The sequence below is a fragment of the Poecile atricapillus genome, chromosome 10 (assembly GCF_030490865.1).
Source record: "Poecile atricapillus isolate bPoeAtr1 chromosome 10, bPoeAtr1.hap1, whole genome shotgun sequence".
NCBI lineage: Eukaryota > Metazoa > Chordata > Aves > Passeriformes > Paridae > Poecile > Poecile atricapillus.
This window is the reverse complement of record NC_081258.1, coordinates 11,886,664-11,957,736: the sequence shown is the minus strand read 5'-3', so window position 1 is coordinate 11,957,736 and position 71,073 is coordinate 11,886,664. Positions and strand designations below refer to the sequence as shown.

Here is a 71,073-nt window from a genome sequence, read left to right as displayed (position 1 = left end):
AGGGCTGTTGTAGCTGGTGCTCTCAGGGAAGGTTCCAGGGGGGTTGCTTTTCGGTCCTAGGTTGCCAGAACATCAGAAGCTTGTGTGTATGCCCTGACATCCCTTGCTGCCGTGGGCTGGGGGGGCTCACTGCCTGCACGGGCTTTAGTGCACGGAGCAACACTGCCAGCAGAGCAGGATTTCCAGATCCCCCACTGGCAACAACCTGGAGCTCCTCTGTGTGCTGACTCAACCGTGCCTCCTCCCAGGTGGGCTCTCTCTGAAGTCCCTGTGCCACAGCACTGAACACTAAGTAGTTTGAAGCGAGTTGTCTTCTTTCTTTCTTTCTTTCTTTCTTCCCCAGGTCATTAGCGTAAAATTCAAATAGGTTAAAATATTATTCGTCTCTAACACTGTGAGGGGACAGAGGCCTGGCTAGCCCAGGTAATCATAGCAGAATTCAAAGCCCATGGTTGTGCTTTCAAGCAGCAATAGGTTACTCATTACTGCAGCTTTGAACAGCTTCCCTGTGGGTTGTGTGCGCCTCTGCCACCAGCACTACTGGCACCGATCAATTAGTGTCACAAGCAGTTTTAGAAAGGGCCAAGCAGGGAACGTGTGTGGAGCTATTCTCCCACCTGCTGTTCTTACTGGTGAAGCTGGAGGGATCTGGCCTGCCGGCATGGTATCTCTTTGGGAGCTAATTAGTTTGGAAGATTACAGAAAGCAGGATATATAAGCCGCCTGATCAATCTCCTCCACAGCCCTGTAAAGGGAATAGGTAAATGTCATTTTCATAACACCGGCATAAAAATTGAGGAGTAGAGGCCACATGTGCTCCCTGCCACAGTTCACAGCCATCAGATCCAGGATATGTGGTGGAGGAAACTGCTCCTTTTGGAGGGAATCCTGAGGAAGCAGCAGTGGCAGGTGGCTGCAGTGAGCACAGGGCAGAGTCTGTGCGTGGTGCGCTTTGAGCCCGCTGGAGCCAGTGCTGTCCAGAGGGGCCCATCATGAATCCCCTGAGCTCTGTCCCTCCCCCACTGCTCTGGCTGCAGTCACACTGTGCCCCTCACTTTTCCAAATGCTTCTCTCCCTTCCTGCTTTCCACAGCCTGTGCTGTTTGGCTGCTGGAGGGGAGCTCAGTGTGCTTTGTGCAGCACCTCTCGCCAACTGGGAGGCAGGGGGTTCATGCTCCTGCCTCATTACTCAGGTCAGTGGAAATAATGACAAGGTTTTTCTTAGATGTGCATTCAGAGAAGTCTGCAGTTAAGATTCTATCAAAAATGAAAAACAGTGTGCAGCAAAATAATTATTTTTGTAAGACTTTTCAGATTTTACCAATGATGAAGGAAACAGTGGGAGTTCTCAAAGGGAATATATTTTATTGATGCCAGGGAATTATTGCATCAGTGTTAGAACTTCAGGGGCATGTAAATGTTCGGGACAGTGAAACATTGCGTTATTATGAAAAAATTTTGCCTTTGAATAAGAGAGAAAAAAAACCTTGAAGTGTTGTTATTTCTATGACTATATGGGTGATTTGGAAACATACTGTTGCTGAAGAGGGTCTTGGACAATTCTTCTTGTCCTTCCTCATGTCATTCAACTATAGCTCTGGGATAGCTCTTAAAAAAAAAAAAAAAGATAATTTTTTCATCTGCGTTTAAAAAAACCCAGCAAGAGTCAGTGACTATTAAAGAATGAATGATTAAAGATGAGATTTACTTGTAGTTGCCTGGAATTTGGGATTTTTTTAATATTCCAAAGTTTTTTGTTTTAAAGAAAAAAAAAAGAATTCTTTCTTTTCCTTTGCTAGTGTCCCATTTCAATGTTCCAGTCTAATAAGCAAAAGACAAATTTTGTTTCCTGGTGGATCAAAGAGAGAATGCCCAGAGCAAGCCTGTGTGAAGTACACAAACCCAGTGCCTTGCTTTACAACCAGCAGCACAAATGCTTCCCTCGAGGGCAGCATTGGACGGTGCAGGGACCCCAGTGCAGGAGCCAGAAGGTTCCTGTCTGCACAGGGAATTCCTTACTCAGGTCCCTGTGTAATAGCTGCTGTGCTGTGCAGGCACCAGGGCTGCTGCAAGGGCAGTGAGAGCCATCTCTGAGGTACCTTCCACATCCCCAGCTGCCCTCTGCAGGTGCACTTCTCTTTTCTCTCTCTCTCTCTCAGCACTTGAAATGCACATCTTGTTCACTTAAATTTGCTGCTCATCTCTGGAAATGCAAACTAGGTTCTCTCTGGGGGAGAATTGGACAGTTAGAAATTTAGTTCCTTTTTTCCTCTTTCTTAAAGATTTTTTCTCCACACTGGTAAGAGGATGTCAGTTATAAATATGTTTTCTGTTTTGGTTTTAATGCCATCTCAATGCTGGCCAAAACCTTGTTAGCAGAAGTCTAATTGAAGCTGCAATTATCCTCACATAACTTGCTTAATTAGAGGACCATTGTATACTCTACAACCAAACATATTTTTAGGAGATGAAAATTGCTAGAACAAATTTTGCTGGAATAGTTACAGTAGCAGAACCTTTTCAACACCAGCCCCAGCCTTGCCAGGACCTTGCAGCTGAGCACCTGCTGAAGAAATCCAGTGCCCCCAGGACCAGGCCTTGCAGAGTGCAGTCATTCATTGCCTCTCAGCTGAGCATTGCTCTTGAGTCTGGAGCTTTGAACCTGGTAAGAAGTGAAAAAGCCCCTGGAAGCACTTTGGAAGTGGAGTTGAAGAGGATGTGTTTTACAGCTTCTCCTGCCCAAGCTGAGTCCTATCCTTGCATTCATCTTTTTCCCATGCTCCCACATTTACATTCCTGCCTTCCCCCCTTCAACAATGCACGGCTCCTTGACCTACTATTCTTAACCTTAACTGACAAAAAGATTGTAATATAAATAGGACATTTATAACCAGCATTGGAAATCTCTTCTGTTGTGTGATTATCTACAAAGTGTTATTACCCCCTTTTTGCACAGGAAAATACGCCTAGATTCTCATTGATCCACCTTGAATCAATGCTTTTAAAAATCTTAGACACATTTTACTTAAGAGCAAAAGCATGCATTTTATGTTTTGACATGGTATTATTGATTGGAAAGGAGAGAGCAGTGCTCTCCACCTGACTGTCTCCTCAGTTTCCTAGTCTGGCAGTGTCTGGTAACACAACATCCTTAATGGCTTTGCTCCTGTTTTCTCTGCTTGTTGCCTCTCCTCTTTATCCTCCCGGTCCTCAGCACGGTGCCTTTCTCAGTTTTTTAAAGTAATCAATATTGTGCTCAAGCCTCCCGCTGTTCGCTGTCACTCATATTTGGCACAGCCATAAATTATGGATGGGTCTTTCTCAGCCTATATAAAATTTCTATTGCATTTGTCAATTGCTAATCAATAGTTCACTTTTCTTATCCTCAAAGACACACGTGTGTTCTGAAGTTTTAACGCAAGCAGACCTCCCCCCTTACATGTAGATGAGGAGAGTAATGAGACTTCAGCTGGTGAGAAGCTGCAGATGTACAAATCTAGACCTGGTGGTCTACTTGAGAAGATATTAATATAAATCTTCTATCTTCAGGGCTTTGGTTTCTGCATTTCACTGTGGAGCTACATGTTTCACAGCCTTAGTAGGCAGTGTTTTAGCATGGCTTTGCTTACCTGTGACCCTTTCAACCTCCACTGCACAAGATGCTCACAGTGGTAGACTGTTTGAACTTCCAGAGCTAATGGCATCTGACATTTAAGTCAACCTTAAAGAAATCTCAGCAAACTCAGTCACTTAAACTAATATGTCAGTGTCTCTTTAAGGAGGCATATTGACAGTCTTTGTAAAATGTCATGTTATGTTGATGTCCCAATCAAGTGCACAGCTCTCCCTCCCCCACCCAAGTTTTCACAGGTTTTGAAACTGAGTTATAAATCAAAAAAAAAAAAAAGGAACAAATAATTCCTTTGTATAAAAAGTGCATTTTTAAAAAGTTGAATTGCTGACTATCTCAAATAAGTGAGCAAGCCCTGTAGCATCAACTTCTGCTGCAGCATCTTTAATATATACACAAGTTCTGTAAGCTGAGGCAAGGAAAAAATACCAGTGGAGTGAGACTGCTTGAAACCATATTTTGCTTTAGGCAAAACAGTGTGCTAAAAGAGCTGAAAACAAGAAAAGCTGCCTACTGCTATCCCTGCAACATTAAACATCAAAACTTGAGCCATTTGCTAGTGGAGGTTGGTCGCTTGAATAAACGCTTGAGATTTGAGAAACTACTGGTCACGATGGGGAGAAGAAGAGGAGAAAAGAGAGCTTATTCCTTCAGAAACCTGACATCTCATCACTGCAGAAGACCAGTTGCTGCCTAAGTAAATCCTCAATTAGGGCTGTTGGCTGCAGACCCTGCAGTGGCGCTCGACAGAGGGATTTGCTGGAGCACTCTCCATTGATAACTACGAGTGCTACAGCACTTTCTGAGTGGGGAGTCCAGCAGGGTTCGACCTTCAGGCCATGCTGCAAAGGTCTCTTCGCTTTGGAACAGATGGTGCCACTTTTATTCACACTGAGTAGTGTTTTCCTCCTTAAGAGGGCTGACATCTCAGCTAAATTGCACTAAAGTAGGTCCAGCTGTCTGGCTTTTCCAAGCTACAGCAGGAGATTGGGTTTTCAAAAAGGCATCATTCTCCAAAATGCGGAGTGCTCAGGGGCACTTGAGCGACTCCTTGGTGTCCGGGCTTTTGCCTGCAAACTGGGGAGATGTGAGCCAGATGTCATGCGGCAGGGAGAGACAAAAATGAAAAAAGCTTGTCCAAAGGAGTGTGCTGCTCATCTGGACTACAGTAAATGACTTTTTTGTCATGAGAGAGTACAGAGGTAGATGACAGATTGGTAATATAAGAGGTAAAGGATTGTATTATTAATGGAATAAGAAATCATTTCACAAAAAGTTGATTCCCTTGCATGGGTTAAACCTCTTTCTCTGAGAAAGCTAAAGGTTTTGGGGTGGTCTAGCAGAGGAGTTTGAATAACTGGATGGTGAATATAGATCGAGGAAATCTACAGATGGAGATCTGGATTATGGATGTCTAGAGGTGGAAATTATAGAGATGTCAGCCTAAATCATGGAGACCTAAAGAAACTCCACAGGTCTTGGCTATTCCAGGTTCACATAGGTGTGACCAAAAATATTATGCAGACTGTCACCTTTCAGCCAGCCCAGAGGTCCCACCTGCCTGAATGCAACAGGAGGCCCTTCCCTGGGAATGCCTGTTCCTGAGTCGAGAGAATAAATGTGGGAGGACTGATAGCCAGAAGGGGTAAAGGAGTTTTGTCCAGTGCCATAAGGCATCAGAGGCAGACTTGGGCAGCAGGATCATCTCTACTGCCTTCCTTCTGAAGCTTCTGCCCATTAGCAAAGCTACGTTAAGTACTTAATAAATTAATTTGGGAAGCACTCAGTGCCCCATGCCCTGTGCTGACTAGCAGCATCACTTCCAGATGATCTGCATGTTGCTGGGTGCAGAAGCCCTGTGCCTGTGTGCCTCTCATTGTAGATCTGGCAAGGTTTTATCCAGTCACTTCTATTACAATATATTAGATTTCTGGTATGAACTTAGATGGAAAAAAGAGAAAACATGGGGAAATATAAATTCAGAGTGTAAGTGAAACTTCTTTCCAATGAGAAAAATGGGTTGTGCACGTACCTCACAGCAAACACTCAGGTATGATCTGTGCTGTTTGGCTTCAGTAGCTTCTCCTCTGCCAAAGGCTGAGCTGTGACAAGTCAGGCAATTTGGGAAGAGTGTGGGCTTTCAGTTCAGAGTCGTAGCAAAACACTTCAGTAAAGAAACCATTTGAGCTTACCAGGCTTACCTAAGAATCCAGAAATGCTTTTAAGTTCTGCGACTTTTAACTCATTTTCTGATTCTGGAGAACTACTTACTTTGGCATGTGTGATGCTGAATTGTAAGGGACATCAGACAGTAGCCCTTTCTTTTTTGTGTTCTTTCTTTCTTGTCTCTGGCAAATGGGGACAGATTAGCTGAGGTTGAGTGACGAGGTCACTGCCCTCAGCTATCTGCGGTGTCCCCACTGCATGGTCAACTGAGCCATTTGTGAATTAGCTGCTGAGCCACTGATTCCTACAGCACAGAGGTTTAAAGTGGGCTGAAATTGTTTATGGTTAACCTGCACATTAGTTCAGAAGCTGAACCACAATGCAGAAATGGTTTGAATGTTGCTATGTCAGGAGTGAGGCAGACAGTATGGGACAGTAAAACCTCCTTTCCTATCAAGCAGAGCTGGTGCTGGGTGTCCTTTTATTTGTGCAGTCTGAGGCAATGATTAAGGCTCTTGTTACAATTTGTATTTGTCTCTACAAAACCTATGTTCTCTCCCTTTCCTGAGAGAGGAAGCCATTTGATTCACTGCTTTTCCCTGGTGCCGTGAGGGTTTCTGTGTGAGTACAGGACCCACTAAAGTCAGCAGGGAAACAGAATGACAGATTTGACCATGCAGAGAAAGTTGCAAGATTAATTAAACTTTTTTTCCATTTTGAATTTCCAAGAGGATATTTTAGCTAGTTCTGTTCAAGCTTAGATCATCCCAGGGACTCTTTGTTAATATCACTCCTATATAATAGTTTTTGAAGACTCTTGACAGAAGGAAGGCATACTTTCCTTGGAGGCACTGGTCAGCTTGGTATCTGCCCACAGGCAGTATCCAGGAGGCGCTGTTTTGATCAACATACCAACCAGCTTCCACACATCTTTCAGCCTTTATTGTTTCTGTTTGTAGGGCACCGTTCTGTTCTTGGAAATGAGGGAAGAAGGATGAGTTCATCCACTGCAGACCTTGCATATTTTTCTTTTCTAGAGTTAGTGTTTTGCCCTAATATTGGACGCTTCTATTTTAGAGCAGATGGTTAGGAAAGTTAGCAGAGGAAAAGTAACTGTTCTTGCTGAGACCCTAAGAACTTGTTTGGACACACTTTTCCCATATCTGTGCTGGCCAGGCCATGCTGTCACAGTGCTGTAGAGGGCTCCGTGCCCAGCAGCACAATTCCCTGGAAAACCAGAGTGCTGGTCATTGTATGGTCCTTTTCTTCAGTGAAAATCTCCCATGGTCTCCCCAAACTCTGTCTGGAGAGCCAACAAGCAAGCCAGAAGTGGTTCTCATTTCCTAGGGGCTCCATTTCTCATGGTGCCAATGGGAGCTGCTCATCCCTTTGGGAAGGAATGGGAAACAGGAGGCCGGGAGCCCTGCTGGCGCCCGCTGCCAAAAGTCTGCACAGGGGCTGGGTTTGTAGGACTGTAAATCATCTGAAGCAAGAGAGCTCTGTTAGTTAATCCCAGATGAGGATCAGATCACCTGCCTTGCAGCCCAGACCATTTCCCCAGGACCACTGCACTGGCTCAGATCCTGTTGGCTCTAATTCCACCCTTTGTTCTATTTTTGTACAGTAGGTTTTTTAATTAGTAATTCTGCTGAATTTATAACACGTTGCGACTGCAGGTCCCCTGAGCATAAATAGAGCACAGAGAAGAAAGGGGGCAGTGATTTAATGCCAGATCATCGTGGGCCCGATTCATAAAAATGTTATACTTTTTATGTAGGAGAAGGAGCATCCATGTAGCATATTTGGAATTCATTGAATCTTCTTTCTTATGCATAAAAGTTGCCAACTGCTCATTACTCACTGAAGGGATTCATAACTCAAAAGAGGGCAGAAGCAGAAGAAAAATGAGCATGCCCTACTTAAAGTGTAAAATTCAAATATTAAATAAAGAAAGAATATCTGGCAGGGATGCAGGGTAAGTAAATCATCTCTTTAAAAAAGAAACCTCTAATAATTACCTAAGTACAAGATTCATAGCTGATAACTAGTCAGAGCAAAGATATGCTCATAACCTTGTAGTGTAAAGCACTGGTGATTATTTTGTTTTAAACAATGGCAAGCCTGTTTTCCTAGCAAACCGTATAGTTCAAACAAAACTTTAATACATTTATTGGGGGAGCCACATACAGGAAATAGATTATTAGGAGAGAAGATGTTCTTCCATTTACGGTGATCCTAGAGCAGAGAATACAGAGAAAACACATTAAGAAGCACTTCACATTTTTCTTTTGCTGTAACCCAACCCAGACTTGTGCCCAGAAGAGACAGCCTCCTTTGATCATTGCAGATCCATATTGACATGTCCCATGCCATCCTTCACTCTCTAATCTCTCAGCACTGTGCACATTGAACACATTGCTGTACACACACTCATTACCGTTCCGAACAAGAAACCACATATGCTGTACCAGAAACCACAACTAGACAAAAGTCATTGGTCAAAGATCATTTACATTCCTTTTTAGTTGCTTCTCCCTCCAGAGAAGCTCTGTTTTATCAGGAGATTTGTGCTGTAGTTTTTTCCTGGCACAGTACTTTTTTACACTTGAATGGGGACACGAGAGGTGAGGGCTTTACTTTGCTGCTGCTTTTTCCTTTCAGTTCCCTGACTTCCCAGCTCTCTCTTTCACATCAAGTGTGAGAAACTTCACTCTGCTGTCTCTTCTCACCTGTCTTGGCACCTCTTTTGGAGGAGGAAGAAGGTGGAAGGGGAGATGATGGCACACATGAAGTAACTCCAAGTGCAAAGCCCTTGCAGCAGACAGAGGTGCAGCTGTGCCTAGGGAGTGCAGAGCTGCCATGTGCTGAGAGCCAAGGCAGTACCAGCTCAGTGCAGTACCTCCACAGGGGGGTGAGGTTTAGGGATCAGAACACTTGGATGGGGAATAGTGTTCATTGCAGACAGTGGATGTGAAAAGAGAGGATGTTGTTCTGAAAGCAGCATCAGACAATGGCCTAGCAGCCCAACCTGGTGCTTTTGCAATGCAGTTTCAGCTGGAGAGCAGCAACATTTTTTCAGCCACAGCACTGTTCCGGTGTGGGCTGGGCAGCCCGTGGGTCTGTGTTTGTGGTGGCTCATGGGACACCAGGTCCCTTTTCACCCATCCCCCAGGAGTGGGAGAGAGCGTGCACATCTACGTGGCATCTCCTATTTACTGACAGCACCTTGAGGCACTCCCTGAAGCTACATCTGTGCTTGCAGAGACCTCAGCCCTCCCCAAAATACATCAAGAAATCTAGTGCAAGTGGCAGACAGAGAAAGAGCCAAGCATTTTTTGACTTTCGAGGCTGACTGGCACATAGATATCCCATAGCAAACTGTAGAAATCATTGCCATCAGTTTCAGTGGGAGCATGATAGAGCCTTTAACAAGGTCAGCTATAAGGACATGGATTTGACACCAGAAGCAATTCCTGACGTGCTTGTTATCTGCTCTTGGAGGAACCCTGGCTTGCTTTCACAGCTGGCAATATACCAAAACCAACAGCTTATTCTGGAGTTCTCTTTGGTTTTTTACTAATAGACAAGATTCACAGACAGGCATAAATATTAGAGATGGGGTCTATGGTGTGTCTCTGTACTCATTTCATACTGCAGATCTTAAGAGAACTGCAGGCAACTCTACCCACATCTCCAATGTTTTAAAGGGTTGATGGTTTCGCTTGGCAGAAGTTGCTCAGTGGGTTGTTAGGTGATGCATTTTGAAAGCATGTAGCAATCAGGTGCCATACCCCGTCCTAAATCAGGCATGGACAATTTCTTCGTCCCAGACCATCTTTCCCCTGCACTTCCAAATGGATGGAACATATCCCTGCCCTGCCATCCCCAGATAGCATATACAGTTTCTGCAACTAGTCAAGAGCTGCTGAGTAGCATCACAGAAATGACCACATCTGAATGGACCCCCAAGCAATTCCTGTCCACATAAAGTTCATTAAAAAAAAATGCCTGTGATAAGAGCAGCTGTGTGAACATAAGATGCTTCATTATTTTATTGAACATCTGATTTTTATCTCACTTGCACAATTTTTTCACTGGAATGACCTTATTGCCCTCATTGAAATTTACTAATAATTTATACAGATCAGAATCAGTCCATATAATTATATATCATAATTATCAGCTTCTATAAATTGGGGTTGGTCCACTTAAGTCTAATTACACCACCTAAGGAGCTGAGTCATTTGTTATGACTCTGTTATACAATAGACTGAAGCTAATTATACTGTATGTTTATGTGTGCATCTTGGTGTGTATTTTCCTCCTCTCTTTATCCTCTCTCATTCCCCACTGATTCTTCAGTGTTTCCAATTACAGTAGTTATTTTGCTCCCTGTGGAAATAGTTTCCAAGAGACACTTTTAGGAGCCTGGAATTAACTGACAGTCTGGAAGCTCAGTTTTGTGGCCTTGTGTTTGCTGTGATCTAGAGGTGTCAAATTGCCTACATTTTTACAAATCTAACCTTTCAACATGTTTCAGAGTCAAATTTATAGCTGTGTATATGCTTACTGTTGTCATTGTAACATCCTAAGCAAAGAGTATTTCCCCTTCTATTGGAAAATGAGCCTTTGATGAGAAATGAAAGGAAATGACATTTTTTTTAGTGTTGCAATGGTGAGAATCAGAAACCTTTGATAACATTTTTTTTGGTAGGGTAGGGGAAAAGTGGCTGTGGCCTGTGTTCGTCCCAGCGGTCTCTGAATCTGAAGTGATCCTTCATGTACATGGGGCTGCTCAGGGCTGGGCGGTGCTGTTCAGGGCTGGGCAGTGCTGTTCAGGTGTGCAGGGCTGCTCAGGGCTGGGCAGTGCTGTTCAGGGCTGGGCAGTGCTGTTCAGGGCTGGGCAGTGCTGTTCAGGGCTGGGCAGGGCTGTTCAGGGCTGGGCAGTGCTGTTCAGGGCTGGGCAGTGCTGTTCAGGGCTGGGCAGGGCTGTTCAGGGCTGGGCAGTGCTGTTCAGGTGTGCAGTGCTGTTCAGGGCTGGGCAGTGCTGTTCAGGTGTGCAGGGCTGCTCAGGGCTGGGCAGTGCTGTTCAGGGCTGGGCAGTGCTGTTCAGGTGTGCAGTGCTGTTCAGGTGTGCAGGGCTGTTCAGGGCTGGGCAGTGCTGTTCAGGTGTGCAGGGCTGTTCAGGGCTGGGCAGTGCTGTTCAGGGCTGGGCAGTGCTGTTCAGGGCTGGGCAGTGCTGTTCAGGGCTGGGCAGTGCTGTTCAGGTGTGCAGGGCTGCTCAGGGCTGGGCAGGGCTGTTCAGGGCTGGGCAGGGCTGTTCAGGGCTGGGCAGGGCTGTTCACAGGTCCCCAGTCCCTTCACTGGGATCTGGGGAAGGCCCCACATGCTCCATGTGTCCCTGAACATGTTCCAGACAGCTCTGAGCCATACTCTGCCATATGATCCAAATGAACTTGTCTGATGACTGGTAGCAAGTTTCAACTGTTACTAAATCACTTGGGGAAAGCTTCCAGAGATGGTGTTGGGTACGTGAGATGGAACTGTCCAGATAAGGAGAGCATGCAAAGGGTATATCCAGTGCTACCAAGAGTTTCAGGAGACAGCTGATACATGGCTCGTTCAAATTTCCAGAGGCTGGGAAATATAAACAGAACACATTAAATATATGTGTAAGATGTATTAAATATAGCAAACATTTTCTTTCTTTTGCTCAAGTGTGCTGCAACCAGAGGCACATCTTTTTTTTTTTTTATTTATTTATTTTTTCATTTACTCATTCTGCATTGTAGTGCCTGCAGTCATTTTATTCACTGATTTGTTCTACATTAATTGTAGTGGTGTGGTTTACTGAGTAACAAGTACCTGACCTTCCCAGCCCTGCTGTTGCTGCAGGATGATGCTGACCTAACAGGCTAGCAGGGATCACCACTCAGCTGCTGCATCCTTGTGGGGTGAGACAACAGCGTTGCCACAGGCAGGTCCCTGCACGCCACGGGTCACGCAAAGGGAGGGCCATGGAACTTTAGATGGCACTGCCTCGGTGCAGGGTGAAATGTATCAGTGCAGTGGATGCAAAAACTATATTAAAAAGTATTCTCATATTTAATGGAGATCTGCATGGAATGCTGTGTTTTTAGTGAGCAAATTGTCCATTCTGGTAACCTTCTCCCTCCTTCCAGTCAAAGCAAATGTCACATAACCTCTATTACAGCATGGAAACATAAGTGTCAGGAACACAAACTTAAATCAAACTTACTGTGTTGTAACACCTGTAGGACAGAAGAACTGCTGCTCACACCTTGACCTGCCTACAGGACAAAAGAACAAAATGCCTTGGCTCATGCCATAGCTGTTGCTCATCAATTTCCATAAGTGCTGTGAGAAGACAAAAACCTCAAACTCTCCAAAAGAAAAGTAAACTTTTTACTTTTTTTTTTCTGTGCAACACCTTTCTAGTAAATCACCTCTCTGCTTAGGATCAGGGCATTTCAGTTTCCTTGCTGCTTCTGTGACTGTGTTCAAGCTCTGGTTTTGTGAGGTGCAATTGTGGTATTAAAAAGAAGGACCTTTTGTCAGACACTTCTATTTAGGTGATGATAAGCAGACTGCAGTCAAACCTGCAAAAGACAGTAGACTAGCATTAAACCATCAACAATCACCTACTGCAGATTTTGTTAAATCCCCTGGGTTTTAACCAGGTGGAACACAATCACTTTAAGAAAGCCGATCAGGTTGTGGTTTTATGGGTGCAGCAATGGCAAAGTTCCGCCCTCTGTGCAAAACGTTTACAGTCTCTATCTCTGCTTCTTCTCTAGTTTCATCTGCTTATACTTATTGTGTGAATTTATTAGTCACTTGTAATTTCTTCATTGATTTTTGTTAAACTGTTCCTTGGCTCATGATCTTGGCAACCTATTTCTGTTGATTAAACAAGCTTGCTTGTCAAGCAGGTTTTCCCAATGTCACAGTTCCAGTATTAACTCTCTTTATTGAGTAATGCTACTTCTTATCCAGGATGAGATCAGACTTCATAACAAGTGGATCAAAGCCATCCAGTTTAGATCCAAAACTGGAGCTGAATCCAAGTATTCTTGACATTTTGGGATGTTTAAGTTGAATTCAGGTTTGACCTGTCATGGGGAAAGGTTCAAGCAGTAAAATTTGGAGTTAGATTTGTATTATCTCATTAATTAAAGGCAGTTTTTGTCACACATTTTGACATGTGTCCTTCTGGGTCCATCTTTAATAGCCAGTGGTCAAATGTGATGAGCTCCTAAACTGTTCAATAAGGAGGTTTAACCCCTGCTGAGAGGGGCAGCACAAGACTTCCCCAGAAATGCTCTCTTGTGCTTAAACAATGTAACTTGTGCTGGCAGCTGGAGAAACCTGGTCAGTTGAGAGATGGAAACCTAAGAAGCAGCAAAAGGCCAAACTACTTTTTTTATCAGAATACTTTGATTCATATTAAATGCTACACATTTCTGAACACTCTACTTGGATTTCTACCCAAATACCAAAGGGCTGTTACAGACGTATCCATAACAAAGGCAGAATTACTGAAACCTCATGTGAGAAATACTGTTCTTAACATGTCCTTCAGCTGAGTTTGCAGATGAACTACCGCTGATTTGCTCAGATATGGCCCAAATGTTCATATTGATTTTGTGGGCTGTTCACCCAAACATCTCAACTGTGGCAAAGGTTTGACCCATCGCCCCCCCCCGACACCTAGACCAAGATGTTACGGTGTGCAGTGATGCTGATAATATTGCATTTCCCTGGAGCTTTAAATGCTACAGTGATGAAGACACATCATGAAACATGAGTTTTAAATGCAAAAATGCATATGTTATACCAGTATTTCATAATAAATTCCTCAAGATGCATTTTAATAATATAAACTCAGAATCTTATATTTCAATTGTAAGTGAAGAATTGTACCATTACAATTGGTTAGTTTATTTTCTTTTCTTTTTTCCTATTTAATAATGAGAGTAGCTCTTTTTCTAGATAAACACACTTGTGCACCAGCAAATATTAAATATGTTTCAGCCAAAAAGAAACAAAGTGTAATAACTGCGTAACTAGGATCATCTTGGAAAGAACCATGAGTTGTGTAATTGTGGCTTATATAATCTGGGAAACCTGATATAAACCTTTCAAGTATTCTGAAGTTAGTGCTATCCCAGAGTTTAAATGAACTTTGTTCCTGCTCTCCATGCTCAGTTGCTGACGAAAAAAGAAACATCAATAGTCTCTCCGCGAAGTATTTTTAAAATATTTATCTAACATGAAAATTTTTGAATTAAAATGCTTTTTCAAACTAGTAATGTCCTTGTTTCTGTCTGCAAATCACATTAAAAGCAGCTATATACATCATTCCTCCTCAAATACAGAACTGTTGTAGGGATCTGTGATCCTTTATGGGCCCATACTACATTAACCTCATGAACCCATCAATTCTTCTCTATAATTTCTTTATTATAAAGGGTTTTATGCTGAAAAAACTTTGACAATGCTGACCTAAATGAAAGAGGGTTAGGAAATAAATATGGTTTGCAAATAGTGCAGCCAGTGTTTTTAGAAGCTTCTAGATTTCCTATTGACACATCTGGTCATTATAGTTCAACTTTTATATTTGAAGGGACATGAAAAGAAGAATCAATGTTATGTATTTACCAATTATTTTACTTTTAGCCTTAAATGAAAAGGGAATTTTCTGCATGTGCATTTGGTTACCTCTAGCATGTACCTTGTCTGTGTCACTTAAACTTTTTTCTCATCTGTAACTGGATCCAGAGACACTTATCTGTTGTAGAGAGATATCATGAAGATCCATTTCATGTCGTAAAGATGTTCCATCAAAAGGTAATTTCCAGGGCTCGATACCATCAATACCTCCTATTGATTTCAGTGAGGTATGCAGTGAAAGTAATCCAATAATAAAAGCATTCAATAATAATGTGAGGTGCAAATGTCAAATTTAGCAGAAATATTCCTGGGTTTCCATCTCCAGTGGGTTAGTTTCATCTTTATCAATGTGTAATGATGATTTGGCTTCATTCACAATGAGCTATGCCAAACACAAGTAAGGTGAGCATCAGGTGTAGGAATTTTCTACTCTTTCCTGTTTTCCTGGATACTTTTAGAATTATTTTAAAGTGTTCACCGTTGCTAGTGCCACTTAAATAAAAATAAAGAAAAAATATCTGATGTGCAGTACTTAGCTAATTTCCCATCTCTAACCAGGGCTGTAAATTCCAGCAACTACAGCTACACATAAGGGTGACTTGGGAACTATCTGTATTTTTCATACTGAGGCCAGTGCAGAGGTATTAGAAGTAAATGTGGATACAGTAAAATGGATATTTTTATTTTATTGTGTCTCTAAAAAAATAAATTTGGATTAACATAAAGAGCCCTTTATTCTTTGAGCATGTACCACGTGATTCTAGTTTGGTTTATGGCCTAACCGTATGTTCTGCGGAATAATCTCTGCAACTCTGAACCTTCACACGATAGCTTTGCAGTGGCATGTCCAAAAGGATTGGGTGAGCCTCACAGAACGTGATGGAGATGTTGTTCCTATAGCCTTTGTACAAAATACCTGACACCTTCCAGTGCCAATGAGAGAACCTGTCTCCATTTTCCCAGCGTGTTGTAACAGCTCTCACTCTGCTGAGCCCCACTCTGGCTGCAGCAGGAAGTTCTAAACAAAACCTTCAAACGAGTGCTTATGCTCAGTGCCAGATTTCAAACACAGGAGAGAATCTCAGTGCCAATTTATTACTAATTGTCCCTCCTGGCATTGTCTGTTCAACTTCTTGGAACTGCCAACCCTACAGATCACTGTAAATACTAATCTTCTTTTACTTGAGGTATCAGGTTTTCTTTGATGTTACCAAACATGTTGACTCTTATCTTGGTTGAATGCACAATCCAGACACAGTTATCATTAATAATGTTGTGTCTGCTGCTTCATTATGGAGAAAATAACAAGATGCTTCCTTTCAAAATGATAGCTTTTCGGCACTTCAATAATGACCAAGCCTATTTGATTTACACCCTATTTAATGTTCAAAATGAGACACATTTACATTTTTGATTTAAAAAGGAAGCTAGGCCCTCATCCTGGTTATGTGCAAGTATGTTATCTCAACACTCACAAGCCCCTTCCAGTAAAAAATATGCACAAATAAATATGTGCAGGATTGAGGTCCTGTGCTCCATTTACTTTCATGGCTGTCCTGAAGGCAAGGATTTTTCTAATACATATAGTAAATTTTCAACTCACAAAGTGTCTGAATCTGTTAGCTTTAACTGGCACAGGCAGATCCATTTAATTCTCTATTCATATATTTTGCCAAGTCATTAGCTTAAGTAGAACAATTCATGCAAGCAAAGGCTTTTAGGTGGAATCTGAAGAGTTAAAAATATTACATGTGCTAAATTTCATTATATAGAAGATTAAATGTCATTCACTAAATTCCACACTCTTGTAAACATAAGGCCTGATCTTCACCTGCAGTAAATTGGCATAGAGCTATTGACTTCACCAGTGCCACTGCAATTAATATCAGCTGAGCACAAGTCAGTTTTCTATACAGTGACATTTTGGTCTCTTCATGACTCATTAACTTGACCACATACTCCCTGTGAACCTGATCTAAAACCTGTATCTCAATTACTTGATCATCCTAAAGAATGGCTAATTAACAACGGCAGGCTTTAAAAAAAGGGAAAAAAAGAATGGGAGATATATTTTTATGTTTTCCATTTGGTAGAGTATTATGCTATGAATAATATAATATGCATTTCAAGATCTTGTTAATTTTGATGTGATAATAAATGGGAATTCCTAGTGGAATTTTTTGTCCAGAAATATGAATGGTATTAGCTCAACAGTTATATGATTAAGCAATAAGACGTGCTAAGGCAGGCACTACTCGGGGATGATTGACTGCTTTAATTGATTGACATCTAGAGGTAAAGCCAAGGGCACCAATTTACAGATCAGGTCAATTATCTCCTGGTAATGCCCACTTGGTATGTCTTATTGCTATGCTAATATTAACTGTTATTGAAACATTTTAATGAGTTTTTAATTTAAAAGTGGTAAATTTAAAAAGGGTGAGCATTAAATTATTCAACTTGAAATAATAGGAACAGAAATACTCTGCTTTGCTAATGGCAATATAAAAGTTTTGTTGTGCATACCAATACTGGTAGAGATCATTTTAGTTCATCTCCCAGGGAAGGCAAATTCTGTTTGGCATTTAATGAAAACCCACAATGTGGCAGCTCACAAAATACCCAGAAATCATCTGAGCAGCTCCCAGAGCCTGGGAAATAAGCATGGACTGCCACCTCAGAATATTATGGGGAAAGTCACCCCAGGCAGAGGATGCTTCCTGGACACTTAAAGGTCTTAAGGAGGAATGGAAGGTACATGTTGTGACCCCAAAAAGACACCTCTGAAAGTGAGGGAGCTGAGTACAGGATTGAACAGGTGTCCAACAGAGGAAGGACATGTCCCTGGAAAGCAGCACACCCAGCTCTGTCCCCACCCTCCTGTCCCCCTGCTTTCTCCGAGTGCTTTGGGAGCACAGGCACAAAGTGCTGCAGGGGAACCTGCCTCTTGTCAAGGTCTCGCTCCTGTAATTTAGCCCAAACTCTGTCAAGGAAGATTTCATTTCAAAGAGTGTTTCTGTGTTTTTTACAGAACAAGGGGTGTGAGTCCCCTGGCTCACTCCCCCACGCCTGCCAGCCCCAGTGGCTTGTGGCTGCTCCCCAGAGAGCTGGCAAGGGGGAGCACGTGTTGGCAGGAGCACGGGAGATGGGATGTGTTGGGTCTCAAGGATGTGCACAGCTGCTCTCAGGGCCAGGTTAGAGAGATCTGTAAAAATTACCAGGGGGAAAATAATCTGAATGCAGTTGCCATGTGAGCTTGCAGAGGCAACCAAGAAGATCCAGGATATAACTACATGAACAACCAATTAACAACTCTAGAGCACAGGCTCTGTTAGAAACACAGAAGACACTTAGCCAGCCACTGGAAATAAAGGAAACAGATGGTTTAGGCAGGTACTGAAGTATGTTATAACTTTTTCTGCGTGTAAGACATGGAATAGAACAGGTACATGGGTTGTAGCCGAAGGACAGGAGCTGTCTTTCCTTCATGTAGCCTCAAAGTAAAGATTTAGGAAGGTAAATATCAGTGTGGTCATTTCCTTGTCCAAGGAAAAACACAAATCTTGGAGCTCCTTCAAGAACAGTATTAAGAGCACAAGTGCAAAGAGTTCCTGTGCAAACAAAAGAGAGGAAGGATAGTAAAAATCAGGTTTAGCAGAATCGCAAAAGTTTCACTTCAAACACTGGGAAAAGGAGGGAAGATAGCCTTAAGATCAAAGATCTATGATTTGTAAGAGGAATGGGATGCAGTTAGACAAACCAATGCAAAAAATGCAGCTGGGACATCAGTGGCCTAACAAATTTCCTTGTAGTTCCTGTAAGAAGCTAGAGTAGACACAGGGCTTCTGGGAATGAAGATCATGTCACTGGGCTACAGTGTTTCAAACATGGTGTCTTTCTCAAGAGGACTAGGACTGTAGTGTTTTGGGAAGGCTTCTGACATCATCCCACATGCTGTTTGCATTTGAAATCTAGGAAATTGGTTGAAAAACATTGAAAAGCTATAGTTGCTAGGAAAAACACATTAGTGGGTGTTTGTGGAAGCCTGCTGTACTTCTCAGTATTTTCACTGGCTGCATGGATGGTGTAGGCTGCAGTAGCTCCAGCACTGGGGGTGTTTAAGACAGTGTGAGACAAATCTGTCATGTGGGACACAGCAGCTGATCCAGCCTACAGGCAGAAGCATGAACTAGGTGACCTCCACAGTCCTTCCAGTACCATTTTCTTTACCTTGCATCAAAATATTTTAACTAATATGCCAGAATTTCAACTGGACTGGCCAAGACAGAGGAAAATACTCTTTTTTCGTCAATCATGGTTTGTAGGCTATAACCTTTAGCAGAAGTACGGGGAGAGCAAGGGATGCGGGAACATTTTAAATCACCAGTGTAAGACTCAAAAGAACTTAAGTGTCAGCAAGTTTTGACAGGAGACTCCTGAAAAAAGCCCCAAACGACTATCAGGTCTGCAGAGTAGGTGGGTTCTTTCTTGTCTTTTTCCCTCCCCCACTTCTCCCTCCATTTGCTCTCTCTATCAGCCTCTATTTAAGGGAAGACAAACTCAGTTATGCTCTTGTTCAAATTAAACTTTCCAGTTTACAAAGTTTCATTGAGTACCAAATGATGCCAAGCAAGCTTGCCTGTCTCTGGCTAACATAACACTGTACCACTGCAGTCCCTGGGAGCAGCACAAACACCAGTTATCAATCTCCCAGGCAAGGGAAAGTTAAATGAAAGATTGAGAGGAACGTGCATGATGACAGACGAGCTTTGTGCACCCCTGTTGGGTGTTGCAGGCTGCTCAGCCGTACTAAAAGTGTAGATGTAACATGAGATGTAAATAGCTTTTACATTATCAGTGTTTGGGGTCAGTACCTCAGACTGTCCATAAAAAGAATGGTTTTGCAGACATGGTGTAGAAGGCAGGGGACTTGGTTTCCCAATCATCTTTCTGCTCTTTGGTTTCCCTAAGTGAGGTGGTGAACATTTCCCTGCCCTTGTGAGTGCTCTGAGCTGAACAGATGGAAATAATTGTTTGAGAGCTAAGGATTTAATGCTACAAGGGTTAAAAAATGCTACTGGTAGTCTTATCCAAGGCTTGACATATATCTTTATACAATGTACAAAAAGGATCCATAGTTACAAAAGAGCTGAATTAAGCATCTAGCTCTATGCTGAGTGTGGACTGTAGAAATAAAAGCTCTGAATAGTTTCAATTCTTTATGTGTGTTTTCAAAATACTCTTCCTTAATGCTCTTGAGTTTGGAATAACTTTTATGGGCAAGGGACCAACAGTGATGTGAAGATGAATTTTATACTCCTCTTAATCCGTGCCATGAAGTTATTCAAAAGTCAGTGAAAGATCAGTTCCAGTTCAAGCCACACTGATGCCCTAATCTGCATGCTGTCATCAGGCAATAGTGAGTTTGGAACTTGCCATATGGGAGCCTGGCAGATGTTGCACAAATGGCCTTTTCCTTCCTGCTTCCTGGATTTGCATCAGTCATAGGCTCTGTCATGGAAGTGTGCAGGAACAGGATCAACCCCACAGCAATGCTCTGACATTGCTCAGTTCTGCCCATTGCATGCTCACAGGTCTCTGCCATGTTTGTTATTTTCCATAATTCATCCACATACCAGAAATTACATTGCAGTATTGTACCCATTACTTTTGTTTTTAGTGGCAAGAGTTCACTGGAAACAGCTATTGCCAATGGCTTTGAGAACAGGTAATTTTTCACAACGTACAAAATCCCACCTGGAATGTGGCTAAAACAGGATTCGTCAAACCATACAGTATTTTGCCTTTTCTGATTGCTCATTGAATCCCTCAATCCCTGCTTTAAAATTTGCAACTGTAGGACATGTTATTAGGTGCAAATCTGTACCAAAATGCATAAATATCCTGAGCTGGGTATCTTCTTTTAATAGCTATAAAGTAAGTAATAAATGAAATAAATCCATGATGAAACAGAGCTTTAATTAAACCCTTTAAATTTCTCTAAACTAAGTATTTTGGACTGTTTGAGGCCTTGATCCTGTGGTAATTGCTTCCCTGATGCCAGTTGAACTCCTCTCTGGGTGGATTTTCTTACAACATCAGGTGCTTCTTCAGAAGAAATAATAGTCTATTACAACAATGAACATGGGTGAAGTTACACTCCATTTCAAAGTATTCATTTTCCAGATATGAAGAAATGCAGAAAAGCATGATGTGTGTATTAGAAATGGAATAGTGTAGTACAGTATTCATGAAATACATATATATATATATCAAAATCATGTCAATCAGGTAAACAGGATTATGTCACTTCCTTTTAAAGGGCAGAAGAACAGTGTGTCCTACAAGAAAACATGCACTGATGATTTGTGCTAAATCCCGTCTTGTTGTAATGAACTGATTTATTTCCTTTTCCTTGATCACTGAGGAGTTTGCCTTTCAAATCACTAGAGCTGTAAGAAAAAGGAGAAAATACATATCATACACATATAGGCAATTTGTGCCAAACTATTCCAAAGCAATATAGGTTGTCAGCAAACAGGGCTATTTGCTGTGTGCTGGTATCTGCTATATGTCGCATATTATCTGTAACAACTCTGCAATTCGTTCTTTCACTCGTGTTCTCTCTCTTTCATCACATTAGATTATGTGGAGGCACTTCAAGGTAAATTTTTAAAACTGTGTGGGAGATGCATGTTGGAGAAAAGCTAAGAAGCAAATATCTTGAATGTTTTTAAGCACAACTCCATCTGTCACCTGTTTTGACAACTTACCTGCACATGTCACCTCTGTCTCATGATGCTGTGTTGAGTCATATTGTGTTATCTCAGAATAACATATTTTGGAGCAGGGGCTGCCTTAAAAATGTCATATGCTTAGTAATTATAAAATAGGCTTCTGTGCTTAAAGAATATATAGGAAGGATTATTTCTGTTCAGCCTCATCCCAGCCCTGCTGTGTGTGTGGTGTTACACTGTCATGAACCCGCTCAGTGACACCACACACTTGGGGAAGCTCAAGGTCAAGAGACTCATTTGCATCATGAGTTCAACACCTCTTGCTGAAGTGCTGTTCCACATTGCCCCCACTGATCTGTCTTATTGCCAAACTACTGCTTCCAGATTGTGCGAGATAACAAGTCAGCCAAGAACACTCAGAGATGACAGTGGTATAAAATATTAATATGGCCTTATAGAAAACAATCTATAGGCTCTTACAGCACCTGTGATTTTGTTTTGCAGTTTACTGTATTAAAAGAGCACAGTCAACTTGCAATCCAGCCACTTACAAAAGCATGTTACCTGTGGGCTTCCTGATCATTTACAGTCACAAATTACTCTTTAAGGCTTTTCTGTCACCTTGTATAGGGGAGGAGCAGAAGAGAGAGAAGTACTAGAACCAAAGTGAAGGCAGACTGAAAATACAAGAGTGAACCTGCCAGCTACACAAAATAACCCACCAGAAGGAAATCTTCCCTCCTGCTCCCTTTACCTTTGTGGCTACTACTTAGTGCTTCCATTTATACATAAAGGTGCACGTCTCTCATGAGAAATGGAAGGCAGAGTGTGGCCCTTTAGAAAGTCAGTGGAGGAGGGAGAGCCTAAAGGGCTGGCTGATGCCTCCCTGTCCCAGCCACCAGGTAGCTCCAGCTGGTTTGGGGGGTTTTGGGGTGGGAGAACATTGGTCAGTACAGGGGAGCTTCAGTAATTCAGAATAAGGTGCACACTCGGGGGTGTTTTACAGAACGCATAGTTAGTCACTGAGGGTGATGAATGCCAATGCCAGCAGGGATGATCTCTGCATTAAATCTGTGCTGCACAGACCCCATTCTACAACTGGTTGTAATGAACAGAAGGAGTCTCTCTGGCTCCACTCAGCTGTTGATCAGGCCATACCCATGTCCAAATGCCAGAGCTGTCTGGCCAACTTGCCTGCTCACATTCTTGAGGGAAGTGTGATACGTGAGACTTGTCGTGGAATTTGGAGCCCAAATGCTTGTTAGTTAAGTGCAGCAGCACTGGCCCTGCTGCACGCCTCCCTGGTGTTCAGAGCACTGAGGACACTGACATTGCAATGTTTTGAAGCTGTGCAGAGAGCAAATACAGATCCTGAAAAATGGGAGGAAAGGGGATGATTAGGAGTTTTGATTAGCAGTCATCCCTGTCATAAAATGCATAGACCTCCTAAGGGTTACTCACAGAGATGATAAAACTGCTTTAACTAGGTCTGCAGCGTGGATGGGAAAGGAGGAAGAAGTGCTGGATGACTGAGCTGTCTATTTGGGCCTGTAACACAAAAGCCAAGGCATTCCTGGCATTTAGGGATTTCCCCACACTCTGGAGGCCTGGTGGACCTGAGAACAGGCTGTACAGTGCACAGGCATTGTGTAACCTTGCAGTTAGCAACCTCTGCAGGAGGTGTAGGCTGAGCCTGGCACACACTGTGAGATTAGCTGGTGTCAGCACAGTCTTTTGGCAAAACAAAATATAAGCATCAAATCACATTTATTCATCCAGCTTCTACCTGTCCTGCCAAGCTTGTGTGAGCTGCTAATAGGTTTGGGGACACCAAGTGGCAATGGAAATACACTGACTTATTATCCACTGATTAGCTTTGCAGTGACAAAACAGGTTTGCTTTAAACCAGCTCTGTACTTCTTTAAGATCATTTTGGAAATCCAACGTATATGCATTTCTGGGTGTCTTCTGCCGTGTTAGTATAGGTAGATTTTTCTAGCCTACGTCTTTCCTGAAAGCTGTGGGAGACAGTGCATGATTTGAGAGAGGCAGCTCCTGAGCTGAAGAGCATCAGGCACGTGAGACAGCACACAGGCCTTTGAGTAATGAGCTAAGGAGAAAATTTTCTATTGTGAATGGTACATCTGATTGTATGGGGAAGATTCCTCCACAGCGAGAACTGAAATTCTTGAGAGAGGAGTTGCAAAAAAACAATTGAACATGTGGCTTCCACCCAATTTTCCTAGCATTTCCTCCTCTTTCTGTAGGACAGTACTGAAGAGATATTGCATGGTATAACTTGGGAGTTGGAACAGTACCTGTGTAGCTCACTAGCAGATCATTGGACTAGGAGGGTGAATAACCAGCCTGAACCAGATAAGAGCTGAGATTTATTCATTTGTTTATTCATTCATTTATTCCATCTAAGATTTATTCATTATGACAGATTTCTTGCTTGTAGATGGATTTTGGATGGCAGAAAGTGACAAGGAAGCTGCTACGGTCAATCTTTTTCTCTTTAAATATTGGTCTAGCTCCAGTAGACCTGAGCCACAGGTACAGCGTGGCCTCCCAAGTTTTGGGTGTTTTTGTTTCCATGCCTAGGCCTTGTGAACTGTGCAGAATGGGGTCTGTAAGGTAGATGACCAATGAAATACAGCTTTAGTTTCAGGCAGGGAGACGCTGTCATTTCTTTCCTGGAGTTAAACTGCACCAGGTCAGACATGGTCAGACTCGTGGCCACAGTCCAGCAGGAGACACTTCAGTTGCAGCAGCCATCACAGCACAGTCCCAGCAGCCTGGTTTGTGCATCCTGGCACAACCTGCTCACCTGTTGAAGGCTTAGCACTGGGACTATGATGGGTGCAGGCCAGCCCTTCTTCTCCCTGAGTGCACCTGGACCACCTGGAACCCCCAGCTGAGAAACCCTCCCTGTCTTCTCCTGACAGCACTACAAGAGTTGTAGGGTGGATGTTGCCCAAAGTTTATCTTGGGATCCAACACCAGATGTCATAAAGGTCATTAATGTTTTCCAAGTAACATTCTGCTTGCTTCTCAAAGCCTCTGCCAAGTTTCTTAGAGGTGTGTCCATTAAATGCCCTGGATGTCTCATACATATAAAAGGTAGCAGGTTTCTAAACCAATTAGTCATACAGAAGAATATGTTCTTATTACTTGGAGTTGTTCAAATCAGCTTCTTCAGCAACTGTATGCTTACATTTGGAATAAAAAAAAATTAAAGATAAAATCCATATTGTTTATATTTTAGCAGTTTTTCAGATTTCAGAGTGTTACATTAAACGAAACACAGCCCAGCTGTAAATTTAGGTTTCTCAATCTATCCCCACTGAATGTTATTTTTATGATATAGCAACCTTATGACGTGTAGCACTCTTGGCTGGTGTTCTGCTGGCATTCAGTTCAACCAATTTAGAAATTCAGAGGAGGATGCAGGATTACTTGCAGAATGGATGCACTGAAAGACTTTGTTCCAGTAACAGTTTATCATATAAGAAAAACAGGTCAGTTAGGGATGGCAAAGATACTGTTTGGTTTCATTTTAAGATAGCTACCCGGGCATGATTTTCCAAATTACCATATGTAAACATTCTTATGAGTGTTCAGTGACCCATATATTCACTCTTTTTTATTTCTACTCTGCTAAGGACAATGGGAGATCTTTGTTAACATACCCAAAGCTATCTCTCTCTTTGTTTCTAAGCAGTGTTTGCACACATGGTCTTTAGCTGCTGTCCTGTGCATGCTCCCTCACCCCTTCCCCAAGTTCTTGTCACCTCTAACGTTTTGTCTTCTGCCTTGACCTCCTTCAGTTGGAGCAAGGCAGGTTCTTTAACAATGCCAGTATTAGATCCTTATTAATGTGGTTCCTTGTGGTTGAAATGAGATGAGGAGCAATTATGTGAGCAGCTGAGCAAGCAGATGAGAAGGGATAGCAACTTGCAGCAGAGGGAAGTTGTGAGCAGATGGAGGATGGGGTGAGCACCTTTTCAGATAGGGTACCTGTAATCAGACAGGCTTGATGAACACTCCTAATTGTTAGCTACTTCCTGTCAACAAGGAAAAGAGAGGTGCATTAGGTGTTCAAGGCATGACATTTTTCTTTCCATACAGAAGATCTTGGGAGGTCACTTTTCAATGTAGTTAATTTTGTTATTACTGCAATTGAATCTGCTTATGGTAAATATTTATTTGTGTACAGCCTAGTTGCTTGTGGTATTATTTTTTGAGCTGCTTTAAAATTATTCCTGCCTCTCTTACGTTGAGATTTCAGAAGCGAGTACTGCGTCCTTTGGGAACACTCCTGCCAGTGGAGCATGCAGGGAGGTTGACGTGCTTGGCCACTAACAGGGTGTTCTTTAAATAAAGCTCCAGTTTGCGTTAGACTTCCATCATTCTAGATTTTGTTGCAAACATTGTAATTAATTACTTACTATCATTTTATCAGAAATAACCTATGGAATTTCAGCTGCAAATTAGCTCTTTCTGTGTATTTTGTAGAATAGGAACCACAGACCATGTTCTGTAGTAGATGTCTTAGAGACCTTATTTGTCCATGTCAATCAACTCTGCAAGATGTATTTTTCAATAAGAGCATCTGTCTTTAGAAAAAAAAAAAACAACAAAAAAAACAAAACCAGTAGGATCCAAGACTAAATAATTAAGGCCAGAGCCTTAGCTAGTGTGAACAGGAATATAGAAATCATGAGATACACAGCAGATGTTACCAGCTCAACATCAGCTTTTTTTATATTACAGCTGTGATGGAAACATTGACCGTATGTTACAAGTAACAATTAGACTTTTCATATATTGTAGTTGGCTTGCTCTTTCTTATTCTTTCTTTTTTTTATTATTTCTTTTTTACCTCTTTCCCTGATTTTCTTTTCTTGCTCTGTTGAATTATTTTATTAGAGTTCAAGATCTGGACAAGTCAGGCATTCCTGATAAACCTCTGTTACCAGCACAGCACTTAGTCATAAAACTTCAGAACAAAGAGAATGAGAAACATATTTCACAATATTTATTTCCTTCAAGTCTTAGAATAGACCAATATTCTTCCTAAAGTTCTTTGCAAGCATTCAGGTATAATTTGGGTGAGTTAAGTATATAGACAAAAGGGTATGTTTCAGCTACATGAAAGAGGTTTATATTGTCATTTCAAAATGGAAAGTGGAGTATGCTTAAAAAATATGTCTTGCAGTTTAAAGACTGTGTTTTGGCTAAACCATTACTGGTCTGCTCAAAATATTGGCTGACAGCACAGAGGAGGAAGGAGGTGACTTCAGCAAACTCAAAGTCTCTCTTACATGATATCTAAAATGAAATATAATGGGTACCTTTCAGTACATAGTAAGTCTCTCAGGTTAAACTCCTGCACAGTTTCCATTTAATCTTTCAACCTAATCAAGGGAAAGTTAGGTTAAAATAGTAGATTTGTGTCTTTGAGTGAGAAGTTTTATCCTTAAAGGGGGAGACTGAGTTTAGGGCAAAGCCCGGGAGCAAATCTGAGAGTCAGTGGCACATTTTAGGGGGTTGGCTCCCAGGATGTTGGCAGAGGATGTTCTTACCATGGCCACCTCCCCAGAGCTGCAAAGGGATGCTCACAGGAGGACAGCACACCCTCTATGGACATACCTGAAGAGCAGAGCCTCCATGTTGGGGTATTTTCTGTATGCAGAGAGAAATGGGGATGACAGAAAAAGTATGGGTCAGAGGGGAAACCAGACTGAATAAATGAGAGATGAGATGGAACTGGAACAGTTATAAAAAAAGAGCATCTTTTCCAGACACAGGAATGAATGGTTAAGCTTTAAGATAGGATTGTTTGCAACTGGCTGGAGCTCAGTATGGAAAATAGATTTAGTAAGTTAAAGAGGAATAGAGACATGGTATGTTGAGAAGAAAAATATCCAATTTTGGACATGTATTTCTTTACAATTACTTCCCACTGCACAGAAGTGAGCTCCACACCATACATGAGGGACCTGCTTGATCAGTTTAGCTGCTCTGCAGGGGCAAATCTATGAGAGAGATCTGAGCGTGGCCATCTGTGCAGGGCACTGCTTTCAGCTTTTCTGGCTCTGAAAGTTACTGTGAAGGTAGGACATGATGAGACAAAGGTAAGGCAAAGAGACAGCAGGGTGCTGTGCATGCATTCCGAGCATTAAATCAGAGGGGTTTGGTCTTTCTGTGACAGGACTCGTGGGGATGCTATACCAGGTATGTAGTGAGGAGCAGACTGAAAATCTCACTGGTTTTGTAGTGTTGCAGGATAGTACATTCAGGCACTGTGGGCTGGGCTGGAGTGCTCTAACCTGCAGTATTCAGTGGTTATTCTTGCAGATGCAAGGTCAAGTGCCCCCTGAGCAGTGTTTTCTCTCATGGACACAACAAGCTGCAGGTACATCTGATAGCCAAGGCTTTGCCCATAATCCCTGGCTGCTTCTGTTTGCTTTTGTGCAGACTGACTCTAGGATTCAGCTGTGCATGTATGTGAACAAGAGATTAAATTTTGTTGATAATTTTATCATACAAATCGTGTCTGTTTCCTACCTGATGCATTTTGAGACTAGGATAAACCATCTAATATAATCAGTTATGTAGATCCTCTGCACTTGGTTTGCTTCGTGTGGGCGTAGGAAGTGGGACTATTACATTAGGAGCAGTTTCCTTGATAAACAGTTAAAATCAGTCATTTTTATAGTTTGTTGTTGCCTGTGTGAATCTGACTTGGCATAATTAGTTTTAAGAGCCACAAAAGAGCTGCCCATGTGTGGCAGATATTTTTTCCCTACTAATTCATCAGTTAAGAGAACCATAACTGTGGAGACTGTAGGAGGCTTCATATCCCTCTTGCTCCTCAGGACTTGGTCTGCAGTTGCCAGTAAAGCATGAGTCAAAGTAGATTGCAACTGATTCATCAGCTTCATGAATGCTAGCAAAAAAAGTAGAAGTTGATAAAATAATGAATCTTCACTTGACAAACAAGAAAGGAAAAAATCAATGAAATTTGTTGGTTGGAATTGGAGATTCACCTAATTCTACTGACCTAAATGTAACAGCTATATGATGGAGGGAGTATGAAGCTTTTAAGAAACGGAGTTCTTACAGCAGAACTGCTTTCTTTCAGGAGGACAGTGGAGCATTCATATTTCAGAAAGGACTGAAGGTGATTGAGGAACTTTCTCAGCCCAGGCCACTCATCCTTCTCTGGGCTGTATTGTATCATCTTCTCCAAAGGGTAGACCTTTACAGAAGCTCCAGGGACATATCTCTGGTCTTTCAACCTCAGCTCTAGCCACTTTTCCTTCACCCTCTGAGAGGTGTAGGCATCATTTTCTTCCTGCTGAGGTGTCCCTGAGAGCTGTATCCCTGTCCTGGGCTGGGGACAGCCATGCTGGGGATAACGAGCCCTCTGCCCTCCCTCCAGCATGCAGGAGTCTCCTGTTCATTCATTCATTCATTCATTCAACCCATCTAATGAAAACATGTTGCTGTGGGAGGCTGGGATCACACCAAGCTTGGCAGAATTATCAAGTCCTGAAGGAGAAATGAAGTTCACAAAGTGATACCGTGTCACAGCCGCAGCACCCGGCAATACCAATCTCAATATGTATTATTTGGCAGTAACATCTTAGCAACCGAGTCAAATGCAACATAAAACACCAGAACAAAGAGTGCATGTTAGAATTACCCTGAAGCATGCCTGAATTAATTATGTCTCTTAATTTTTTGGATAAAAATCAGGTGCTTATTTCATTATTTATAGCACAAAATCAAAACATTACTCTTTTATTTATTATGATGATTCTGCCCAGATTGTGTTGGTTTTCCTGCTCTCAACAGCAGCTCTGGAAAGCTTGACATCTTTCCATGCTTTTAGAAAGCCAGGAATGAAGTGAATTTTCCCTAGATTTAAACTGTTGTTTAGAAATTTTAAAATAACAATAAAAATAATAAATAAAAAAAAATGTATGATTGGGGGAAGAGTATTTTAACCTTTCATCTAATGTGTGAAATAATTTGTTATAACTATGTGGGCTGCACACATCACAGAAGTGCAAACTATTTACACATCAACCTTGAAAACAGTCTTGTGTGGCAAATATGTTGGCAACTCTGCTAGCAAGTTACAGGAAATTTAGATTTATCAAAATGAGTATTTTTCCTACAGCCAAAAGAGGAGGTATGTGCTTTCATTTAAATTTCCTGAGGTGATAAATATACGTTTAAAATACGTGATTTGCCAAGCAAATATTATCTAGAGAATTAAAATTAGTATGGAAAGGTATTGTGTTCTCCAAGCATTTACACAGGAGCCTGTGCACACTCTCAACTTCAGAACAGCTCATTTAGTTTCACAGTTAGTTCCCTTCAGCAAATAAAATGCAGTCTGGAAAACTGTAACATAAAACGTTTCTGTAATCTGCATGTAACATAGAACAAAGAATTTTTTAAAAATGAGAAATCTGTCCCTCAATTATACCCCTTTGGCTTTTCTGTCAGTAGAACTGTCCTGCAAAGCTGTACTGCTTGAAATCTCAAATATTGTAGTGATGGATGAGTCATGCCCCTAATGTAATGGTATGAGCCAATGAAAATTGGTAGGAGTTGCTCCTTTCTAAAGCTGGCTTAATGTTTCACAGCCTCCTCCTATTTAACTAGAATGTTTGCATTTATTATTATTATTTTCACCCATCTCTCAGTCCTCATTAATATTAATCCTTGCATCCACATTAACATGAGCTGCAGGAACTGTAGCATGGTACTGCAGAGTAATTGTGTTTATAACTGTAAATACAATTGATTGCCATATGAGCATGAACTTCACATATAGAGTCTATTTACACTGGGAATAAATGTTTTAAGTGAATTCCGGTGTCACCTAAATTGATAGTTAAAGGCATGAAATTCAGCACTGATAAATGGAAATGCTTTTTTTACACAACACATGATTTAACTGTGGGCCCGTCTGCTACAGCAAATTCTTCAGACTGAGATTTAGGATTCAGATTTAGATGTTTATATTGAAATCAGAAATACCTAATGTTATATATAATACAACAAGTAGTGAAAAGGATATTGGACCACGTGTTCTAGGATGTAAATCAGTCTATAACTTCTGGGGAGCAGGATATGAAAGCAAGCTGCTTACATCTGCCCAGTAATGAGCTTTTGCATATCTCCTGATGTATTAAGTAGTGATCAGCATCAGGCAAGAGCAGCTGCTTTGGTTCAGACACAGAACCAATTGTTTCCAAAGGTGCTTTCTTACACTCTTCCTAGCAGGAAGATGTTGCACCCCAATTCTTTAGTCCAGGCTCGGAAAAGCAAGGCAGAAAGATCTTCAAACATATGGCATCATACCATTTTTCCTCCAAAGATCCCATTTAACTTTCCTTACAGCAAAGGCAGGATTCAAGATAAGTCTGAATACCTCTTTTGTAAATTTAAGATTTGAAACTGGTCTGCAGAGCATGTGTACATCCCTCTGATTTATGAAGGCATGGAATTGCAGGCCAACACCTTTGAGAGAGAGGGTAGGTTGCATGAGAAAGCTTTTGACCCAATACTGTGTCATGCCTATGGAGCACAGAAATTTAATTAAAAAATCCTTTGGATAGGTATGACAGAAAAAGTGTGTAATTTGGGTACCACTGAAGAAAAATTCTTGATTATTACCAGTTGCTATTCAGTGGTTTATATCATGGAGATATTTGATTGCATACAAACTGCATGTGTTCCCTTTGTTTAAACCACAGGAGATAATGCTCTTCTGGGCTACAGCTAATATGTTAATTTGGTTCACAGGACCAGAGTAGAGCAAATCAGAAGTAGATGCCCTGATATTTTGTACTTCAAGTGTCTGTGGATTGGCTACTGCTGGCTGCACTGTCCTCTAAAAATTACTTTGGCCTTCACAGACTAGCTGTTTTATGAAGTGGTCATCACCACTCCAGTGTCAATTGCCTGAGGCAGATTTCCTCTTTTTTCCATATCTTTTAGAATCTTTCATTTTCAAGTGTTTTCCCTCCCTATGCAAAGTCATTAAGATATTTTATGAATCTCAGGTAAAATATCTAGCCTGAAAAAGATACTTCAAGTGGATTTGGTAATTCACAAAGACTATGAAATCATAGCTTAGAAGTGATGTTAGGTGGTAGAGCCAGGAAGAAAATGGAATTTCTCTTCCTGAAAAAATGCCTGATTTTGAAATAATGAGAAATGTAATTATCCTGCAATCATCTATATTTACCATTATCCAATACTCTATATTATTAACTGGTGGGCCTGGATGGCCCCCAGTGTGCTGGGGAGGTGTGACCTCTTTTTCTGTTTTGGGTAAATCACATAGCAAACACTTAGAGCTTCTTTTCTTCTGCCACTAAGAAATACCTCTGAGTTCCATGGAAGATATCATGGCAGCCATAAATCAGTCCCAGAAGTTCCAGAAGTCTTTATCCATATTCCACCAAGAAGACAATGATGTCAAAGGGGTGGCGGAGCGGTCTCATCCTCCTGCAGTCTACGTTGAAGGGGAAGATGCTGTTTTTACTCAGCTGACAATCAGTAGAGGTGCAGTTTGAAACAGGTACAACCCCAGCCCTCTCCAAGTCTCCATCACTCCCACATCATAGTGTCTTTAAGAGTTCAGAGGCTGCAAGTCCTAGGAGACAAGTATTCTGGGCTGCTGGTAAAATTGGAAGTTATGCAAAGCACAGATAGGACATTCCTAAACTGGAAATAAATAGTGAAGTGATTTGTAAAGCATTAGCAGCACAGCACTATCCTGCAGCAGAGGGATAGAGGCTGAACACTCACAAACCCCAGATATATCCTATAATAACAAATACAGAGCTAAAGTAAAAGGAGAAGAAGCAATATGGTTACTATCTGACTATATATCTACCCTCTAGCCACTGCTGAAAGACATTCTAGCCCACACTAGATTTAAGATGGATGAGAAGTTTTCTGTCAAACAGGCAAGGCTTAAAAGAGTAGAGGAACTGAAAGTTTGATCTTTAACACCAGATGGAAAAGAGAAAGATGAAAGAAAAGTTAATCAGAGACTTTTCTTAAGCTCTACTGATTACTGGAAAGCTTTTGACATGGTCTGTAGTATGCAGAAGTGAGTGGTGAGCCTTGATATTAACCAGCTCACCTAACAGTTTTTTTCCCCCTGAGTTTAACAACTCAGTCAGTAGCCTGCTGGTGACTTACTACAGTTTCCATTGCTAAAACTGACAACTTATTTTTTTTCTTCATGACCCTCCCAAATGGCACTAGGAAATTTTTCCTTTAAAAGTCAGTCTCATCCCTCGTGAAACCAGCAATGGGAGGTCAAGTAAAGAAGTGATGATCATCTCCCAAGATGCAGAAACTGCTTTATTAGCAGGTGCTTTAGATCAGTTATTTTAAGAATAAGGACCCAAGTGGCTTTTATGCAGATGGCCTCTGTAAAGGTTTTGTGCTTTTGGTCCATTCTGAAGAACTAGTTCCACTCTTGTTCTTTAAGCCACACAGGACAATACCCAATGTACTGGACTGTACAGGAGGAGACAGCTGCAGGGCCCTGAAGTACTGAGCAGCCCTCAGGTATGGGCCAGTCCCTGGTTAAGTGTTCCTCCCTCACCTGGAGAAGCCAGGAGCACATCAGGTATCTCAGCAGGAGCGGCCAGCACAGCCCTCAGTGCCCTGTGTGGTGGAGTCTGAGGTAGCTGTTGAAGCAGAATTACCCTGGCTGCTGGCAGTGAGTGATTGCACCCGGCAGATCAGCAGCGTTCATCAGCGTCTCTCTGGGACCAAACGTGATAACCCAGCAGATCATCTCTCCAGCCAGCCCTGTGACTTACAGCACCACAGAGCTGCTATTCATCCTCACAGCTTCCTGCACAGGAGAAGATGAGAACGATGTTATCAGTAGTCTGCATATGGGAAACGGATGCACAGGAGACTACGGGATTTGGTTCAAGGTCACGCTGTCTGTGTCTCAGAACTGAACCCCTTAAACACAAGTCCCATCTACCTCATTCTTATATCTAATGTCTACCAATGTATTTTTCTCTTATGATTTAAGCTGGACCATTGGTTCCCAACTTTGAAGCAGTTTCCTGCCTTTCCATGGCATGAATTTTGAACTCATCCATTGAAAGCATATGGGCTTTTCCTAGCAAGCAAGTGAATCTACAAACTTGGAAAGGCATGTGAACCAGAGTTTGAATCTCAGCCAAACAATTTGTTCTGGCTTTAATCAAGATGTCTTCTTTTAACTTCAAATATCATTTTTTAAAATCCCATATCAAAACTTCTAGTGTCACACTATGAAATCAATAAATGCTACCAGTCATTCAACTCAGAAGTACTTCAAAGCAGCCTGAGTGATAACCATTATTTTATTTTTAAAAATATTCATCAAAGAGATGCAGTTAATATGAAGGCAAAACAAAATTAGCAGCAACAAAGAAATGTGTCAGTTATATTTTGAACTTGTAGAATACCACAAATCCTGCTACTAGTTTTGCTTTTCAAGTTTCTCTGTTTCCATTCCTATATTGACACATTTTAATATTCCCCTCATTATCTTCTCATCTTAGCTAATAACTTAGTTGTGCAAAAACTAGTTTTAATGCAGTCATTTGATTAATCATATATTTGATGTTATTCCACACCTTAAAGAAACAGATTTTTGAACCTGATTCTCCTACATAAAGTGGTGTGAGGAACCAGTCCAGGTTGAACTGTGCAATTTAATTGTGTGTTGAAGTCTCATCAAGTTCAGTGGCTCTATGTTTAAAGGTAAATATGTGATAATGAGCATTTCTGAGTAAGGGTCATGGATTTTTATCTTATTCCATAAATATTTCAATGGCAAAACAAGGGAAATGTTCATGAGTAAAGTTGCAATGTAAGTAAGAGTTTTAAGCAAGGGTTTTGTTCATTAATTATAGCAGCTACTATATAATTTAATTGTGTATTGTAGTGGTACTTAAGTTTGTTTCTCAGATGTTGTTGGACTGTAAGGAAAAGTAAAAAAACAAGTGATTTTATTTTAAGCATTCATTAACATTTTTTCTAGACTGGGGAAGAACACATGTACATTTTTACAGGAGATAAATGTGGGTTTTATTAGATTCAGACCACTGAAGTCAGGTAACTAGCAGTAAGAGGCACACCTGTATGTAGCTTTGGGGGAAGTCCTCTCACCTGGCTTTAAATCTCTGCAGCACAGGCACCCGCTTTTGTCTCCCTGGGCTCTCCTCACAGGCAGCAGAACAATATCAGACCTCTCAATGTGTCAATCCTCTGATTTGTTTTAGACATTGATCTGGGGAGGAAATTAATCATGTTGTAAAGTGCCTTTTCTTGCTGGGGACTAAAAGTGTTTAGGGCTGAGATTCACTCACTTGCACCGTTTTCTTTTATTTGAGGTGCCCTACAGTACCTCCCTGGCCTCCCTGCTGCCCCAGTGCAGGCTTCTCAGAGATGCTGTGTCCCATGGGCACAGCTTGCATGTCCCAGAGGAATCTAAAATGCTGCAGAGCCTCTTTTTAGGTGACTGAATCCCTGCCAGATGCCAGCTCAGATGCAGGTGCTACCTCCAGGTTGGAATCTATGTAGTGGGCCCATGAAAAAATGGAGCATGATCAATGCCTGGAGGTTTAGGCCAAATGAAACCTGGGAACATATTCCCCAGGAAAAAGATTCAGAGAAAACTACGGCAGCAGCTCTTATTTTTAAGCTGTAAATCTTGACAATAGCTGAAGAGTTTGAGCAAATATCCAATGGTTTGATTCACAGTCGAAGGTCGGGATTTCCAGTGCACAGTGTGTTTAAAAATTTTAAGATAAAAATTGGAGAAAACTATATAACTGAGGTGTGTGAGTGCCAGTCTGATCACAGAAAAACAATGAAAAAAGGCAGAATGAGACTGATTAGCCAGTTTTCACCTCCTATCTCCCCATCCTGGGTGAGACCACAGCACAAACATGTCTTGCTGTCCCATTATGTTCCGCGCTGCTCTTTGGAGTTTCCCTGGCTTCTCCACTGGTGGGGTTTAGGGAGTGAGGTCTCCCTCGGCCGGGCTGTCTCTGCTGCTGGTGTGCACAGCTGTGCCAGCAGCTCGGTACCTCATGCACGATCATCCACAGATTTATCCAGCACACAGTGGTGGCCTAAGCTGCTTTGTGGGTTGTGCTTCCAGTTCAGCCCAGGCCAGTGCTGGGAGCCTTCTGCTGCCCCTGTGCCCACAGCAGGAGTCCCCCCGAGTCCTTGTGGCCTTTGCTTTTCATGCCCAGGGACCGGTCCCAGGCTGCCGGGCTCAGCCCAGCTTCAGCACCGCCCTTGTGCCTTCTGCAGCCCCGTGCCAGCCTACAGCTTGTGCTTGGCAGAGGTGCACTCCCATCCCTCTGTCTTCTCCTGCTCCGACACATTTACCTGGATGGGTTGAGTAGGGATGCAGACTTACGCAGTTCCTGTGCCTAGGTCTGCTGCTTTCACCTTCTCCTGTTGATTCCTCAAGGAGCCTCTAATGAGATGATGGATATCTCAGTCTCTGCACATTTTTAGAATAAGAATGGCAATGTATAATTTGAATACAGGTTAAATCAACTCATCTGATTAAAAAAAAAAGGAGGTAGCCAAAGAAGAGTTAGTTAAAATGAAAAGTAATGGAAACGCATCTATCTGGGTATATTGTGCTAGGGAAATTTCCAAAATGGAGAACAAACCACTTTCTCAGTACCAAGTTACCCTGCCTGGGGCCCCTCATGTTGATTAGTACTGCCACTACCAGTTTTCCATCCTCTTGGCCTCTTATCCAGTGATAATCACCAGCTAGCTCAACTTGGGTCATCCAGAAATGAGACCAAAGGCTAGTGCACTGGCTGCATGGGAAGCTTGGGAATGGATTACTGCCAAGGGAATGATACCATGAATAAGAAAATGGAAATTTGAGTGTAAAATCATTTGCTTAGTTTTTATTCATGGCTGTGTCTTATGTTTGGGATTTTTAATATCAACTAAGAGTGGCTATAGTATACCGTGTAGCCTTAACAGCTTTGGTCTGTAAGATTTCATAAAAATGAATCATCTGGGGAATCTTCAGCCTCTGTGAGGGTCATTAAGAGCCTGGAAGAAACCCAAAAGGAATGTTCAAAATCTAGATATGAGATGATGATGGTTTGGAGACACACACTTCACTCCTGGAGTAGGACTGGCGTACAGTCAGGGATGGGGAAGAGTGGACTTTCAGAGCAGTCCTGCTCATCCCGGAAAGTCTGTCTATAACTGGTGTCCAAGCATCACCTCTGGCTAGAAAGAAAAGGAATTCCACCAAGGATGCTTCAGCAGTGGCTGGTGAGCTCCAGGAGGGCCTGTCCTCTTAGGTCTGGCAAGCAGATTTACCTTCAGTTTTCCAACATGTCAGCCCTTTGTCTGACTGAACTTTTTCTACCCAGAAATCCCAAATGCTTTGTAGTTTAATTCATTGTTCAGTACTGCTGTTTTGGGAAATTTATGAATTCTTTGATGGTCTCTTTTCTTTAAGAAAAGGATTTAAGAGTGGGAGATTGTGTAACAGTGTGTGTGCTTGGCACATCAGCCAGTAAATAGGATGTTTCTTCCTAGCTACATGATCTGGGGCATGTTTCATCTTCCATCTCCCATATCGTCATTTTTAAGTCTCTCTGTCCTTCTAGTCCATGATACTGCTTTTGCCAGCAGTGTGGAAGCGAGCATGTTGTAGCCAAGGATCTGCTGTGTTCCAGCTATTTTCCTCACCTAGGCTGGGGTGCAGGGCAATGGGAAGGCGGGAGCTGGGGGAAGGGGGAGGCTGAGTACAGCATGGGAGATTGGGGGTGCCTGGTTATGGGCAAGGTGGAGAAGAACTGAAGTTTGAAGCCTGATCTTCACAGGCAACTGCAACTTTGCACAGGTGTCTGGAGCATTCTGGCCGTGGTGAGGGCAGCATGTTGATGCTGGAGTGTTGGTGCAGGAAGAGTGGATGATATTGGGAAGATTCATCCCTGAGGTGAAATATGAAGACTAGGCAGCAGAGTGGACATGAGCAAGCAGTGTGCCACCGTGGCCAAGAAGGCCAATGGCATCCTGGCCCATATGAGGAATAGTGTGGACAGCAGGAGAAGGACAGTGTTCCCTCCCTGTGCTTGGCACTGTTAGGCTGTCCCTTGAGTGCTGTGTCCAGTTCTGGGCCCCTCAGTTTAGGAAGGACTTTGAGCTGCTCATACACATGCAGAGTAGGGCAGGAAGGCTAGTGAAGGGTCTAGAACACAAGTCCTGTGCAGAGTGACTGAGGGAGCTGGGGCTGTTTATCCCAGAGAAGAGGAGGCTCAGGGGAAACCTCATCACTCTGTACAGCTCCCTGACAGGAGGGTGCAGACAGGGAGGTTTAGGCTGGACATTAGGAAAAAATTCTTCGTAGAATGAGTGATTGAGCATTGGAATGGGCTCAGGGAGGTGGTGGAGTCACTGTGCCTGCAGGTGTTTAGTAAAAGACTGGATGAGGCACTCAGTGCCATGGTCTGCTTGACAACGTGGTGTTAGGTCATAGGTTGGACTCCACGATCTCAAAGGTCTGTTCCTACCAAGTTGATTCTGTGATTGTGTGAACCCTTGGAACAGGACACACCTCAGTGCATTGGTATCTACTAATTTTGATCTAATTTGCAACTGTGTGCATTTAGGATGGCAGTGCTAGCACGGAAGGAAAGTCCTTAGCTCTAACTAAGTTACTGTTCATTGGCTAATGTGTTTTCATGAACACTTTTGGTTTGCTTTTCCTACCTGCTAATGTGATATAGTGAAGGCTATTTGGTACTGTGCATGCAAAGCTAAATTAAGCCTGGCAGGCAGCCCAGGAAGCCCTGCCACGTGTCCCAGCTGCTCACGGCACTCACGGTGTGCTCCGCTTCCCCAACTTTGCTGCTGCACATTTTTCTCCAGCTGCTTGCAAACAACAGAGATCTGGTGGTCAAGAACTTCCTCATGATTTGGCATAGAGTAAACAGATAAAGTTCATGAAGAGGATTTCTTGCAAAGATGGACTGAGCTTGCAATTCAATTTTTTCCCTTTTTTTCCCTAGTTCATGAAAAGGATTTCTTGCAAAGATAGAGACTGAGTTTAAAACTCAATTTTTTCCCTTTTTTTTTTCCCCTAGTTTCAAAGACAAAGGTGCCAGACTCCTCCCTCCACAGGTGAAGGCAGTATATTGGTGGAGATATTACAGACTTTCAGGAAAAGGGGGAAAAATTATTTTATTTTTTTCATCACTCTGAGCACCATTACCCCTCACCTCTGAACCAAAAAAGACTTTACGTGGTGTCATAATTTAGCAAATTACTTCCTCAAAGGAAGGTCAAACATTTTACCATTCGATCAATAGGAAGCGACTTACAAATCATGTGTATTGATCATTGTAATCATTCAGAGGAATGTAGGGCAGACACTAAAATCACATGCACTTAGTCTTAATTGCCCACATTAAAGCAATTATGTCCCAAAACTGTCATTGTCTAATGCTATGCACACTACCCAGCATGGTAACTTTTAGCCATACATATTTAATCATAAATCAGCCTCTTAGTTCTGTGGCTCTAAAGACTTACAATATTGCTGTAATTATGCAAATATAACTATGTCTTTTTTCATCAATGTGGAAGATTTGTTGCTTTGGGGAGCCAAGTGGAGGAAAATAAACCCCTATATTAATGCAGCTGGTATTTAATACATATATTTTATGGCTGTGCTATGTGTTCATGACACAAGTACTTAAAGTGACCTTAAATTGCTAATGAACAGAGAGCCTTTGTAAAAGCAGTCACAGGTCAAGGACTTGTAGATAAAACTTGTTGAGAGGTACATTGATGGTAGGCTTGTGTCAGGAGAGTGCTATTTGTATGAGGATGTTTATAAACATTATTTTCCAGAGGATCATTTCAGCTAGAAGTGTCTCAGACAAATACCAATTGGTAGAATTGAAATAAATGTTTTCTGATCTTGTAAACATAAGGTGGGGGTGCCTTTTTCCTTTTGTCAAGGAAGCCAGTGTGTTGTCTCAGGACAGTTTTGTTTCGATGAACTGAAAGATAGTCAGGTCAGGAGTTCATTCCTTTTACCATTCCAGAAACTATTTCTAAACAGATCTGAAAAATGAACAATTCTGAGTATGTCACATACCTTGTCTTTTGCAAACAAGAATGTTTGAAATCACAATTATTACTTAATATGGAACATCCAAATTTAAGAATTTCTCAGAAAATATAAGCTAAAGTCCCTTAAAATTAAGGACAGCAATTCTCCTGCCTTCCTGGGCTGAGATCTAGATTTGTCTCAGTCAATTCCCGAGCAGCTTTCCAGAAACATCATCTAATAAAGCCCAGAACAGGACGTGGAAAGAAAAAAATACAGAAGAGACTGCATTGTAACACAAGAGCAAGAGGAAGGAGTTTCTCACTACTTCATCTTTCACTTCTTGACTCCCCTCTGAAGGAGTGCAGGGCAGGCCATGCTCTGGCTCTGCATGCAGGGGCACGAAGGGAAGGTGCACAGAGGGAAGACAGGCAGCTGGGATTGCCAGGCACCTCCACGTTACCATTTCCTGCTCCTCTGAGCCGTATTGGAGCCTGAAACATCACATCATCTAGCGAGTGTTGATCACATCAGTAGTTCTGCAGAATGTTCTAGCACCTTCTCAGTCTTCAGCAAGGAGGGCTGCTGACACACAGGCTTGGGGGTACTTCTGTGAAACCTCAAAAGGTAATGAGACATGCTGCCTTTTTGGCACAGGCTCCAGATGGGGCATGTCCTTCTTCACTGGGAGATGTGCAAGGTGCAGATCTCTCAACAAGCTTCAGAGCTACAGGAATGGGGAACTGTGCATGGAACGTAAGAGCTAAACTGATTCAGTCCTGGGAAGATCTCTGACTCCAAATCTCAGGCAAACTTATTTTAACAAGTTTTTGAGAATGTCAGCGACATTTCTGATCTTCTGGGGGTCTTAACCTATTCAAAGCAGTAATGTGTAGAGTGTAAGATACCCTGTAGGTAGCATGTGTATCCAGGTGGGCACTGAATTACAAGTAATTCAGTATGGGCTCTTAAAAGACAGAAAGTATGTAATTCCTCTCAGAAACCCTTAGCCCCAAAAGAGTGATTCAAGCATTAAACACTGAGCAGAGGTGAAAGCTGTTTTAGCGGAGGAAAAAGGACATAAAATGTATGGGCTCAATACGGTTGCACCAAGTCTGATCAGAGTACCAGCCAGGTTATATGCTGGCCCTGGATATGGCCAGTTTGGGGGTATATTCCCATGTCTCCGTGCACGGCTGGGTGCTGAGGTGCTGCAGCATGCCTGATTGCTCGGGAATCCCAGCACTTCCTGCACTCCCTCGTTCTTTCAAGTAGCAATGAAGTTGTTTCGCTGGATCCTTTATGAAAGTTAAAATTGGTTTGTCATTTTCTTTTCGCTTCTCACACCTTATCTAGTTTCTACATTCTTCCCACTTCAGTAGTCAAAGTGATTGAAAGCCGAAAACTGAGCAGATCTGTCCCTGCAGCAACTTTCCTCGCGTTTCTCATTTACCGTTTTATCAAACGGGCTCTTTGTCTTTGCAGTCCCCTGATGTTGCCTCTGTTACACGGTGATATTCTTCAGGTCATGGGGGTTAAAAGGGGGCTAAAAAGGAGATCATATTGGACTTGCTTTACACAGACATGTAGCATTAGACCCAACGCCCAATAGAGGAAAGATATACTACTCCTATTTGATGAGCAGCAGGCCAATAAATTCATTAATCATCATTTTATGCCTCATCAAACACTACCCAAGTTCCTCCATGGGAGTTATACAAATTAGCCACTGAAAAGGCAGTAATTTTAGTTTAGCTAGGTAAGTGCTTTTTGATTGCCTTCCTGAACAATGCTTCCCTTGACAAGCTAATAAATCAGCCCTTTCTGAATCAGAAGTGCAGCAAGTGCGAACAATAACTCCACATAGTTTCTCCGCTGATTTCAGCTGGAAGGCCTAAGAGGATGATCTGGGATCAAAGTCTCTTACTTTATTGCAGAGCAAAAGCTTTCTTTATGAAGAAGAGCTACAGAGAAATGAGGGAAGGGGGATTTTTTTAATCAATTAATGAGAGAAAAAGTCTTGAAACAAAAAGGAGGCCTAAGTCTCCAATTGCAGGGATACTGGGAGGCCGGCAGGGCAACTCAGGCAGGAGCCGGCCCTGCCGCAGGTGAGGCTGGAGGCATAAATCGAGGGGCTGCTCCTATGGAGAGTTACAGATTACCACGGCGAGTCAGAATACAGACTATATTTAATCTGCGACCAATTGATTCCTTGAGTGTTTCAGGTATTTGTAGTGTAGGTTTAGATTTGTTGGGTGGCTTTACAGTGGGAAGCCTTGAGGCTGTACTGTCTTATCTTTTTTTCAAATTGCTGCCTTTGACAGTATCATTTTTTTTAACTTGGCCGTAAATCATTTCACTAATCAGCTGTCACCAGCCAACATGCATACATTGGCATTCAGCCGGAGAATTTGTTTTGGAAGGCCTTTAGCAACAAAAACTATGTTTGTATCAATAACCGTCTGTTAATGTCTCATGCAGACGGATGTAGAACACGGGGAGGAACAAGGGGAGACTGCAGTAACGGAGAGCAATTTTGGTGGAGGGAAGAGGGGAAGAGCATTAATTGCCACGTAGGGCGCAGTCTTCCCCCGCCCGCCGTGGCTCGGGTGAGGAGCTACGTGCGGTACCTGCGGCCCCGCCGGGCCGCGCTGCGCGGAGCCCCCCGCCGATCCGCCGCGGCGGAGCTCCATGCTTCCCTCTCCCCGAGTCTAGACCTGAGGTATTTTAAGTACAGTGTGTCTCTTCTCCTCTTCATTAACTTTCCCTCCACACATCACTGCATGCCTCTGAAAATAACTTGGCAAACTGGGAGCCGTTTATCTCTTTTATCTTGGGACCTGATCCAATTAAATAAGTGCACATTTACATTTGCATCCATCAGCCGTGAGCGCGGAGAGGTCTGTGGTTAGCTTTAGGCAAATAAGAGCCAATTTCGGGAGAAAAGAGGTATCAGGACGATGCCGCTCCCTTCCCGTGGCGGACGCAGGGGCGAGCCGAGCCAGGCCGGGCGCAGGGCAGGATGCGGTCCCGGGGCGGGATGCGGCCCCCGCCGGCCCTTGCCGGGCTGCCCGCGCAGCACCGCCACGGCAGAAAGAGCTGCTTATTGCACAAGTGCCTGCATCAACCCGAGCCGGGCTCCCGGCACGCTGCGAGTTCGCACATGCTCTAATTATAACAGATGAGTAACGCCGTGCGGAGGACATTTATTTTCTGGTAGTTGGAGGTGAAGAGAAGGCTGAGGCGGCAGGAAGCGGCCGGCGGGGTACGACCCCGGGGAGTCGCTGAGCACCCCAGCTCCAGCCTCCCGCCGAGGTGAACCGGCAGATATTTCCCTGACAGAAAAGTGCAAGAGGAGGCGAAAGGGGCTCGGGCAGCCCCGCCGCCGCCCCTCGCCTGCAAACTGGCCGCGAAAATATCGCGGGTTGCTCCCGTTGAGTACCGGCTATTCAGAGAACTCAGCCGCCCCCAAAAGCGGGAGCGGGATGGAGGTGACCCGGCCAGGGCGGCCGGGCTCTGAAGCCGCACCTCCTGCGCGGCTCTCCGCGCCTTTGCGACTCCCGCTGCCTCCTGCCCCCTGCGGGGCCCGGCACAGCCCTCCCGGGGGACTCCGCGGCCGCGCAGGGAAACGCTTCTGATTCCGGGAGAAAAGGAGAAGCGCCCATGCTGGCCCCCCCCGTGTCCCTCGCGTCAGAGTTAGGTGGTCCCGTGGAGGTCTCGCCGGGGATGCTGGGTACAGCGAGGGAAGCCGAGGAGGACTTGGGTGCCGGGGCTCCATCCTCAGCCTCGGAGCAGGGGCAAGGACTGGGAATGGAGCTTTGGGACTGCCGGGGGCGGAGGAGGCGCCTGAGGAGCGCTCTCGGGCAGGAAAAGGCAGAGCCTGCGCAGGAGCCGCTCCCGCGGCCGCCCCGTCGGGCAGGGCCGGCACCTCGGCCAGGCGCGGCCCGTTCACCCCTCGCCGGTCCCGGGCGAGCCCTCTCCCTTGGCAGAGAAAGGTCCCCGGCTTGAGTCGGGCCGCGCCGCCGGGAGATCGCTTCCGCGCCCGCGGAGGCGCGGTGGAGGAATGCGGGGACAATGCGCCATCTGTCACCGCCGGGTCGCGCCGCGGCCGGGAGCGCCGCCGAGGGCGCTGATTTATGCTGAATGCGCCTTAGAAGATCTCGATGTAGACTTTGTCTTTCTCTGTCAGAGCCAAGTAAAAAGAAACAGCTGGCCTGAATTTTTAGCACCCATAATTAATTAAGAGCTTCATTCCTGGGATTTGATGATTCAATAAAGCAAGACCCTTATTCCCCTATGTGATTCCAGTGAATATCTACTCCACTCCAATCCTTTTGGGTCCCAAGATAGGGCAGATTAACGCTCTTTTTCTGTGGGAGAGAAGGGAAAAAATGCCTCAAGATTGCATCTGAGGCGCACACAAAAGGTAAATTCAAAACTGCCACTTGTTCTCTGCAAAGGCTCCTTATTCTCCGCCATTGATGTATTTGTGCCAGGTTTTAAAGAAACCAGAGGGGGGATGAGGAATTAACATATTGCTCATTTGGAAAAACAGCCGGTTCTGGTTTTGGTAACACTTGTTCCCTTGCCAGCCACAGATGTCCTTACTAATAATCGTGGCAGGTCACAGAAAGAGGGGAGCGAGAGGGGGGTGGTAGGGCGGGGGGCGGGCGGGCTCCCCGGCACTCCCGTGCTGCTCCAAGCCTGCCCCGAGCCTGGCTGCTGCTGCTGGGGCGGGCGGAGCACTGCGGAGCCGGGAGCACCGCACCGCCGGCTCAGGAGCACCGGCGGCTGCAACCGGCACTGGGCTCCGGCCGGACCGGGCCGTGGGGACGAGTTTTCCTTTGTTTTCTTTGGGTTTGTTTGTTTGTTTTTTTTTCTAAACTCGTCTCGGCTTTGGGTTGAAGTTCCTGTACTCTTCCCCACTGCAAAACCCTGTGATATTTTTTATTCGCCTCCTTTAAACTTGCTGACCGTGTGTTTTCCCGTGTTTTCTTAGCGGAGGGGCTTTCACATAGCTCCTAGGCACGACGAGAGAAGATGCTGTTCAGAACCTCTCGCCGGGGCGGGGGAGGTGGATGGGGGGAGGTTCAATAAGCCAATTAGACGCGACCGCGCCGTCCCGGCCGCCGCGGAGGCTCCGCGCCGAGCGGGAGCCCCGTAGGTTAATCGTGACAATTGGAAAGGCAACACTCGCGGGGAGAGCAGCGGGGGGGGGAGGATGTAAACACGGTCCGGGGTGTTGAGGGTCTAAATTAGGATTTGTTTTGTTTTTAAGCGTGAAAGAGGAAGCCAGCAGGGCTGCGCCAGGCTCCCCGCCTCTCTCGCACTCCATCCCCGCAACTGAGAACCGGGGCTGGCGGTACAGGGGGCTCCCAGCCAGATCTCGGGGCCTGTGCTGGCTGCGGACGGCACCCCCAGCTCAGTCTCTTTGCTTCCAGAACTGAGAGAATTTTGCTGTGGATGGGATGGATAGGAGCAATGGCTGCAGCCCTGGGCTCGCAGCCCGCCTGGGGTCCTGTTATCCTGGGCGCCCTGAGGTGTCGGCAGGCCCATAGGAAAGTGCACGGCTGACCTCGGGACACTTGCCCGGGTTTCTCCGGGGAAGCCTCATCCTTCCCCGGGGACAGAGCGCTTGGCTCGTACGGGCGGGGAGGGGGCCGTGGCCCCGGCTCCCCGAGGCGAGCTGCGCTCCCTGCCCGGCGAGCTGCCGCTTTCCGCCGGGAGCCCCCGCTTGTCTCCTCTAAGGTCCCGGATCCTCGGTCCGCGGACGTGTCGACCTGGAGACTGAGCTGTTCCTCCGGCCCCACGCCTGGGCCCCCGAGGCAATACACCTGTCGGCCGAGCTGGAGGGTTTTAGGGGAGATGTTGGACTGTCACCTGCGGGAGAGGGCGGCCCCTCTGCTGCACCCCGCTGCCACCTGCGCAGCTCGACCCGCGCCGTCGAGGGGGCTGCGGACGGCTTGCAGTCCCCCCGCCCCATCAAGGGCCGTGCCGTGGGGTCCGGGACAGAAAGGGGAGGGAGTGGGTACGGAAAGGGCTGAGCGGTTTCTTCCGGGAGCGGAGCTGCGCCCCGCGGAGGCTGAGCCGTTCCCACCTGCGCCCCTGCGCAAGCACCTGCTGCCAGGCGAGCTGATGAAAGTCCAGTCTGGAGGACCCCATCGCCAGCCCCTCTCTTCCCCCTCACCTGCCCAAAAAGCGCTTCGCATCGGCAGCGAAGCCCTCCCGCCCCAAAGCTCCGAGGGCAGCCCGCCGCCCTGGCCGCGCCCCGGGAGGGCCCCGCTCCCAGCGGGAGAATCGCTCCCGGCCGCTCCCAGGGCTGCTCCGCGTAACCTACTGCAGCTCTAACTGGCAGCAGGCGTTATTTTTATTTTATGATACCCTCACTTCTTTTTATTATTTTTTTTTTTTTAACAAGAAATTAACATGCCAGAGGCAAAAAAAGGCGAACGCTGCCCCCTCCCCCCTACTCCGTTACGGAAAAGAAACTGGTAAATTCGTGCTTATGTTAAAGAATGGCTATACAGTATTATCTCCTGTGCCAGGGGAAAAGGGTGATGAATAAAATTGTTGTATGAAATGGTTTGGGCTACAATAATAGTTATGGTTTAAAATAGGCGACAGGCTGCAACCTAAAGGAAACGGTTAATTCCCTTAGGAATTTATACATCAAACGAAAACCGTATTGAGATCGCTAATAGAACTATTCAGAATAGCCCTGAGTATAAGGAATAGGGCTTTTGAACGAGCGAAGCTCCTAAGCTGCTTTGCAAAATAGCTTTTTCAGAGATCGGAAGATCAGCTGAGGAAAGGTAGCACGACAATTTAAAAAAAATCCATAACTAGATGAATAATTGAAACCTATTAATTTTGAGGCAGTCGTTCCTCTGCAGAACCTGTTGTCTCGGGAGCACGGTCCTGAGGGGCTTTGTCGCTCCCTCTAGCACAGGGCGCTAGGGAGTTTCTCCGAGTTCAGCCGGAGGCGATCTCCGCCGGGGGGACGGGGCCCGCGGCGCTTTGCCTCCAACCCCGCACATCGGGGCTGCTTCTACCCGGGCCAGCTCTACCCTGCCCCTCGCCGCGAAAACTTTATCCCGTTTAAACAAGGCAGGTGAGTCCAGTAAAGCTCACTGCTGCGCGAAAAATACGCCTCCCTGCAGGTCTCACCGACTGGAAATGAAATATCCAACGGAGGAATCCGAGCGTCTTTTAAAAAATCATTTATCATTAATAAAATTACAAAATAACATACTATCATCCCAGGAATATTTGATTCTTTGCACATCCAGTTGAAACAATTTTGATTTTAAACCAGATTATCTACAAAAAAATCGTATAACCAAGCGAACATGGACTGCATCTTTAAAACTCAAAATACAAACTACTATTTGAAATCCCGTAAAATGTAAATATGCATGAATAAACCTGTTACAGCTAATAAATGGTTCTGACAAAGTTGAAGAGATTACAGAATAATTATCTGCCTCATAAAGAAAAAACTCCAAGCAAACGGAGGGGTATCTCGGCACTAGCCCCAGAGGTCCCAGTCATACTCCCATCACATCAGCAGTGTCGATGTCGGCGTGCAGCTGACACCCCCAAAATCCACATTGAACAAGGAGAGACCCGTCCCGAAAGCCGGCTGCTGGAACAGTCCTCGCCTTTATTTCTTTGCAGGGGACTGGGGCCGCTCGGGCAGCCGCACGAACGGGAACTGAGTCTTGGTTGGAGGTTCTGCTCTGGGGCGCCCCTAATCCTCTCGGGGACCCGCTTCCCCCTGCCTCGGGCTGTGGATCGGCAAAACGGCGCGGAGGGGGCTCGGGGCGCTCTCTGTGCCCTCACCCCAGGGACGTCCGGTGCCTGGGATGGTCCCGGCGGCGCGGCCCCTGTCCCACCATCAGCCGCGGCTCTGCGGGCTCAGCGCGGAGCGGAGCGCGGCCCCGCGGGACTCCCGCACGGCCGAGCGGGCGGCGGGAGCCAAAGCCGGGCCGAGTGTGACACCTACCTGCCAGCGCCGGGAGCACCGCGCCCGCGGCCGGCCCTGCGCGGGGCTGCGCGCCCGCGGGCCCCGCCGGGACCGCCCCAGCCCGGGGACAGCGGCGCTGAGCGCCGGCGGGGGCAGCGGGGGAAGGGAAAGGGGCCACGGCCGCCCCCGCCGCACCGAGCGCATTTGCCCGGGCAGTCGGCGGCCCCGGCTGCCGCCGCAGCACCGCTGCTGCAGCGACGCGGGCTAAATCTGGCAGAAAATCGAACTCATTAGCAAAGTTCACCAGCTGATTGCTTTGCATAAAACACGACACTGATTGGAAGTAATTAGGTTAAAAGATGGGACTGCGCTTCGATTTGGTGTTTCTAACAAGTGCTTTTGTGCGTGGCCTGATTTAAGCCTTCACCTCTGGGAACAGCGTCCCTCCCGCACCCTGCCCCGTCCCGCTGCCGCCGCCTCTCCTGGCCCCGCGGCCGGCTCTCGCTTCCGGAGCCCCCGACCTTTTAAAAATTTCCTGCCACTTCCAAAAAGGCTTCAGGTACTACTGTGAGGTCCTCAGTGGAGCCCCGCGTCTCATTTAAGACGTGCTTTTATTTTTCCGCAGCTATGCACATGTCTGCCCGTTGCAAAAAGAGAGTGGTTTTGATTCTGTTAAAAATCTCTTTTAATTAAATATTTGCATTTTACAAAGGCGGCTGCAAGTTTGTTTTGTTTTGTTTTTTAATCTAATACGTATAACCTATTTCCTTTTTTTTTGTCTCGTTTTTGCATTATAGTTTAACTCACACCCAAGGGAAAAAAAAACAATAGGCATAAAAAATTAAATTAAACTTGTATATATATATTTTAAAACTATGAAACAATTCGGAAAAAGACACAGAAATGTATATATTTATATTACGAAAACAACATTAATGCCTGTACAGTTGTCTTGATTTCATAATTTACTTCAAAGATACTGTATTATCAATTTAAATACAAAAAAGCTACATTAAATATACAGAATAAGATTTAATACAAATCTTTCTTCTTTGTGTGTGTGTGAGAGAGCGTGTCACTCATTTGCTTTTCACTTGCTTAAGACATTTCTGGGTGGTTTCGACCCAGCCATTTCAAATAGACTCTTATAAACTTTTGAAGAGGGTGCTGGGAGGGAGGGGGGAGCTGGTCTTTTTCTGTTTGTTTTGTTTTTCTTTTGGTACTGGAAAAATAACTGCCAAAGCAATTTATTATTTCTCTCAAATAAATTAAAAAAGGAAAAATAAAAAAAAAAAAAAAAAAAAAAAAGAAAATAAAAAGAAAAGGAACAGAACCACAGTCCCAGAAGGGGTTAGGGAGGAGAAGCCGATATTAAATGTTGGACATACCTTTCTTCAGTTCGTAAGGTGAGTCTTTGCAAAGGTCTACTTGGGACTGGCTCCTGATCATTTTAGTGTCTTTAGCCAGGCTCTCGGCTCTGCTGAGGACAGTCTGATTTAATCCATTGAAGTGGGCGCCGGGGGCTGCTGCGGCGGGGCCGCCGGCCGGGTGCCCGTGCAGGGCCCCGAAGGAGCCGTAGTTCGTGTAGCCGGGGTAGAAGGGCGCCGTGTAGTAGAGCGGCCGGGGCAGGACCGCCCCGTTGGGGAAGGGGCACTGCGCGGCCGGAGAGCGCGGCCGCGGCGGCGAGCGGGACGGGCCGCCACCGGCCAGCACGGCGGGGCCGGGGGGTGCCGCCTCGCCGCCGGCCTCCTTAGCCTTGTCCGCCGAGGTGGCGATCTCGGCCAGCGACCAGAGCTTGGGCTTGGCGAGGGCCGCCTGCTGCGGCGAGTGGATGACGGAGGCGCCGGTGGCGGCGGGCAGCAGCGGGTGCAGGTCGGCGGCGTGCGGCGGCCCGGCGGCGGCGGAGGGAGGGCGGTACGGCGGGGGCTCCTCGCCGCCCGCCGGCGGCGGCCCGCGGCCCGCCGGGCACGGTCCCAGCGGGGAAGCACCGGGCGCCTTGTGGGGGCCGGGCGGCCCGTCGAGCCTCTCCTCCGCTAGCTCTTTGCAATCCGAGTCGCTGAGGCCGCTCTCGGCCTCCCGGGGGCCGGGGGACTCCTGGAGGCGCTCGCAGCCCGGCGCTGCCTTGGGATCCGCCGCTCCTGGTAGGGGGAGAAAGGACAGGGGTGGGGGGACAGCTCTCGGGCTCGCCCTGCGCCCCCAAACCCGCCCACACACTTCGCCGCCCACCCCTCGGTCCCCGCCATGGCCAGGCCCGCAGAGCTGCCCGCCGGCACCCCCCGCCCCGGCTGCCCGCTCGGGGAACAGGCCGCCCGCCACAGCCGCACCGGGCCGGGGGCAGCCCCGAGGGCGCGGCCCCGGTGACCCGGCCGAGCCCGCTGTCTTACCTGTGTCCGGAGTCGCGGGGTCCCCCTTGTCCTCCAGTTTCTGAGGCTCGTCCTCGTCGTTCTTTTCCAGGTCGATGTTCTCTTCTTCCTCCTCGTCCTCGCTGCGGTTTCGTGGGGTCCAGGTCATTTTGTTCTCCTTCTTGAGCCGCCGCCTCGCGTTGGCGAACCAGGTGGAGACCTGGGTGAGGGTCATTTTGGTGATGATGGCCAGCATGATCTTCTCGCCCTTGGTGGGGTAGGGATTTTTCCGGTGCTCGTTGAGCCAGGCCTTGAGGGTGGCCGTGGCGTCCCGCGTCGCGTTCTTGCGGTACGCGGGGTCCCCGTAGGGGTAGGAGCCGAGCGGCGCCGCGTACGGGTGGTACCCCAGGGAACCGGCCATGCCCGGCGTGTGGTCGTAGGGCGAGCCCTGGGGAGAGAGGGGAGAGCGGCCCAGCGGGGCGAGGTCAGCGGCCGCGGGGCGGCAATGACAGGGCAAAGGCAACGCCAGGGCCTGCCCGCAGCCCCTGCCCGCGCCCCGCCGCCTCTCCCCCGGCGCCTGGCCCTGCCCGGCTTCTCCCCCGGTTCTTTCCCGGGAGCTCTCCGGGGCCCGTAGGCTCCGGCTCCCGGAGACCACCGGCTGCCTGCAGCAACCCAGCGGTTCTCCCCCAAATGCAGGAGCGGAAAAGCAAGTGGGCAGCGCGGCGTGGGGACGGACAGCGGCAGGGGGGCCGGAGCCTTCCCCCCCGCGCTGCGATCGCGGCAGACAACCTGCCGGGCCCAGGCGGCCGGCCGGGCTGGGCCGCACCTCCCTGCCCAGGGACGGGAGGAGGAAAAAATAAAGGGAAGAAGAAAAGAAGATAAAAAAAGAAACAAAAAAAAAAAAATAGGGGGGGGGGGGAGAAGAGGGGCAAAAATAAAAAGGCAAAAGAAAAGAAATGGATACAAAAAAAGGAAAAGGAAAGAAGGAACTGTGAAACTCTGCCCTAAACATAGAGGAGAAGCTGAGCCAAAGTCGCCGGTTTTGGGGGGAGCTGCGGGGCGTTGGCTGTGGCCGCAGCTCTGCGGTGTGGATGTCCCGCACTCGGAGTGGCCCCGCGGTGCCCCGCGGGCGCGCACGGCGGCGCAGTGCCCTACCTTCCCTTTCCCTTCCCTTCCCTTCCCGCGCAACCCCGCGGAGCAGCTCGCGGCCATGGGATTAGAGCTCCGCAATATTTAAGCCTAATTATCACCGTGCAGGGGAAAGTTGCCTGGATTTATCGCCCGGATTTCTCCCATCGCCGACCGGTCCTGAGTTCATTCCCTTTTCAATCACAACAAGCTAATTGTTGCAAACTATGATTGATGTTTTTTATACATTTAATTTTAATTTTTTTTTTTTTTAAAAGGGAATGAAACCGGTCCCCGCCTGCCCTGGTCCTGCTCGCCAGGGCCGTGCCGGCGGCTCCCCCCGCGCCGGCCCTGCCCGCCGCTGCCGCCAGCAACAGTGTGAGGCAGGGCACGGCGGCGATGCGGGAAAGTTGGGCGGCGAGGCGGGGAACCGCGCTCCCTTTTGTCCCCGAGATCTCAAAAATAAAATGGGAACAAAAAGCAGGCCCGGGGGGGGAGGGGGGCAGGAGCCCGTGGGATGCCGTCGTGCCCGGCGCGGTGCCGGCTGCCCGCGGCTGCTCTTACCACGTAGGAAGTGAAGGCGGCGGCGGCGGCGGCGGCCGGGTCGGTGCCGTACTGGAGGTGGGAGTTGTAACCCGGGGAAGGGGCGGTAAAGGCGGTAGATCCGGCATAAGGGGAAAAAGCGGAGCCCGAAGAAGATCTCCCAAGTTCATCGGTCCTGGGTCCGGAGATCACGCTGGTGCTGTACGCCGGGCAGGAATAGAGAGCCAAGGACGCTGACGGCTGGTACAAGTAACCCTGAGGATACGACATGGCCAGGCGCACACATATACCCGGGAGCCCAAGGCGCCGGGAGGGAGCCGCCGCGCTGCCGGCTTGGGGCGGCTGCGGCCGGGGCTTCGCGGGCGCCTCTCCGCCCTCGCCAGCTGGGCAGCGGCGGCACCTTGCTCTGCGCCGGGGCTGCTGCTCCGCTTTCGCCTGCAGCCGGGCACCGCTTCTTCCTTTTTCTCCCCCCCTTGCTTTCCCCTCTTTCCCTCCCCCCCTCCTTTCTTTCTCTCTCTCTCCCCCTTGCACTGGGGGGCTTTTTTTTTCCCCCTTCCTCCTCGCTCTCGCTTTCCGAAGGGTCCTGCCAAGATGCTAAGTTGGAAATTGCAGCTCCTGACGCCTTCAGCACGGCCCGGCGAGGCTCCTCCTTCGCGGGGTGTTGTCAGTGGAAGGACTGGCAGGACCCCGCTGGGCTGCCGCGGCCGGGCCCAACCAGCGGGAGGGCTCCGCGCTTCCCTGGCCCTCCCCAGCGCTCAGAGGCTCAAGTGCGCCGGCTCCTGGATTGCAGTCACCTCCGAGCCATTTAAGATCAGCTCCAACTTTCTGCATGTGCTAAATACCGTGCGGAGCAGCGTTGCGCCGGAATGCAAGCCAATCAGTATATGAAAAAAAAATAGATCTTTAATAAGATTTATTAGCCGCCCGGCTCCCCCTCTGCACAGCCACCCCTCCTCGTGCTCTCTGCCCCTGCCCCTCCCTCCGCTAAATCATTGGAGGTGGGATATACGGCGGACTGGTGGTGCTGTTAGTTTTGACTTTCTTAACAAAAAAGGAGCTTTGGGTCGGGGAAGAGCCGCAGCCCTGTCCCTGTGCTGCTCGGCCGATCACTCCCGCGGGCACCGGACCTGTTGCGGCGGCCGTGCGGGCAGAGCGGCGGCGGGGGTCCGGCCAGGAGCGGGGATCAGCTTCGCGGAGGGCTCGGATTTAGTCTTTTCCAGAGCCGGTGGCGAGAGAAGGGCGATCCGGAGGGGGCTGAGCGGGGTCCGCAGACACCGCTCAGAGCGAGGGCTCGCCCGCGGATCGCAGGAACACACCGGGTATCCTCCCCCCGCCCTCGGCTCATTGAAGGGTCGAGGCGAAAGCAGATTAAAACCATATGAACCGGGATAAATCCCTGCCGATCAGAAGATGTAATCTCCTGTGATTCCACCAGATATATTTCCCAATAGAAACATATCCCGATTTATTCCCTTCTCGCATTTTTTTTTTTCCGTTGCGGTTGAGGAAATGAGTTGCTCCAGCGGCCGCGGACCCCCGGCCATCGGGATCCGCCGTGCCTTTCTTGGTCGAGGGAGGGGGGCAATATAGTAAGATTTATATTTTTAAAATTTATTTTATTTTGTAACTTTTGATTTCCCGGCCTTTATGTTCTCGCCGCGGTCCCCCGGGGGACGTACGCGAAGACGCGAGGAGCGGGGTGTGTTTTAAAGCGGGCAGGCCGGGGCAGGAGCTCCCCGTGTCGCCGTGGAGGCGACACCGACGCCGCCCCGCTCCCTCCGTCCCTCCCTCCCCCTGCAGGGCTCCGTCCCGGCGGCAGCATCCCCGTTTCCCCAGCTGGGCGCTGCTGGGCCGTGCCGAGCGGCCGCGCTGCGGGGCCGGGCGGGACGGGCGCGCTGTCTCCGCTGTCTTTGGGGCGGCGCGGCGGGAGCGAGGCCGGCGGGGCGGGCGCTGTCCCCTGTCCGGCAGAGTCACCCCCCGTACCGGCCCTGCCCCGCACTACAGTACCCATCAGGCCGCGGCCCCGCCAGTCCCGCCCCCGGCCGTCCCGGCGCATGACTGGCTGTTCCCCCGCCGGCGGCGGGCGCTCTGCTTCTTCCACGGGCCCGCGGACCTGTCCCTCAGCGCGGGGTGTGGAGGGGCGGTGGCAGCACGGGCGCGGTTGCGGCGGAGTCCGGAGGCGGCGCTGACAGGACGGCGTGAGGAGGCGCTGCGGGCCGTGGTGGCCGCCCCCGGCCCGGCCCGGCCCGGCCCGGCTGTACTGATCCCGGTCCGGTCCGGCCCGGCTGTGCTGAGCCCGGCCCGGCCCGGCCCGGCCCGGCCCGGTCCGGTGCGGTGCGGCGCGGCCCGGCCCGAGGTGAGGGAGCGGGGCCCGCGGAGCCGCGCGGTGGCGGCGCTGCCCCGCCGGGGGCGCCCCCTGACGGGCTGCGCGCTCCGGACCCGCTCCGGTCCCGGCAGCGCCGGGCGGGACCGCCGGGGCCGCACCGGGCTCGGCTCCTCCTCGGCGCTGCTGCCGAGCCGCGCTCGGTCTGGACGTTCCCTCCTCTATCCTCTTGCACTTCCCTCGCCCCCCGTTTTGTTTTTTGAATTTAATTTTTTAATTTGCGGTGCGCGGAATTTCGTCTCTTTAAACTCCTTGCGGTTCTGCCCCGGTAAACGACACTGGTCCATCGCCGGCTCGCACGCTCCCTTACATGCTCAATCCACACAGGTGTGCACTTTCATCAGTTTTCGACTGCACGGTGTCACCGGTATTTGTCCCCGGCTTCATTATAGTGATCGCTCTGGAGCACTGCATTTCTTTCTCCACTCGAAAGCTCTTCTGTCATAATCCTCTGACAATCCCCCTTGTTCGGGGAGTGAGATATCATCTGGTCAAGTTTTATACATTTAACATTCATTTTATATGTGAGTAGAATAACTAACTGCTTTTCCGTGCTCCTTTCTTTGTAGGAAGAAGCAGAAGTTTTAACCATCTTCCCATGGCATCTGACTTTTTTGAAGAGGAGGTAAGGTTAACGTCATGTAAAATTACCCTCTTTATTTCTGATGTTCCACTAATCTTTCTTCTGTAGGCATACATTTTGGAAACTGTGGTGAGTTCATGCATACTTTCATGCCTTGCAAACATAATACCAGAGCTGATTAATAAACGGTAGTGATAGGACTCTTACGCTGTCAGGATTGTAAGTGCCTATCAAACTGACATTCTCACTACATTATGCCACTATTATATTCTTTGCAGTTTTAGAAGAACTGTAGATAATTATTCAAGATATTGAAACATTTAGTTTATAGTTCTATTGCTGTGGTTGTCACCTTCACTTTATATCAAATTTGAGACTCATTTCTTAAGGATGTCTCTATTTTCTGCTTTATTTGCACATTGATAGCTCTACTGAATGACTAGTCACAGCAACTTTTTCCTCTGATAGCATATTAAAATGTGAAAGCCTAAGACTAATCTGCTTTGCAGGACTTTTCAGCCACTTGATTGAAGGGAAATAAGAAGTTTGTTTCAAGACTCTTATGTCATTCATCAGCTCTGTTAACTAAAGTGGGGCTTGAGGATACATTTGCTGCTTCTTTGCATTTTTGCTGAAGGTACGTGCGTTTGAAGGTATGGATGAGTTCTTGGTATCAGGAGTTTGTGTATTTCATAGCTGCCAGTGAAACTATAACAGTGCAAGTTGATATGAAAATTCTCGACTCTGTATATTTTTGTCATAATAATTTTTGGAAGATAAATTGTTAATGCAATAGAAAAAACACTTGCCGTTAAAATCTTATTTAACAATGGGAAAGATTTACAGGCTGGCTATGCACTCTTCACTTTATTTAAATTCAGGCATGTGAATTTAGAATCAGCTTCTATAAATAAGTAATTAAAATCCCTATTTTGATAGCCTTCATTCTGGTGGGCTAGTCCTACAAAGCTGTTAAAAGGGTCTTTGGTTAGTTTAGTTGCTGGACTTCAGTAAGGTTTTTGGTATGAAAGGAACTTGGATTTGAGATAACTGCACAAAACATGACCCAAAATATAGCGACTCTTGAATTTACTTTTTTTTCTTATACACTGCTTTCTTTTGCATAATTTCTTTTAGATTGTGAAACGTGGTACAGCATAAAATGGCTTAATAAATGAGTGCATGAATGTACAGTAGGGATGAACTGAGAATATTTTCTTTCCAGGAGAAACAAATGAAAAGAGGTGGAATGATCCTGAAAGTAACAGCTAACTATATTTTAAAAGTACAGCTATTGGTAGGCTCTAACTGTAAGTGGTTTGGTTCCAGGTGGCTTGTAGTGAATGGAGTTAAACTTGGCTGTCTTGGATATGATACACCTTAATTTAATTAATTTAATAGCTACTTTCTGTTCAAACTTTAAAATCTAACGATCCTGTTTTTATTGCAGTCTTTAAAGATCTAATCGTTCTTCTGTGTGTCTGAGATGTAAAACTTAGTGCAAGGAGAGGCAACAGATTGGTTCCGTCATACGATTTTGTTGGGTTTTTTTGAGAGTACTTAAAAGATTATGATGGATAATGCTGTCTTGCCAAAGAATGCCGACACAGGTGTTCATCGTTATCTTAATTAAGATCCTGAGAAAATGTCATCTTTCGGCATGAATTATGAAGGGAGATGCATTAGGAGATCATTTCAACTTTTTTTTTTTCTTTTTACAGGGGTAGATGAGAAAGAGGCAGTTTTCTCAAAACCTTTTTGATATTTCTTTATCAGAATACCTGACCTTAGACACTGAATTTGTTCCTCCAGTTCAATTTGTGACAATTTTACCAAGAGATCTGTGTGTGATCCAAAAGGGAATCATCTTAAAGAAAAAATAAATACAAAGATACCCTTACAAGATACCCTGTTTCATTTAAAGCTGTCCTATTAAAAAAAAGAGGAGACTCGGACAGTAGTGGAAATTGCTGCTGGAAACATCTGATGAGAAATGTTTTATACAGTATATTTAGAAGTATTAACAACTCATAACAGAGAAAAATATGTGAATATTCATTTTTTTAATAAGGCATGAAGACGAAAGAAAATTTTCTTTCTCATCTTTGCACTGTCATACAAGTAAAACTAATTAGCATGCAAAGAGGAGGGAGGGGCCTGTGTCTTTCTATGTTAATTCAATGCATTATCTGGGAAAGAGCTAAAATAATGCATGTAAAATATTGGCTGTAAAAGTTCGGGGCCCTTTCCTACAGATTGCTGCTGCTTCCCTCAGGTGCAGTGCTGGGAGTTCCAGGGCAGGCAGTGCAGTGGAAGTGTCAGTGTTTTGTGGCTCTCAGCCTGGGTAAAGGATCCCGGGAGGAGCTCTCTGGGAAAGACACCCTCAGCTGCTCTGTTGTTTCTCCTGCCTGCACTTCCTTTGCCCGAGATGCTCCTTGTTCACACTCTCTGTGTTTGTGGTCTGAGAGTGAGGTGTAAACTCGTGAACACCTAGAATAACTCTTCTGTGCCTAGCATTTGGGTATTAGGTAGCTTAGAATTTTGTTTTTCTCTCCAAGCCTTTCTATTTTAAATCACTTCTTGCCTGCTAAAAGAACCATGATTATCAGTTCCAGTCTTCTTTTTTTTTTTTTCTTTTTTTTTTTTTAATTGTTTCAGTAACCTTTTTAGTGTGGAATAAAATACAGAAGTGCAGCTGACAAGCCTTTCAAGCACCTAGTTATTGTACAGAGCATGTAGCTCCAACGATCTTGACAGTATCATGGGAGAACCAGAAACTGTATTTCAGTTTCCTTGAAGTTTCCTGTAATTAACTTAAATGGCATTATTTGCTTGAATTTGTTGGCATAGTATGGACTAAGTTAAGAACGTCTTTAGGGTTTATTTTACTTACAGTTCCATGGACATATGCAGAAAATAGACTGAGTGAAAAATGAGAAACTGCTTTCTTTCATGTCTAAAACAAGTTTTTCACTTGAAGCAAGCCACATCTACTGTTTGTTGGCTCTCAGAGCGAGTGAGGAGCAGCTCAGTGGGGAGGGTGGCTGTGGCTCCCTGTGCTGTTTCATGGCACGTGTGTGAGCCCATAGCTTCCCTCGCGGTGGCAAGTTCCCTTTTGCCTGCAGGTGCTGCAGCGTGCTGGGAGCTCCTGTAGCTGGAATCTGGCCTCCAGTGTGGGTGTTAGAGGTGAGTGACTTGATAGCAGGGTTGTGTTCCAAAGATTTTGTGCTTTATCTACTTTACCTACATATATTTGCAGTCCTTACGACTGGTGTTTGCAAGAGCTCAGCAGTTTCTCTCTGAGGAGAAACATAAAGCCAGGTAGCCTTTCTGGCCTTACACCCAAGGAATTCTTTTTAACAGTTCATAATTTCTGGGGTTTTATTAATAATAGAGCTTTTTAGTCTGTATTTCTTAATGTGGGTAGTTCAGATGTAGATGGTTCTTGAAGCTGTTTTTTGCAGATTGAAGTGAATGTATTTGTAGAACCAGCATTTTTTTTTTTATTTTTTTTTATTATAGAAATCATTGCTTGAGGAAAAAAAAAAAAAACACTTGGACCTTTCAAGGTGCATATGGATCACCATAACAGAGTTTACTGTACTAATAAACATGTGACTGATGACTCTCCTGCTCTTCCTGAAGGAGATGCACCTTCCTGAGCAATTTCTTTTTTCCCAACAGAGCAAAAATGAGCTTTTCCTTTTTGTAAGCACATATTTTTCACAGTATTTCTTAGCATTTCTAGCACAGATAAAGAAGACAGCATTTACCTCTGAAATATTCTCTGCTGACATCTACAGAAATTTTCATGCCTTTCAGATTTAATTTTGTGTAGAATAATGCATGGTATAATATGTAGGTCTTGTGTTTTCAATTAAGCTGTATTAGGTAACTATGCTCTCCTTTCATATCCCATAGCAAAGTATCAATATCCAGATGGCAGTGTGCTGGGATAAAAGATAGCTACAGGCTTGGCTGCTACTGTAAAGCCAAGAACAAACATTTTAGCCTGTGTGATAAATAAAACCCAGGTTGAGACTCTCGGCGTATTGGAGTTGCACTAAATAATTCTACAGTGCTGTTTATTACTGGTTTCATTGGATAATATGCAGCTGTAAAACCTGCTTGAAGCTTTTATTAAGAATACTCTGTCATTATAAAAAGGTGCCTAGGACTTCTTTATGGTACTGGCAGTGTGAGAATTACTTTCTTTGTGCTGACTTTCTGGCTTTTATCTAGGAAGGACCTTGCTGTCTCCCAGCTCCTGTGGGCAATAGGTTTCATGAATGTCTCTTGGGAAGAGGACAGCTCTGTAGAGCCTAAGTTTCAAAAGTAATTTTGAAGATATTTTTTTCCTTTATGCTTTTTCTTAAGTATTTTTCAGTATTTAATTTATTGCTTCAGTTAAAATTGAGCTGACATTCCCTGTAGTATACACTGCACTACTGTGTTCCGAAGTAAAACTTACGCTGAGGTCATCCAGGTAGTTCTTTGAGAGGAGGCTGCAGAAGGGTGGAGGGACTTTTAGACTGGCTGAGAAGGGATGGGAAAACTTGGTAGCAGGCAGAGGGCTAGACCTGGATTTGCTTTCTCCTTGTGTTTCTGTCACATCCTGTGACTTAGCTTTGTTCATGTAACCTCAGCCTCAGTTTCCCTAACAGGAGCTCTGCTTGTCTCAGAAATGTTCAGATGTAAAGTGCTATCCATGCTCATATAATTATTAGACTGTTGTGCTTTTGAGCAAGAGCAAGTGATTAATGCTGTTACTGGTTCATTAGCAAAATGCCATTAAACTTTCCCATTCCTCAGATCTTTGATTTCCGTAGGCACCTGTTTGTGATGCGCCGCTTGGACCATGCAGGCTTGAGCACCATCCAGTGGGATGTGGTACTAAAGAGTGTCTGTAGGATTTAACAAACATACTGGGTCAATGGATGAAGAAACCCTTGCATTGCTCAGTCTGTAATCCTTGTTTTTCAGAGAAACATGCTGAGTTAGTGACACATACTGTATTTTTTGTTCCATCCCCCATTCTCTGTATGTCCCTTTTTTTAATATGAATGGATTGCACCCAAGAAGGAAGCAGTGAGATTCACAGTGGGGAAAATGAACCCAGCAGTCCATCCTATCCTGTACCTGCCTGAATATGGGAAAAGACCTAGTACAAAGCCAGAATGCAGTTGGGTTGCAGTCTTTTTAACCATATTAAGTCTTGTTCAGAGTTAATGGTAAGTAATCTGCTATGAATATGGTATGATTCATTAAGCAAAGCATTACGGTAGGGGCACTTTGTGTTGCTGGGTTCAGCCACTTACAAGATGCAGAATTAATTTTTCTAGATACATCAACTTTATTCCCATTTCTGTTGAGCAAATTGCACAGTGCAGGTGACAGGAACTGTAAAAAGTATGTTCTTTCTATTTTTGTCCTCTCCAGATGAGCTCAGTGAGATGGTCACAGCAATGCTGAAGAAGGGAAGGGCAGAATTGGAAGGCAGGAGCTACTTCAAAGCAGGATTCTTCATCTTTCTGTAATGCCCAAACATGAAGACTTTATAAACTTCATTAGGTAGAGTATTGCTAATTGTGTCATATCAGTAATATTGCATGATGTAATATGGCATTGCTATATTGTTTGGTGTTCATGTGGAGCTGCATTAAATAAATGAATGTATGCCAGTGACTTAAATGAACACTGAGTGAGAGCAGTAAATGGAGAAGGTGGGTACTAGAGGAAATGCTAGTAGCCTTTTTTTAAGCCAGGGTCTTTCTTTTTTTAGCTCTTTCCATAACCAGTACTTCTTTTGTTTCTTGATAAAGATGGAATAAAGAAAAATGTCTTTTCATTCAAGAAATTTGATCTAGTTCAACTTCTTAACCAGAAAGGCTTCACAGTCCTACTAGCTGATAGAGCATCTTAATGCCTTGTCCAGCAGGAAATGGCACTCATGGTGCTGACCCATTAACATCTGTAGTGCAGCAGCATGTGCTGTTCTTACTCCTCAGGGCTTGTGAAATGTCTGCTGTGGCACAGCCCTCTGTGACCTCTTGCACTGAAGGATGGAATTTGTGAGTCCTTTTCTGTCTGGAGCTTATGGGAGCTCCCTCCTGAGCCAAATAGTTCTGAAATACTGCAAAAAAAGATCTGACAGTGTTGTCTGGGAGATGTGACTGACTTAATTATTATTAACATTTATTAAGTGCCTTGCAATGGAGTGGAAGAGCCATTGCCTTCATTTTTACAAATAGGAGAACTGGCATGTAAGGAAGAATGAATCTCTTCTATCTTCTGCAATTCTTGACCCACCTAATTAGGTGATTGTCACAAGAAATGAGAAGCTGGCTCAGGGGAATGGCGCTGGGGGAAGCTGCTGTACACATTCCGTACACACCGCGCTTCTCCCTCACACAATGGCTTAGCGTGGTGAGCAGGGCTTCCCTCTGTCAGTGTTGCTGGGCCAGGGAGGAGATTTAAAAAGGCTGAGGAGCCTGAGGCTGTCTATTGGATAGCTTCATTATAGATCCCATCCAGGGAAAAAGTGGGGAACTGCAACTCATTTCTAGGAGCTGCTCTGGTTTTTAGCAATTCCTCACCCACTGCCTTTTCCCGCTTCCTTTCACTGTGGAGTGGCCTTTCCCCACAATAAGCTGATTCTCTTCATGGCTGATATTTACACTTAGGTAGCCTTTAAGGCACTAATTGCTTCTTCTAGTCTTCAGTTTCTTTTTTTTTTTTTTTTATTTAATAATTTATTTTGCTAAGAAAGGGAATCTGTCCAGCTGTTACAAACAATAGTGGATTTGATGTGTATCAATAAAGAGTTAGAGATGTATGTTTTCCATGTAAAAGATAAAGAGATTTAAAGCCTGCTTTAAAGTAAGGCAAACCTTGGAGAGGTTTACTTAGATGTACAATATGCCCCATTCTTTCATTTTTAAAAACAGTATTAAGGGATTTTTTCAAGAAAAGAGAAAATAATTTAGTCTTTTTGCATTTTTTTCTTAGTCTCACAGTGGTAAGATAAATATTCAGAGTTAGGAGTTGCTAAGGTTAATGTGATTAAAATGAGTATGTGATAACAGGCTCTGCACATTAAAGATTAAGAGCTCAAATTATAGACTCCAGAGGGAAACACTCCATGAGCATTTGTAAATTTTGTTTGTGCAAGAAATGCAGGCTTAGGTCTATGGTTGGAGTTGCACAACAGTTTCATCCTGTTGTATCTGCAGAGAATTCTTTTAAACACTGTAGTGTTGGGGTGAAAATGTAGTGAGGTGGGGGGGACAAATGAGGAAATAATTTTGGTCTAAGCATTAGTGTTAATCTATAAAAATAGATTAGTTTTACACAATTTATTCACATTTACAAAGGTCAGTTTATAGCATTCTGAGTGCAGTAGTTAATTCTTAATGTATAAATTGATCCTTTATACAGATATAATTCCATATACAACATTTAATCGTTGAATGCAAGTTGAAAATATATTACTAATTAATTTATGTAGGTTATGACTTTCTTTCCCCTGTATTTTGTAGTGGTTCCTACCCTAAAGTTGAGTCAGAGTGTGCTTAATGAAAATTAGATGTGAAATGTAATATGCAGAGGACAAAGAAGCATTGAAATCCTTATTTCTCTTTAAAAGACAAAGGTACCTCAGATAATTCTCCTTTCTTAATCTCTTAAGGATTTGATGCATAATTCTGTTATGAGCAATTTGGAGTGAATAAAAATATTTTTAGAATTATTATTAGTACCAGATAATATTTCTCACCTTTTATGAAGCATAATTTGGTTTTAAAATTTAAAATGCTTTGCATTTTGAGAGGTTAATTTACAGGCAGCCTTCCCCTGAGAGGGGAAAGCACCTTGGACGTTTGTGGAGAGGCAAGCCTTCTTGTTATATCTGTGAAATTTGCTAATGTTGCAACCATTGAAATAAAATGTTTGTTTACATAACAGAAGTGGCATTTCTCCTCCTCTTCCTTGTGGTTTTGTCCAACTAGATGTTATGAGTGGCAGTTGCAGTGACTGCTAAGTGTTTAAATGATGACACCATTATGTGAAGTGATTTTGAAATGAGAGATTCCAGCCAAGAATTACATCTGCTCTCATCTCCTTCAAATCATACTCTCTGGCTGTGCAGATTATGATTGATTTGTTTGTGACAGATTGCAGGAAACAGTCATTGATTTTTCAATATTTTACCTTAAAATTATTTACAGTTGTAACCAAGGGGAGGTATTTCCATGGGCTGTCAGCCCCTGAAAGACTGGGATAATATTCCCTGCTCCCTGACAAGACAAATTACCCGTAATGAGTGCAGTAGCTGAAGGGTATACTTTTATTTTAAAATATGTCAATAACCCAGTGACTAAACGAATATTGATTCAGCATAATGAAGCCTGAGTAATGTGAAAATGAGCTCTTCAAGGAGCATGGTAAAGACTTTCTTTTTAGCTTGTAGCGAGAAGCTTTTCATTCTTTACTGTTAGATAGTTGAAATGTGCAGTCTTAAACAAGTCATCCTTAAACATTGGTAATATGTGGAGTAACGTAACAAAAGAACTTCAGGGGTTTTTTCTGTTTATTTTTTCTTTTTTTTTCTCCAAGTCCTTTTTTCTTCAATATGTTTCAGTAGATTAAACACTTAAAGAGGAAAATGCAAGTTATCCCGGGCAGGGATAGAATTACTATTGGTGTAAATGTCTTTTGCCATAATATTCTTCAGCTAACTTAATGGTATTTTTAATGTGGATTCTGAATATGGGCATGGAAATACATCTAAATAAACTGTAGATTTAATTTCATATTATTGACTTTTTGACATACTGATGTGTGTTCTGTGTAGCCAGCCTAATATTCTTGTCCTTCAATGGTTTAGAGTGGCTGGTTTATGAGCACCTAGATATACTATGATATACAACTTAGTTACCATAATCCACATTTTTCTTTCCATAACGTATAACACTGCATGTTTCTTACCAAATGAGAATTCTCAAGCAGTAATTCATTTAAATTACAGTAATTTATGCAGTGCCATAGGTGTGGTGTGGAAAAGCATCTAATAGATTAATATGAATGTACTTCAATTGTTCAGGGTAAGGATTAGATTAAAGACCATGTTGAGGTACAATTTTTTTTAACATTAGAAGTATTGAACGCTAAAAAAAACCACCCCACCCTATCATGTGAAAGGATCAATTGGTCATTTGTATTCAAGAGCATCATGCAACATTGGGAAGGCTCTGCAGAAGCACTGGGTATAAATAGCCATGTAATCCAGACATAGACAAAAAGATATTTTCTTGAAGTGCTTGTGTGTAATGTGTCAATTATGAAGTAATGTCATAGCCAGAAGCATTTAGTGAGCATGTTTGGGCATGAAGACGACTTTCCTTGTTTTCTGAGGACTAACTTCAATTGCATCCAACTAGCTTGTGAAAAATCTTCAGAAGGATGTTTTCCTATCAGCACACAGGTGATTTTTTCCAAATGTCATTCCTTTAGCACTAGAAACTATTTCAGGAGGCACTTGAGAACCTGTGGCATTGAGAGTTAAATGGCAACCCTGGAATGTGAGATATGTTCCTGTTTTTAATTTGTAAGTTTTCAGAAAAAAGGTGTGATGTACATTTGAGTGGGTTACAACTGTACATAATTATAGTTTTGAGAGGATTTGTGCATATCACCTGGGATTTCCAATATTTTGGAGAATTATTAATGGTGAGGCAGTAATAAAGTGAAATATATAGCTGTGACAACAGGAGAATTTGGGGCTCTTGTACTTGTTGCAAGAGATCTACAAATGTTACAATATTGAACCTTAACTTCCTGCTCAGTTGCATTTTACGCACCTCAAGTTCCCTCCCTGTTCTTTGTTTCTGTACCTTTTTGTTTCTTTGGCCAGCAGCAGGAGATGGAAGGGGAGGATTCTTGTTCAGTAGTTTTCCCACAGTAGCGAGGAAGAGGGAGACTGTTCAGGGCTGGGTGCCAGCTCTGGTGCAGACTGAAGGGCAAATAAATGTTTGTTTTAACAACATCTCCTTTTCCTGAATAACACTGCATGAGCTCATGGTACCAAACTGAGCAACAGCAGATACTGCTGGAGGTACTGCCGGCAGGGAAACTGAAGTGGGCTCTACTTGTAAGGCATTTTTCATCTGCAAGACAGGCAACAACTCTGGCTTTGCTGTCTTTCCCAAAGATGAGTTTGTTTCTTGAATATCTGACATTCCAGCTCAGGCCTGAACCATGTGCTTGGCACTAAAAGCAAATGGTGCATTCTTGGCTTTTTATTTTAATTTGTGGGTGATACTGGAGATGTCTGATGATAGTGCCTTGGAAACTCTGCAGTTTATTCATACATATCTCTGTGTTAGAACTGTGACAATTGTTAATCTACTTTCAGGTGGACTGTGGAGGAGAAAATAAAAACCTCATACAAAAAAAAAAATCCTAAATAAATTAATTGATTAAAAGTTCTTGTGGCATTTGGGATCTCCCAGGAGCAGAACATAAGCCCAATTGCTGTTCAGCTAGATAAAAGTAAAAAACTGTGAAATTAAGATCATGGGTAGAGAACAGAATAATATCATTTGTGTCAGAGATGAGGCTATTGGTCAATCATGAAGGGCTAATATTTAGGGGCTGGATGGCCCTCAGCACTCCACAACTTGTGAATTTTGACCCATTTCAGTTAATTTCACAGTGAACACAGTGCATCAGTATGTTCTTGTAGTGGGTGGTTTAGTGTTCCAATTCAGATCTTGATTCCATTATGAATAAAGTAGCAATCAAAACCAATTTTTAATTTTGTTTTTCCTATTTACTCAGCCTCTGTGTTATCTATGTGCTCTACAGACCAGCCAACAAAAATAAGTTTAGTTTAAAGTGAGAGAGGAGAGCATGTTGATGTAGGTGATGGAAATTGTGCTAACTGGCTAAGCCTTCTCCATGCTGCCTCCTTCCCATTGTCAAATTACTGATTTGAACTCTGAGAACTAATATGTGATGGAACCCAAATCAGAGCAGTACACAAGTGGGCAGACAGTACTTTGTAGAATTTGCTTATCTAATGTCATGATAACTTGAAACCTATTCTTAGTGCCCTAAATTACACTTTGAAGGTGGTGTTTCTTTTTGTTTAAATTTGTGGACAAATTATTGCTTTCCCAGAAGCAATATGCAATATGCAAATACTCTATTCTCTTGGAATGACCATTTTAGGTACTAAAAGCTGTCTGTCAGTAGTGCCGATAGTATCGCAGTCTTTGGTGTGTTGGCATATGGTTTATGGTGAACTGTAAGGCTGAGATAACCCTATAAAAATATGTGAGGGATCCAAGATGCTTTGAAAGTCTTGCTTAACTGCAATGGTTAAAAAGGAATGGCTGGCTTAATGCATGAGTGTTGAAATCTATGTCTGGAATTATGGAAACAAGTTGAGAAACACGACCAGAATTGATTGTTGATTATTTTCCTTAGTAAGAGCTGGGAAAAGATGTATTATGCGTTTTTGTGGTCTTTAAAGGCCCACAGTGTCCCTTTTTTCTTTTTTTTTTTTTTTTAGTTTCTTTTGTTAACTTATCTTTTAATATGAAGTGTCATTCCCAAAATGAAGTAGTGTCCTTGGGCTGGTGGCAACAGCTGGAGTTGCAGAATTCATAAATAATTCAGAGAGGGATAAAGGGTAGGGGAATTTTTTTGTCATTTGAATCTTTATTATGTGCACACATTTCATTTTAGATATGGCATCATTTGAATTCATTCAGTATGATGATTGCACTGACCTGTCATATTTATTTTGATGTCCCTTCGAAGGACCATATGCTCTGTCCTCGGCATGAAAATGATGCAAGTTGCAAACTGAAAGGCAGCTCTGCTCCTGTAGGGATGAAGCCCCTCACTTCCCGTTGTCACGTCAGTGGATGTACAGCTGCACTGCAGTAGAGAAGGTGGAGTTGTTATGTCAGTGCAGTGACTAAGTGGCGGTGTAGCCTAGCAAAAGGTGGAAAAAAGGGCAAAACCCATTTGCATCAAGGTATTGTATGGCATTGAAAACTCAGCTGTCACTGAGGGCCAGTTGGTGTGAGGAACCTGGCATGTGGAAGGTGGAAAGGATTAGAGCCAGCTAGAAATCTGCCAAGGTGGAGGTGTGCCATGGTAGCTTTAATGTGGGAATACAATTAATTACTCTGTATGTTGGAAGTGGGGTTGCCATGAACACAACCTCCTGGGGTTCCATGGGACTTAGTCTGGATATGCAAGGCTCAGAGCTTTTTCTTTGCCCAATCCATGTCCTCCTTTCCTCTTGAAGCTGCTTGCTTAGTCAGATGAAATCTTGGATAATGTTTTTTTGGGGGGGAACAAGGGGAGGAAATATGCAGTTGTAGTTTGCCTCTTCACTAATTCTGCTGTAACCATTGCATCTGGTCCTTCATTTATTTTGTTGGTATGTTCCTGTGGACAAGTGGTACATTTTCCAGAAGTTACAGGGTCAAGTCCAACCATGTCCCATAAGTAATGAGCTGCATGATAATGACCGGCCAAAGCACTGGCTGGCATTAGCAATTGACAGTTGCTGGATAATGGGACTCTGTTACCAGGACTTTGTTACTGTTACCTTTGAATGTAATATTAACACCATAAGATTGCAACCATGTTATTTTCATGCTATAAGGTCTAACAGTGAGTGGTGATTTGTGTGAAGTACCTGGTCCACTCTGCTCATGCCTGGGGCAGAAGGAAGCCAATTAAGTGCAGGTTAGTAAAATACAATAATTAGAAGCTGTGAATGAGAATAACTGTATGCAAAATTGCTTCTTTTCTAGATCCTGCCATCAATGAATGAGCCTCCCTGAAATCATCTTACCAGTTACTGCCAAGATGAGAAGGATACCAGGAAGGAAGGAGTGCTTAAGTGGCTTTAATAACAGTTAATTTAATCCGTTTATCAAATGACTTTTTGCTTTTTCCTCAAAACTCGATTGTCATGACAAGATGCTTTTGGAAGACATCTTTGTAAAATAAAACTGACAATTTTTAGGGTACAAAGTGCTGTTGTATTTTTCTATAGAATGTTCTTATTATGGTAAACTGTTGGAAAGTCTTTATTTTTGAAGTAATTTAACTTGCATACTTCATTCATTTATTTGAATGTCTGTTGAATGCCATGTGAAGTTTCTTGCCAGAGTTTTTATTCAATGGAATAGTTATTGTTACAATGCTCAATTTATTATTGTCTAAATTACTGTTGCCCTAGCCTCCTGCAAAAATGTTTGGGTTTTTTTGGTTATTAAACAAATAAAGAATGAATGAGGTTCTGTCCCTTTTGTGTTTTGATCAGTATATTTCACCTTTAAGTGAAAGTGTCTTCAGTTTTTGGAATGGAACAACACAAAGAAAGGTGTTTTGGTTTTGGGGTTTTTTTTTTTCCAACAGCACGTCTTTTGTGCAATGATTTTTTTAATATATACACTGCCAAGATACAATTACTGGAAGGAGAGAAAGATATGTTGGGAATGTCATGTTATGCCAAATTAAGAATTATTAGCTCTTACTTTCTGTGCAATCTCTTCGACTAGAACTCGACCTATTGCGTCTGGCGTATACTTTGACTCTAGTGGAACTAATGTGTCCTTGGAGTAGCATTTCAGAGTAACTTCAGATTCATGTTTTTTTCACAAGTCTGCTTTAAACTGCTGGGATTAACTTCAAGAAGGCAAGAGATACAGGCTCCTTTGTCAGCAGCTGTGCTGGTTAAAGAAGGAGGCTTCATGCACACTTGCTTGCTCATTCTCTCCCTGCTAGGGAGAGAGCTGTTTCCCTGAGCACACCCAGACTTACTTCAGGCAGTTAATCGTGTTATCAAATATTGGTTATCCAGGGCCCTGGGTCTCTTTGATGAAAGGACAGGGCACACACAGACCAGCTGTGCAGACGTCATGTCTGGGAAGGGTGGTGTGTTGACAAGAGCGTTGCTGGGGACTGGCCCTGGTGTGTTGCCTTTTCAGCAGGTGCAGTTACATCTCTTGGATGTGGTAAAAATTGGATGTGTTAGAAAGCTGTCATGCATAATACTCACATTCCAGAGACATCCTGGATAATGCATAATAAACCTGTGCTCTTTGACTTTCTCCTGGTGTGTGCCAGTATGAGCAGAGAACTGGTGTGAGTGTGTGTAGGGACAGACACCTATTTCAGGAAAATGTATCTGATCAAGATGTGGAAATGGTACAAGTGTTTCCACTATCTAGAGAAGACATTTTTTACTTTGCTTTTCAAAGAGGCTGCTTCAGCCAACACATGCTCAGGAGAACTTCTTTTGACACTTGGGCTTGTGAGCTGCCTTAAGCAGAGGAGGGAGAACTCCAGCAGAAGAGGCTGAAGATTGCTTCTCTACAGTGTTGAGTCAGTAGATGCTGGAGTCTGGTGAGGCATCCAAGCTCTTGATATTCCCTGTGCCAAAATTAGAATGGTGTGGATAATTTTTAGTACTCTAAGACATTCTGAGTAAAAGCAGTGCACTGAGCAGCTCCTTCAACACTGACCCTTCTTGTGCAAAGGCTGTGGAGTGTAGGTGCCTTCCAAGAGCCGGCTTGAGCATGCAAAGAACAAGAAGCTTTCTGATCTGTCAGAAACACTGCTTCCATCTCCTCTCAGGGCACTGCCAGGTGAAAAGAACACAGTCACAGAAAGGACTGAGCCTCCAGCTCAGCCTGTGTGTCATCCATTATCTTTTATTTGTCCTTAAGGTAAAGGATGAGGAATATGCAGTGGCCATACTGTACATATGGAAGGGAGGAAATAACGTGCCAGGTGTGTAAGGAAGGGGCAGGTGTGGTTCCAGGTGTGAGAGCTGTGCCCTGTTCCAGTAGCCCAGGGCTGAGCCATTGCTGAGCTCTCAGTGCTGGGTTCACAAGTGATGTGCCTCCCCCAAATGACTGTCACATGTCTTCCCTGAGCATGAACTAAGTGCAAATGAGCCTCCAAATGAGCTCTCTGAGACAGCCCATAATTCATATAACTCTTTATCTTAAAATGGATTATTGTAGTACTGAGACTGAAATGTTTAATGAAATGCTTGTGACTGCCGAGGAATCTATTTACCTGCCTGAGTGGTAATACCCAGTTACACCAGTACTGCAAAATAACATCTTACAAAGAGCAGTGTCATGGATGCTAATCTGATGAGTAAAATTTTACATCCAAGCACTTAAAACAGTCAAATACTATAGTTAAACTGCCATACTGTTTATGTAGTGCTAAAAAAACGACAAAATAAAACTTCAGGGTAGGCAGATTTACTTCTTATAAATATTCCAAATAATAGGTTGGTTTCAAGTAGACTTCCTGGCTCTTTGGTGATTGCTGCATTCGGTCTGAATCTATCAGGAATCCCAATCGTAATGGTGTGTTTATTATTATAAACATATGATTTCTATATATGTTCTCCACAAATATGTTGGACAAAACATAGTTTACCTTCTTAACTGGTACTATATGGTTACTTTACGACGCCTTTAATTTCAGTTCTAACTTGATTGAATAAAAGGTGCATTCCTGACAATAATCTTTACATCTGTAATGGGACACTTTATTATTATTTATGATTTTATATGACTGTTTGCATACTCCAGACATAACACAACATTTTTAAAGCAATATGTGTTGACAATACACAGAGATAAAAATCAGTTTATGACAAACTGAGGAGCAAACTTTTAATAAGACCAATGAATCATTAGAAATTATTAGAAAGGGAATATTAGGTTTTCTGTCTTTTGAATGAGGATGAAATATTTTTATAGAACTTGAACAATGGCTGGGTGTGGTAGAGAAATTCCTCACAGGCTTCTGAGGCTTTTGCAACACCTGGAGTCAGACTGGGTCATCTTAGACATCCTTCTGGCTTGGAAGGGAGTGAGAAGTCTCAGTGTAGCAAATATCTTCATAGAAGAGCAGCTTCCACTGAAAAGTTACTCAAAGTTAATTAAGCTCATCTTCAAAAACGGCTTGGGAGGGGCATTGGAATATATCTGTTGCCTAGTGCCATGCCTTTTTCAAAGATCCTCTTTCACCCGACCACTTGCTCCTGTAGGGTGTTTCATTGCCTTAGATAGATTTCTCTGGTTCATCCATCCTCCCCTCACCCACATTAATCAAACAGCACACTAACATCTTTTTTCAGAGCAAATGTCTTCTACAGAGTGTCTACTTCTACAAAGTATAATGTTGCCTTTCTGCTAGAAATATTTATTAGGTTGAAAATAATCTGAACTGCTGTGGATAAATTAGGTTTGTTCTCTACCAAGATTAGATAGCTGGCACCCATTCACTAACACGTTACAAGAAAATGATTGCAAGTTGATTGTATACAGTTACCTGCCTTTTTTTTTTCTCTTTAATGGGCTTTTTGCTGTCACCAAATGTGTGCAAGTTGTACTTTTCCAAGTGCTCTACACCCTGGGGAGATGGTGTTTGCTGTCCTGTACCATGAAAAGACTTGTGGGCAGAAGTGTTTGGAGAAGAGGAGAAGTTGTCTCCATGTAAACTTCTGAATCTTGTGCACCTTTGGTTTTGGCCAACAGGGGTGTGTTCTGCTCTATGGCAATCAATACCTTACCACCAAAGTCCAAAATGCCAGGTATAATTAGCTCATGTGTTTAAATAGGTGCTGTTATTTTTCAGCTTGAATATACAAGCCTGTTTTCATGCAGAAGTTCATGTTTTA

At 44.5% G+C, this 71,073-nt stretch overlaps 2 protein-coding genes across 3 annotated transcripts; one reads left to right on the top strand and one right to left on the bottom strand.

Annotated features, from left to right (window-relative positions):
- Positions 1-31,654: 31,654 nt before the first annotated feature.
- Positions 31,655-47,653, top strand: LOC131582771 (collagen alpha-4(IV) chain-like). Its single transcript, XM_058846242.1, has 3 exons — positions 31,655-31,823; positions 41,875-42,115; positions 47,071-47,653. Exons 1-3 carry the CDS (start codon positions 31,655-31,657, stop codon positions 47,651-47,653), a joined length of 993 nt encoding a protein of 330 aa, XP_058702225.1.
- IRX5 (iroquois homeobox 5) lies at positions 47,529-51,932 on the bottom strand. 2 transcript variants are annotated; one of them, XM_058846074.1, is made up of 3 exons: positions 51,394-51,932; positions 49,744-50,149; positions 47,625-49,497 (listed from the first exon to the last, which is right to left on the bottom strand). In XM_058846074.1, exons 1-3 carry the CDS (start codon positions 51,640-51,642, stop codon positions 48,731-48,733), a joined length of 1,422 nt encoding a protein of 473 aa, XP_058702057.1. In that variant the 5' UTR covers positions 51,643-51,932; the 3' UTR covers positions 47,625-48,730. The 2 variants fall into 2 exon arrangements, with proteins under 2 accessions (XP_058702055.1, XP_058702057.1); XM_058846072.1 differs by lacking the exon at positions 51,394-51,932 and having other exon boundaries at positions 47,529-49,497; positions 49,744-50,902.
- Between the last annotated feature and the right edge of the window lie 19,141 nt (positions 51,933-71,073).

Excerpts from the sequence above, each read along its gene's own strand:
- IRX5 (XM_058846072.1), bottom strand. The coding sequence starts at position 50,713 with ATGTTTAGGGCAGAGTTTCACAGTTCCTTCTTTCCTTTTCCTTTTTTT. Across the intron at positions 49,498-49,743 it reads CCCCGCGACTCCGGACACAG|GAGCGGCGGATCCCAAGGCA; the intron begins GTAAGACAGCGG and ends TCCCCCTACCAG.
- LOC131582771 (XM_058846242.1), top strand. The coding sequence starts at position 31,655 with ATGGAAGATATCATGGCAGCCATAAATCAGTCCCAGAAGTTCCAGAAG. Across the intron at positions 31,824-41,874 it reads TCAGCTGACAATCAGTAGAG|ACGGATGTAGAACACGGGGA; the intron begins GTGCAGTTTGAA and ends TGTCTCATGCAG. Across the intron at positions 42,116-47,070 it reads TCCCCGAGTCTAGACCTGAG|GGGACTGGGGCCGCTCGGGC; the intron begins GTATTTTAAGTA and ends ATTTCTTTGCAG.